Source organism: Spinacia oleracea, chromosome 6 (assembly GCF_020520425.1).
Source record: "Spinacia oleracea cultivar Varoflay chromosome 6, BTI_SOV_V1, whole genome shotgun sequence".
Classification (NCBI taxonomy): Eukaryota; Viridiplantae; Streptophyta; class Magnoliopsida; order Caryophyllales; family Amaranthaceae; genus Spinacia; species Spinacia oleracea.
In genome coordinates this window covers 104,940,314-105,012,402 of record NC_079492.1, presented here as the reverse complement: position 1 = coordinate 105,012,402, position 72,089 = coordinate 104,940,314, and the positions used below count along the sequence as shown (strand labels likewise).

The window sequence follows — 72,089 nt, the reverse complement described above, 5'->3', positions numbered from 1 at the left end:
ATTCGGAATCGACGGATCTTGGTTTCAGTGGGAGCTGAGATCGTCAAAGGCAAGAAATGAATACTCCGGAAACGATGATATTGCCGGAAACGAAAATATGGATCGTATCGGAAATATAAATATTATCCAAGTCGTAGATGTTGCCGGAAACGGAAACATGGTACGTATCGGAAAATATTATCGGAAATGGAAATATTACCGGAATCGGAAATATTGCCGGAAACGGAAATATTGTCAGAATCGGAAATGTTATCGGAATAGGAAAATAATTCCGGAAACGGAAATATTAAATATTTGTTCGAAACGGAAATTAATTTCGGAATCGGGAATTAAGAGTATTTAAGAGTATTTTCCGAAAATAATTCATTTACGAAGGATTGTCGTCAAAAAATTAAAGAGGATTAAAGTGACTTGAAAAAGAATTAAGAGTATTTATTTTCATTAGTAGTATTAATAGTTTGGTGTTTTTTTGTTTAAAGCTTTTCTGTTTGATGATTTTGGATTTTGAAGTGTTCTTTTCTTTTTATGTTGTTTTTCCTAGTTAATAAAAGCCTTTGAATTTTTGTAAGTTTTTCTGCTATGTTCCTTATTTTTTAATACTTAATTATAATTAATAGCATGATAAGTTTGAACAAAACATAAAAAGTTATAGGCCTTAACAACTTAGGCCTTAACCACAAAATTGACCAAAATATCATGATAAGAATTGAAAATAGATAGAAAACCTATGCAACAAAGTACCAGGTTCAACTACTTTTTAAAAAAAATATAAAGTAGAATAAAAACCTGAACAAGGTATTTTATAGCACTAAGGAGCTGCCCATCAGGAGAAACATCAACAACTTAATTCAATAGCTTCTCCCTTTGGATACGAACATTGTCAAACCGATATAAGTAAAGAAACACCGAATCTTATACTGATCATAGAGAGTAAGCTAGGATGAAATTATTTAAATTGGTATTGCAGTAACATTCAGCTAAGGGTAACAAGAATTTACCAGGTTCAACTACTCTTAATGGAAAAATAAAAAGTATATTACAAACCTGAACAGGGCCTTTTATAGCACTAAGAAGCTGGTCGTGCGGAGAAAAATCAGCAACTGCATTCGTTAGCTTCTCCGTATGGATGCGAACATTGCCATACCTAGAAAAGAAAAGAAACAATGAATCTTAAACTGATCAGGAGTAATATAGGCTGAAAATATGGAAATTGGCATTGCAATGTCATTTAGCTAAGTGTAACCATATTTTCAATGTCAATGTGTGATTCATAAGGAAAGAATAGAAGCAAATCAGCACCTTGGGTTAAGAATAGGAATATTGAATCATTAGGAACTGAGAGGACGAATATCGACTTGGTGTCCAATTAAGGGACACATATTCCAACAGAAAAAGAAAGAAATTGACCATGAGAGAATTTTTTACATGTAAAATATGCGATTGAAAAGATGAATTTTTTGCATTTAGAATATGCTAATAGTTTATCCATATTTAGTATAAAAATTAAAATTGTTTTACATTCATGTATATATTCATGTTATTAATAGATATATTGTACACCTATGCACCGTAAGAATATCTCAAATTACTAATTATACAAAGTATTTGAAAAGTGGTACATTAGTGGTACGGAAGATTAGAAGGATACAAATTATTTTTTAACAAAAATATGTATTACATGTTAATAATTTTTGATTACCGTGCATGGCACATGTCCTATACTAGTTATATATATATATATAAAGGGGAGTTTTTTTGTGAACATTGAGAGCGTCCACGTAGGATCGTCCAGTCACTAACTATATTTAAATATTAAGATTTAGGAATCTAGGAATCTAGTATATATAAATGAGCATATTTGCTGGGGAGTATATATATAAAGGAGGCATATTTGCTGGAATATTAGAGCGCCACCTAGGATTACTATTGGTTTCAGCCAATGAAAAATAAGATTTCTAATTTATTTTTGAAGTAAAAAAATCAAGTGCCACATAGATATTTTAATTAATTAATTACTAATATATACAACTCCATTCAAAATCAAACACTCTAATAATTAAAAAATAAATCTAAAATCAAATGCATCCAAAATCAAACACTAATCTAAACTAAAATTCAATATAAAATCAAACATTAATCCAATATTAGAGCGTCACGTAGAAAATCTAATGCTTTCGGCCAATGAACAATAATATTTTGAAATTATTTTTGAATTAAAAAAGTCGAGTGCCACGTAGATAAATAATTAGGTGCCACGTAGATATTTTTATTAATTAATTATTAATAGTACGCATATACAATTTCATCCAAAATCAAACACTATACGGAGTAATAATTTAAAAATAAATCTAAAATGAAATTCACTCTAAAATAAAAAATAATCTAATCTAATATATAAAAAAAGTAGTTGGTATATATAAAAGTTTTATTTTACTTTAACAATTTATTAGAATCCGTGCATTTTAAGATCTAGTTATAAAATCTAGTTATAAAATAAAGTAAATACGTTTAAGATAAGGAAAAGTGAATTTTTGAAAAGATAAGATTAAGTGAATATTTAAAAGATATAATTGATAAATACCTATCATATTTTAAAAGATAAAAGCATATATATGTTAACATAACTTCACATCTAATGTCAAATTTAATATCTACATAAACTCTTTGACATGATGCATCGGCTAAAACTATAAAAGAAGGATGGAAAATAGGTGAAGAATCCGGAATATTGTCAGAATCGGAAATATTATCGAAATCGGAAAATAATTCCGGAAACGGAAATATTAAATATTTGTTCAAAACGGAAATTAATTCCGGAATCGGAAATGTTAAATATTGTTCGTATACGAAATGAATTCCGGAATCGGGAATTTAATCGGAAGCGTATCGTACGAATTAGCATCGGACGAGGCTTGCTAGACGAAGGCCCAGCACGAAGTCAGGCCGTCGCCCAGCAAGCCACACGCATCCAACAACACGCCAAGGCCTCGACCAGGCCCAGCGCATGGCCAGGCCCAGCCAAGGTTGGCGCGCGCGCTCAGCGATGGGCTGCGAGCAATGGGCCTTAGCGTTGTGCGCTCAGCGTGGGCCGCAAGGCATGCGCATGGGCGTGCGGTGCTCGGGCGCTACGTGTGTGTGTGCTATACGAATCCTAAAGCTATCGGAATTAGTGCATAGATTAAATCCTAATCCTAAAAGATTAAATTAATTATTTAGAGTTCTAATAGGATTCTAATTAATTAATTAGTATTCTAACAGGATTCGAAATCCTTTCCAAGGTTCTATAAATATATGCCTAGGGTCATAAATTTATACACGAGTTTTTCAACAAGTATTCATACAATAAAACAGTGATTTTTGAGCAGAAAAAATCAGTCAAATTCTTGCCCATAATTGCCGAAAATATAGTACCTTAAGGGCGATTCTAGTTGGTCAATCTTAAGGCGGATCCGGACGTGCTGTGGACTATCTACGGAGGGACGACACTTGGAGTCCTAAAGACTTGTTCTTGTTCGGTGCGGGCGCAGCTAGGGAGGGCACGCTACAAAGTGTATGCACCTAAATTATGCTAAATGATTATGTGTAAATAATATGTTTCCCGGCATTAAGGTTTTCCGCATGATTTATGTTTTGTCATATGTATCATAACCTAACAAATACGTCATATAAAATGACGATATTTTAGTGATTTGCTTGACTTTTACATATTATGTATTTACTAATTTATTATTGGGTACTAGCGTATGCCCGTGCTAATGCACGGGATAAATAAAATGTTAAAAAGTTTAATTAAACAAATGTGTTATGAACAAAATCCAAAGTTATAAATTATAATCACATTTTACTGCTACTTAATTTCTCTGGCTTAAAATTTTCTTTAATGTTTAAATATTATTGGGTACTCTTTATTTACTTTTTTTTTATTTTGAGTAGAAAATAATTACTGAACTAAAAGAAAAAAAAAGTTATTTAGGAATTAGGAATACCTCTGAAGTTATGTATTAGGATATATAATTTCACGGTTAGTTAGTGGCATTGAAATTAAATCATACTTCGTCTAAGCCTAATAAAATCTTAGTAACAAAGGAGTGTCATTTTACGACCAGGGGTGCGATTTGAACCATCAAAACATATTATGTATATTTTTGATATTTAGTACTCCGTATTATGTCGCAAGACAGTGAGACACCATCATTTTTCATGTGTGAAACATTTCCAATGAAAATCTACGATTAATTTATACACTCAACTTGACATAAAAAGAATAGATACAAAAACATAAAGATAGAAAGAATTTCATTTATAAAACGGTGTTGAAGTGTAATATATATGTACGTTCTACATGATATATATTCTTACTCTTGTAATTAGATAGATGCACAACTTTTAAGGAGCAAATTTCTTAAGTAATGTAGAATGTACATGGAGAATCATCATTATCATTACCCCATTGCCCCATAGAGGCTCCCGCAAGAAGCGGGGTAGGGGGGTAAAGGTAAAACAAAATTTGGGGAGACAATTCATTATTCTCTTAATTATAATTTCAATGGTTAATGCTAAAACATGAATTCAACAGTATTTAAGAAAAAAAATTCTCAAGACCAGGCTTCAACATGGTACCTACCAACCTTCTCCAATGCCCTGAGCCATGTTGCAGCAGTGTCCTTTGGAACCCCACTTTCTTTGCTAATGATCTCTTCAAAAGTTGACATAACATCAAAAGGCATAACAGAAGCCCCGTTACTGAACAAACCCCAGACTCTCTGCCCATACTCATGTATCTTATGATGTACATAAACTTTATGTGGCTGGTCTCTCGAGAATGCAACATAAAGTCCCCCCCCCCCCCCCCCTTTCTTCTAAAAGAACCTCTCCATCTTGGGAATGGAATAACCAAAAATCACTATTTAAGAAGTCATCTTCTTTATTACGGCAACCAAAAAAGAAGAGAACGGGATTAGTTAGACCATATTGACTCTGGACACCTCTCTCTGCCACAAATCCTCTGAAAGCAGCACAACTTGTTCATGGGCCTATGCGAATAAGGGGAAGTGATGGAGACGGGGCATGAAGTAGGACTTTCTGGAACCATACTGAAACAAAAACTATTGTATATGTAATTTTTAGAAGTTAGCCTTTTACATCTCGAGTTCTTGAAAAAAAATGTTGTTATGACCAAACACCTGCCACTAACGATTAGAAACAAACCCGCAAAATACATAACAAATAGCAAAAACAATAATAAAATACACAAGTGTTTGTGAGGAAATTTAGATTCCCTCCCCTCAAATATTATCGTATTATTAAGTTCCTCCAAAATAACACAATAACCCCTCAATTGATGATTCCTCTCACCAATGTATTTTTCCCCTCTTATTTTCTAGCTAGGTCTAAACCCACTTTTATAGGCTAAACTAGAATCTCTCGTAAACTAGGATACATTAAACTTGCCCTCCAAGTATAATATCTTAGTTGTACATACATACCAAAAATATATCTAGTTTCCTAATTATAATTCTACATAAACTAGGAAACTAAATAATAATAAACAAGAAAACATATCTTAGGGAGTACGTGTATTTCTAAGAAAAAGATTTCCATTGCAAACTAACTCCCTCAATATACGTAGTTGACCTCGTTTCTTATTTACTTTAGTATGTAATCAACCGTCCAACTTCAAGGCTCCGACTCGTGATCCTTCCGGTTGACATAAGTTGTGTTTATTTCCTAACAAACCTTCCCTTAAACTCAACGTAGTCGATATTCTCACGAACCAATGAACAACTTTCAGAACTTACCTTCCCTTGAGCTGAAAACCATCCCGCACTACCTCCTTCAAGTATGAAGAGATTTTGTTTGTTACGTCATCCCCTCAAGATCGCACTCCTTGCCTTGGTGACCTTCAAACGACCTCCCTCAATATGAATAGCATTACCCAAGCCATCCAAACGACCCAACGATATAAGATTGCGATCAAGTCTCGAAATGTACCTCACCTCTCGTAATTTTTGAGTCTTCCCATCATGTGTCTTGATCTCACCTCACCTATACCCTCAACCTTAGCCTCTTCCCCGTTAGGCAGGGTAACACACAACCCATCAATTTGTTTATAAGAAGTAAACCACTCCTTCCTACAACAAATATGTTATGAGCATCCCGAATCATAAATCCAACCCTCCTTTGGATCTTTATTCTCCTCCACCATAAGAGCCATATCCTCATCAATAGCAATAGTAGCAGCACCTCTAACCATACCGTTCCTCAACACCATCAAGTATTCCTTGTACCTAGGACACTTTGATTGTATATGTCATACCTCGTCACAGTACCAACACTTGATGTTAGGGTTCGTATTGCTCGCCTTCTTCTTGCCTTTCCAGTTATTGCTACTACCCTCCGCTACCAATCCTGCTCCTCCATGGATTGATGACGATCCCCTTGCTTCATGAACCTCTCCGCCTCGAAAAACGCCACCACAGTATCGTCCAAAGCAATTGTTGTCTTCCTTACAAGTAAACTAGTTATCATAGAGTTATACCTTTTAGGGAGAGATGTCAACAATAAAATTGCCTTGTCCTCCTCCTCGATTTTCACATCTAAACTCGCCAATTTGGTGATCAAGCCATTAAATGTATTTAGATGATCTTATTTAGATGATCTTGTAGTGCGCTGTCTTCCTCCATCTCGAGTGAATAAATTTTCTTTTTCAAGAACAACTTGTTGGCCAATTACTTAGATGCGTACATCTTAACCAATTTGTCCGACAACTCTTTTGGATTATTTTCCTCTAAGACGTTCTACTTGATCTCCGGTGCAAGAGCCAATCTGATCGTACTAGTAGCCCGTAGTTGCATATCCTCCCACTTGTTCTCACTAGAGGAAAAATCGCCATGTGCTTCTCTTCAAGTGCGCCTCATATAATAAATTGGCAGCACTTGAGAGCACAAAAAAAAATACATTTTCACAAGTGCGGGCTCAATAAGAAAATTGGCAGCACTTGAGTTCAAGTGCGGGCTCAATAAGAAAATTGGCAGCACTTGAGTTCAAGTGCGGGCTTTAAACTCAAGTGCGGGCTCATTTTAAAATCGACCCGCACAAATTTCACGGCTTCTTTTTTTCATTTTCATTTCCTTTCTCCTCTCATTCCCCTTCTCTTCTTATTCTCTTGTTCTTGAGAACAAGTCCCCGCTGCTCTTTCCCTCAAAACAAAGAGTCCCGCTGCTCTTCCTCTTCTCATTGTGTCGTCGCTGCTCTTCCACTCCTCTTTTGCGTCGCTCCTCCTTCCCCCACCGCCGCTGAGCTCTAACTTCTTCCAGATAGAACTTATTTAGGTTTTTTTTTCAATTTATCGGTTATTTTTTGCGATTCGTATTTCTGATATGTTGCTTTGCATTGAAAAAGTTCGATTTTAGTGCTTTTTTGTGTAATTATTGTTAATTTCTCTTAGTTTTTGATTTTTTTAGTTTTTTGTTTGTTTTTTTGCCCACTTTAATCTATCCATTTTCCTTGGATTTCTCCCCTTTTTATTCATCCTCATCCTTCCTACAATTCTCAATTGATAATTTTGGTGGTTTTTTCTGTACGAGTTCTTGATTATTCGGGGTTTAGATGAATTTCTTTGCTATTTTTTTTTTTATTTGGTAGATTAAAAACCCTAATTGTTTAAGTGTAACCTATATCTATTGTTGGATCTATGGGTTCTATTAGTACTCGGGTAAACAAAATACTGTAAGTGGATTTCTACCTCGTCCTGCAACTGGTCATTCTCTTGTGTCAGTATCTTCTCCTGCAGAAACAGTGATCACTATATTCAGATTCATAAAACAAGCCAAAATGAAAACTATAACATGGTCAGCAGAAGCATGTTTAATTTAGGGGAAAAAATAGTCCAGCTAACCCAGTTTTGGTATGAAGAGCAAATGATAAAAAGATTGGACAACAAAGTGATTGCATCTACACATATAGAGTTAGAAAGTAGAAACACATCTGAGCTAAAACTATTCTGTACTTTTGACTTTATCAACTTTGTTCAATGTACTTGCGTCGAATTCAATTGGGGTGTGAGTTCTAGATTTGTAGAGTTTTGTTGTTTCACACACCACAAAGTACCAACAGAGAAATTTGAAATGACTAGAAAGGTCATGCTGTTACATAATTTCTACTGCATTACTATCAGTGTTACTGCAGGTCCTGTAATCTATAAGGGTCTACAACCTCCTAGCATAATACAGATTTATTTGGCAGGAAAATTGAAGACAGGTCTGCGTAACAAAGGAATAAAACGACCGAACACGTCAAACTTGTTTACTTTGGTTGCACTGCCTGCATTGGGTAGAGCATGAGGCAGTAGGAACAAGAAACTTTGGAGTAAGTTATCCTATTCTATCAGCAGAACAAACCAGAAAAAGGGAACACAATCTTGGATTAATTCCTTAGGACTTAGGTTATAGTAAAATAAAAAGCATAAGATATCATACCATTTGTCTTCAATGTCTCTGATATTCTTCCACTAAACTCTCTCATGACATGACTCGCAGTTCTCGCACAGTAAGGTTTCCTGATATGCGATTGCCTATGTTGTACACATTGTCTTGGCCTGATAGCTGCTCTAAGATAACTTGGCCACACCTCGATCTCTGCAAGTAAGTATATTCACTCTTTTGGTAAATCTTGAGCAATCAACATATATTTGAAACATAATGGAATGCATAGGAAATACATTTTTTGAAAAATTAGAAAATACGTTTTGAATTAACTTCTTGTTATGACTTTGATAGAGTAACTCTCGTTACTTAGTCAAAATGTGACCTATAATGATTAAATGAGCCTTAAATGTGCATAACATCACCAAAGTGGGTGAGAATGAGTCTTTGAAACATAAAACTAAGTGTATCAAACATGGAAAGACTTTAAAATACTCATTTAAGTTCATTATACCCCTACAATTCGGGCGCGACTCCACTCGGGACTTCTGATTTCAAATTCGATAATACGAGCATGCTTTGAGCAACAAGCCACTGCCATGCTCAAGTTCTGGATGCCAGCTTCGGTGCCAGGCGGAGGCCCCTGCACCAGACGTCGTTGCCTGCATCCAGCACAGTGTCTTCCAGTGGCTAGTTGCCCATGTTGCTCAAGTTTTCGTGTAGGAGTCAGTTCTGTTTTTGAATTTCGAAGGACACTCCCAAACCTTGAGAACGAATATCGAAAAACGAGCCTTTCAAATAAAATATTCGAATGCGATTTTCAATTTTCAATTTCTAGGCATGTCATGCATATTTCGAAAACCATATTTGTGCAAAACGGATTTCTACCTTGCCCAATACGGATGTGTTCTACATTCGGGCTAGCCCCGAGGGAAACGAAATGGTGACTCTCCATACGGTTCCTGACCAAAGTGTGTGACCATTTCCGCGCCTACCGGAGCTTGACATTTGCTTGACATTCCCGATGTCAAGCATGGAGGTCGTCTGCCGACACACACGTCCCTTAGGTGGATGTGTAAGTTGTTGCCGGATCCGCATCTTAGTCAAGTACCCTTTTGACACCTCAAGCCGACCACTTGCATCATACAAAAATTAGACCGACCTTAGGTTGAGAACTTTGCATGTTGCATTTCATATCCATGTTAGTGTGACAACGTGCTATTTGTGCATTGTGTGGGCGTCTTTGCAAGCGTGAATGACTAACCCCGAGTTCTAGCTTTGCCAAAACCATTAGCCTCCAACTAGGAAACCAAACCCCTAGGAGCATCATTCAAATTTCATGCATCCAAAATCGCCGATTTAAAGTCTTTTAGGAGTGCCACTCCATTCAATTCAAAACCCTTAAACACGCCCCACGCACAAATGCCAAATTCAAAAGTCAATCCAACGACGTCATAATCCCGAATTTTCTAGTCCAAATTCCAATTCCAAAATTCAAAAGTCAATCCAACGGAGTCATAATGCCGGATTTTCTAGTCCAAATTCCAATTCCAAAATTCAAAAGTCAATCCAACGGCGTCATAATGCCGGATTTTCTAGTCCAAATTCAAATTCCCAAATTCAAAATTCAATCCAACGGCGTCATAATGCCGGAATTTCTAGTCCAAATTCAAATTCCCAAATTCAAAATTCAATCCAACGGCGTCATAATGCCGGAATTTCTAGTCCAAATTTCAAGTTCCAATTCCAAAATTCAAAATTCGATCCAACGGCGTCATAATGCCGGATTTTTTAGTCCAAATTCCAAAAAATCAAATTCAATCCAACGGCGTCATAATGCCGGATTTTCTAGTTCAAGCATTCAAACCTCCAATTACATGTTCAAAACCTCAAGTTCAAATTCCCAATTCCAATCTCAAAACTTCAAGTTCAAATGTCCAAACTCATGATGGCATAATGCCGACTTTTCAATTCAACCTTTCAAATTTCAAGTTCGAATTCTTAAATTCAACCTTTCAAATTTCAAGTCCTATATTCAAAAGCTTCAAATTCCAAATCCATGATGGCGTAATGCCGAATTCCCCATTCAATTCAAATTCAAAACTCTATGACCAACACCTCAAAATCCCAAGTCCACGGCGGCATAATGCCGGACTTTCAACTTTCAAGTTCCTATTCAAATCCCCTTTTCAAAAAATCAAGTTCCGAATCCAATATCTCAAATCCATGGCGGCATGATGCCGGATTTTCAAGTCCAAGGCCTCATATTCTATACAAAATGCATCTTTTCCATTTCCAAGCTCAAATTCCGAATCAAATTCGAATTTCAAATTCGCTTTCAAACTACAAAAACTCTTGCCTTCCGTTGCTCCTAAATACAAAATTCAAAAACATTTCCATCGGGTTGAAACTCCCATGAAATAATACAAATCCGACCTCCTAAAACATTTCCAATGGGTTGAAAATCCCTTAAAATAATACGAGTCCAAATTCCAAGTTCTATAATGGGTTGAAAATCCCCTTAAATAATACAAGTCCGATTTTCAAATTCTATAATGGGTTGAAATTCCCCTAAAATAGTCCAAATTCCAATGGGTTGAAAATCCCTAGAAATAGTACAAAATCCAATGGGTTGAAATTCCCCTAAAATAGTCTGAATCTGATTATGGGTTGAAACTTGAAAGTCCCTTGAAATAATACAAGTTCAATTTCTACATTTCTATCGGGTTGAAATATTCCACGCTTTATGTTGGGTCAAAACTCCCTCATAATATACAAAATCCAATGGTTGAAATCCCCTTTCAATATCCCCAGGTTCTAGTACAAGGAGAAAGCCTCCACAAAAGAATGAAGCTCCTTTCAAATATTTCCAACTGGTTGCAAATCCCGAATACAAATACAAAATTCAAAATCCCGAATCTTCAGAGTGGCACTTAGAATCAAGTCCATGTCTCATGCATTGCATGCATATCATATCATGTTTCGAGAAGTCCAAGTTCTAAATTCAAGTCATGTGATAACTAGGTGCTCGGACTCATTCTCTCAAAATCCTATTCAAGATGATTTCATTGGCAACGGCTGTAGCAGAGCTCTATGGACGTGCTGAAGAAGTTGAGGCTCGCATAAGGGCTCTCGAAGACAATCAGGAAACTCTTTTCCATGCTGTGGGTCCTTTCGAGGTAGAGGAAATCCTTCATAACCAGAGGCATGTGCCCTACCTTGTGTAACCAGATGAAAGTTCGGAGTCATGGTTGGTTACCGGATTACCTCAAGAAGACATTTGTGGGATATGGGCCAGCGACGATGAAGACATGTAGCATGACCCTCCTATTGAGAACATCTCTGACGATGAATGTTTAGGAAATTGTGAATGCCGATTGGTACTTGGACACTAAGGCAGAGAACAACATTCAGGTCATGACTCGATCCGGTCGAATTCAAGAGCCAGTCAACAGAACAACACCGGCAACTAATGTCCCTCTACCTAATGAGGAGAATCCTTTGATCAAACAATTGAAGCGCACAAAGGAAGAGGTTAATATTTGGCAACTCATGGCTTCCTCTGTGGAGCATCGCACTGCTCTAATCAATGCTCTTGTCAAGTTGAATGTCACCCTGGAAGTCACTCCTAACGAACTGCTAGATTTTTTTTCCTGATAGATTTTTTGTTATTCATCTTCAAGAAAAAATGTTGGATCGTTTAGAATGAAATAGATTGATTGGAAGATTTGGGTAAATGAAAAGTTTTGTAAAAATGCCTCAATATTGGTCTCATTTTATAGAGGAAAAAAAATAAAGCTGGGGTACTGATGAGTGACATTTATGGCACTCATAGGATAGTAATTTAGGCATTGTTCGAGTCATTTTATTATATTTTTAGCATATTTAGTCTTTATTTTGCTTAATTTCTTATTTTGATTATTTATAACTTATTTTAGTGTAATTAGTATTTTTTATTAGTTTTTAGGTCTTATTTTTTTAATTTATTTATTTTTCTTTGTTTCGATAATTTGTAGTTTATTTATTTTAGTTTTCGTTATTATTTCTATTTCAATTTTTTTTTCTACTTACATATTATTATTATTATTATTATTATTATTATTATTATTATTATTATTATTATTTAACTTATTTATTTTCTTTCCAATTTATTTCATGATTCTCCCCTCGTGTTTCTTTTTTATGTGTGTAGGTGGTTGGGTGTTATAAAATTCGGGCACGAGTTTAACAATCAAGTCAATTATGTTGACTTGCCAAGCAACCAAAGAAATAGAACTTGGGCTTTGTTCTTTGTGGGTCTCAATCCTCAACACTGCTGCCAACTACTATCAATCACCCCTCCTCCCTAACCTACACCACCCTATATCCAATCCTACACCACCTCACTCACAACACCAACCCATCTCCCTCACGCACCAACTCCACCTCAATTCTTCTAGCATACAACCACCCTACGACCAGAAATCATCCCAAAAAACCATAAACTTAAATAGCGCAAAAAAATTAGTCCAAAAACAGCAGTCCAAAAGCATAGCAAAAACAGAGTAATTAAGTTTGGTCGAACCGTATTCAAGTTCGACCGAACACGAATTTAAAAGTTCCTGACAAGGCCGGGTCCGGCCGAACCCACCATGTGTTCGCCCAAACCAGAAATGGGTTCGCCCGAACCTCCATTAAAGTTCGACCAAACTTTTGGGCGCTCAATTGTTGTACGGAATTATTGAAGTCACGTGGCTACGCTCGTGGTTGAGGTTGGTGGAAGATCAACGGTGATGATGGTCGATTGATTGTTGCTCGACGAGTCGACGGTGGCCGTTGATGAGGATGATGATGATTGAATTCGAAGGTGATGATCGACGGTGGATGGCGATTGAATGGGTGATGAATTGGAGGAGGATGATGAAGATCGACGGCCTTGATGATTGATTGATCCCGATCCGTTGATGAGGGTTAATGATGATGAGGAGGGGAGTGAAACTCCCATGGAAATCGGCAGCGAATAAGGACGAAGGAAAAAATGGGTAGGTTTCAATTCTTTGGAGGGGGGTTGAACTCCTTTTTATTTTGGAGGTGGAAATCACGTGATATGCCTCCCTTATTTCTTTTTTTTTTTCTCTTTTCTTTAAAATTTTATTTTTACTTTTCTTTCCTCCTTTAATTCTTTCTCTTTAATTCTTTTTCATCTTCATTTTTTTCTCTTTGTCTTTCTTTTACTAACTTGTAATATAAATACTTAATATTTGGACCAACTTCATTACCATGTAATTAATTAGTCTTATTTCTCTCTTTACTTAGGGTTTAGGGTTTTCATTAGTCTAGTTTCTAAGAGAGAAAAAAGTGAGGAAAAATCAATGCAAAATTGGGGCTTTTCAATTTCAAGGGGTGGCAACTTGTTTTTGATGATCAACTAATTAATCAATGAGCAATTTCTTACTCTCTCCTTATTTATTGCTTCATTTATTATTTTGATTAGTTTAGTTATTTTTGCTTAATTGCATGTTCATGATTTAATTAGTTACTTTATTCTTTAGATTAATGTTTAGTTTCATGTTTCTAGTTGTTAATTTCTATAAATTTCATGTTTTTATGATTATGGAGTAGTTTATTGGTTAGGGTTTGGGTGAAAACTCAACATTGATTGGTTTGGTTGTTTGTGATTGGAAATTAGGGATTTTCATGATTAAATTACTACATGTTTAGGCATTTCCAATACATGTTGCATTTAACTTGATCAATTAAGTGTTTCATGATTGCTTGGAGTAGTTTAGTTGGGTTGGAAAGGGATTAAAGACCTAAACTTGACTATTTGGTTAAATTAGGACTTTGATTTACCCCGGGTATGATAGGGTAGAATGGGAGTTCATCCTTGATGCTTAGGGAAATTGCTCGCATGTCGGGAGATAGTTGGAGCTATTTGTGAATTCAACGCTTATCATGTAGTGCTTGTGAATCTTCCCCGTTTTCAATTCTTTTATGTCCATTCCATGATTTGTTGTTGTTTGACCCATTCCCTAATCTCGTTTACTTTTGGTTTCTTAGTTTAATTGATTTAGTTTAGTTAGTTAGTTGACTTTCCAAAACCACGTTTCGACCTAGCTTGTTGTTCGATTAACATAGATTAGTGCACCTTAGTCCTTGTTGATTCCGACCCTTGCTTACCGCTTTACTTGTGTTTAGTGGTTAGTTTAGGTAATTTGTTTGATTAGGAGAGACTAGTAACGACCTAGTTTTCCCCTAGATCAGGTACAAGTTTTGTAATTTTTTACTTTGTATTTTTTCTAATATTACCGTTTGAAACTTATGTAACGTTAATAATCATTTCAAAATGAAACACATATAGCCGTTCATTTTGATAATTGCATGCCGTTGATTTTATACCCATTGCAACCTGTTGATGTCAGCAATTTATGACCTTTAGTCAGAGATTTTATTTTTTGCTCAAAATAAACACACGTGTTTTTCCTATAGTGAATGCTACGAAATTGTTTTTGGTCGTGGCTACTACTTGGTCGATAATCCCTCTCTCTTTATTTCATCTCTCTTCTTATTTTTTATTATTCCCCCCCCCCATGTTTCTTACCTCACGCGGTGCCTATGACCACTGCTGGCAATACTCTTAGGGAATACAACAACACAAATAAATAAATAAATTTACAAATAATAATTAAATGCAACACAGATATTCAGGAGAAAAAAAATTGAATGCAACACTAAAAACTAGTAAAAACGGTTAATGTACAGTTGCAGTATCTAAAATTTAGAATTCAACCGGCCATAAGCAGCATTATATATACTCCCTGCTCATCCAACAATAATATCAAGCATATACTAAGATAAACGTTAATTGTGAGAGAAAAAGAATGGCCCAAAATTTTACTCTCATACACACTATTAAGCTCCCTTCTATTGGACTTATTTTGACTGAACTTATATTATCTGAACTTATCTGAACTTAACTGAACTTATTTCAACTTATTTTATCTGCAAAAACTTATTTTGTCTGAAATAAACTTATTTGTGTGTAAAAATGTTTGAAAAAAACTTATCTTTGCTAAACTTATTTGAACTTAACTGAACTTATTTGAACTTAACTGAACTTATTTGAACTTATTTTGTCTGAAATAAGTCAAAATAAGTCGAACAAAACAGGGCCTTAATCCGTCTATAGAAAACATAACGATACAAGCAAGGTTATCCGACTATGGACAATTCCTGCCTTCAATAATCCGAGTGAAACGTATACTATTGAAATGGTTTTATTAGATGCAATCCATCATTCATATTGTTCTATATTCAATATAAATATTCGAGTTTTAGTATGTTGCTAACAAATTTTTTATTTTACTTTTATTGTATACTAGGGAGGCAAGATTCAAGCTTCTATAAAAAGGGCTTTTATCTCAAAATTTAAACATGTTTTCACCCAAGGAGAAGCATACAATATTTCAAATTTTGGTGTTGGAAAGAATGCTGGAAACTATAAACCCACGATGCATCATCCATACAAAATTAACTTTAGAATGTTTACTCAAGTCGTAGAAGTGGTTGGATCGACCATTCCTATACATGGTTTTGATTTTAAGTCTTATGAAGCACTAAAAGATCTAGACAACAATGTGTTAATTGGTATAAAAATCAACTTAGTTTTTAAGTATTATATTTATTTTAGATATATTATTTACTGTTATTATCGATTTTTTGTAAAAACAAATTGTATTGGATATCTTTCTGGAATATTATCAACTGATCAATTATTAGAGATGGTAACCCTAAAAAAATGCTCAATATTCAAAATCTATCAACCATTGCAAGGATAGTGACACCGAGAAGGTATAAAAATAAATATCTAAAAGTATATTAAACACACATATACATTTGTTGTTTGAGACACATGTATCTCATTAGTCCTATTATATGCAGAATATATGCAACAATTACAATGAGAATATGGATGACAAGACAATTGTGAAGAACTTTGTCTCGCTCCAAACCATAAAAAAAGCTTTGAAGAGTTGGGGTGCACAAGCTGAGAGGGCATATTGCATCATCTGAGTTTTCTACTAAAAAAACTCAACGAAGGATTGTCGTCAAAATATTAAAGAGGATTAAAGTGACTTGAAAAAGAATTAAGAGTATTTATTTTCATTAGTAGTATTAATAGTTTGGTGTTTTTTTGTTTAAAGCTTTTCTGTTTGATGATTTTGGATTTTGAAGTGTTCTTTTCTTTTCATGTTGTTTTTCCTGGTTAATAAAAGCCTTTGAATTTTTGTAAGTTTTTCTGCTATGTTCCTTATTTTTTAATACTTAATTATAATTAATAGCATGATAAGTTTGAACAAAACATAAAAAGTTATAGGCCTTAACAACTTAGGCCTTAACCACAAAATTGACCAAAAGATCATGATAAGAATTGAAAATAGATAGGAAACCTATGCAACAATGTACCAGGTTCAACTACTTTTAAAAAAAAAATATAAAGTAGAATAAAAACCTGAACAAGGTCTTTTATAGCACTAAGAAGCTGCCCATCAGGAGAAACATCAACAACTTAATTCAATAGCTTCTCCCTTTGGATACGAACATTGTCAAACCGATATAAGTAAAGAAACACCGAATCTTATACTGATCATAGAGAGTAAGCTAGGATGAAATTATTTAAATTGGTATTGCAGTAACATTCAGCTAAGGGTAACAAGAATTTACCAGGTTCAACTACTCTTAATGGAAAAATAAAAAGTATATTACAAACCTGAACAGGGCCTTTTATAGCACTAAGAAGCTGGTCGTGCGGAGAAAAATCAGCAACTGCATTCGTTAGCTTCTCCGTATGGATGCGAACATTGTCATACCTAGAAAAGAAAAGAAACAATGAATCTTAAACTGATCAGGAGTAATATAGACTGAAAATATGGAAATTGGCATTGCAATGTCATTCAGCTAAGTGTAATCATATTGCAATGTCAATTTGTGATTCATAAGGAAAGAATAGAAGCAAATCAGCACCTTGGATTAAGAATAGGAATACTAAATCATTAGGAACTGAGAGGACGAATATCGACTTGGTGTCCAATTAAGGGACACATATTCCATCAGAAAAAGAAAGAAATTGACCATGAGAGAATTTTTTACATTTAAAATATGCAATTGAAAATATGAACTTTTTGCATTTAGAATATGCTAATAGTATATCCATATTTAGTATAAAATTAAAATTTATTTACATTCATGTATATATTCATGTTATTAATAGATATATTGTACACCTATGCACCGTAAGAATATCTCAAATTAATAATTATACGAAGTATTTGAAAAGTGGTACATTAGTGGTATGGAAGATTAGAAGGATACAAATTATTTTTTAACAAAAATATGTATTACATGTTAATAATTTTTTATTACCGTGCATGTCACATGTCCTATACTAGTTATATATATATAAAGGGAAGTTTTTTTGTGAACATTGAGAGCGTCCACGTAGGATTTTTCCAGTCACTAACTATATTTAAATATTAAGATTTAGGAATCTAGGAATCTAGTATATATAAATGAGCATATTTGCTGGGGAGTATATATATAAAGGAGGCATATTTGCTGGAATATTAGAGCGCCACCTAGGATTACTATTGGTTTCAGCCAATGAAAAATAAGATTTCTAATTTATTTTTGAATTAAAAAAATCAAGTGCCACATAGATATTTTAATTAATTAATTACTAATATATACAACTCCATTCAAAATCAAACACTCTAATAATTAAAAAATAAATCTAAAATCAAATGCATCCAAAATCAAACACTAATCTAAACTAAAATTCAATATAAAATCAAACATTAATCCAATATTAGAGCGTCACGTAGAAAATCTAATGCTTTCGGCCAATGAACAATAATATTTTGAAATTATTTTTGAATTAAAAAAGTCGAGTGCCACGTAGATAAATAATTAGGTGCCACGTAGATATTTTTATTAATTAATTATTAATAGTACGCATATACAATTTCATCCAAAATCAAACACTATACGGAGTAATAAATTAAAAAATAAATCTAAAATGAAATTCACTCTAAAATAAAAAATAATCTAATCTAATATATAAATATAGTAGTTGGTATATATAAAAGTTTTATTTTACTTTAACAATTTATTAGAATCCGTGCATTTTAATATCTAGTTATAAAATAGAGTAAATACGTTTAAGATAAGGAAAAGTGAATTTTTGAAAAGATGAGATTAAGTGAATATTTAAAAGATATAATTGATAAATACTTATCATTTTTTAAAAGATAAAAGCAGATATATGTTAACATAACTTCACATCTAATGTCAAATTTAATGTCTACATAAACTCTTTGACATGATGCATCGGCTAAAACTATAAAAGATGGATGGAAAATAGGTGAAGAATCAAATAATACCACACAACATAAATTAACCCGTGCAAATGCCCAGGCTTAAATCTAGTGTATCGCTATTCGACGCCCGCCCACGCTAAAATCGCCCTACTATTCATAGCAAAAGTACAGAACTACCCTTATATTTCTTTACCCCTCCCTTTTTTTTTTTTTTTTACCCTTCTCACCTCACCTTTCCCTCACCTCTCTCTCATCCCCCCCTCCCCACCAATCTGGCTGCCGGAAAATCGCCGGAAAAATGAAATTCCGGCGAGAATTTTTTTACCCCTTTTATAATTCGCCGGAAAACTGATATTCATACCTGTTTCTTCATAATTCGCCGGAAAACTGAAATTCTGGAAAACGTTTGTATCTTCATAATTTGTGTGAGAGTTGCGGCGGTGTTTATAGTCGAGTAAGTTGTCCCGAAAAATCGCTCCCGGAAAGCTCGTAAGATTCAATGGAGGAGGTAAAAATGGTGTTTTTTTTTAAATTTATTTTATTCATTTCTGGCGCACAAGATTTGCACCGTTCACATGTACCTGGCGCACGGAATTTTGCGCCAGTTCCATGGACCTGGCGCACGGAATTTGCGCCAGTTCCATGAACCTGGCGCAAAATCTGTGCGCCAGGTCCATGGAACTGGCGCAAATTCCGTGTGCCAGGTCTATGGAACATATGCAAATTTCGTGCGCCAGGTAAGGATCGGAGATGGGGCGGCGGAGATGTTTATAGCCGGCAGGAGGAAGGGAGGGAGAGAGCAGAGAAGGCTCATGAAGGAGGGGGGTGAATTTGAATTTAAAGGGTAGAATCGTACTTTAACGTAATAAATTAGGGCGTTATTAACGGAACAGGGCGTCGAATAAAAATCCCCAATTTTAACAGGCAAGGATAATGTATTTTTTCTCTTTCTTTGTACGGAGTAACTGTCAACACGGAAATAAGAAAGACCACTATTTAAAGCCCACGTAGATTGGGCCAGTCAAGAACTATTTCTGTAAGTTTAATTGGGTAATGTGGTGGACTTAGCTAGTTAACTCATACATTTGTCCAACCCTTCAAAACCCTGATGGCCCATTAAGTTGTGATTTAAATATTACGGGCTTTCAAATTTCCCACTTTGGTTTAATAACAGTAGCAAGATGTTAATATTTTCGACATTTATAAGTTTATAACGGCATCATAATCTTCTATCCCACAATTTATTGTATGTTACGAAGTGCTTTTTTCTGTTGTTTGATATTTTAGTAAGTCAACATTTTATATATATGGCTGAGAAAACTCATACTCCGTACTACGTAGTACATCCTCCGTTTCTCTTTAATTTAACAGTTTCTTCTTACGTTTGTCAATGCATAATTTGAACAATTAATATATTTTATTATCGATAAATAAAAGTTCTAAAAAAAATTGATATACATAAAATATATTCCTATATTAAGACGAATCTAACAAGATCCACGTGAATATGTTTTCCTTATTAGATTATAAAAAATAAACAAAGTAGAGGGTATGAAATTATAAAAAGTAAAAAAAACAAAGTGAATAAAGTCCCATTTATAAAAAATATTCTGGCCAGAAAATATTTGTAGTATCTCCATGACTCCGAGTTTGGGCATAAATACTAAACTTTAATGGTGAAGTGTAGGATTGATTGTTAAAACTCTAGTTATACCTAATATAATATGCATCGATTGTACCTAGTGACTAGGCTATCATGATTGAATATTGAATAAATGTAAATATCATTGGTCCAATGCATATTATTAGATGAACATAAATCGATCTATGATCCATTGCATGTGTATTAGATATGATCATTAAGTGATTGGTGACCCATTTTTTGTTGAAATATGTAGCTTGTATGAGTAGCACGCATGCGGATCTTATAAATCAATAAATGATATCGATAGATAGATATGAACGTATATATTGCACACAATTAAATACCGAACGTGTAAGGTTTAACAATCCATATCACGAATCATGATCACATCTCACTTTTATTCATGTCAATCTTATACTCAATGCATAAATTAATTATTGCACAACAACTAACACGTTGCTCAATTGGTTAATGTATAAACCTTGAACCCCGCCATATATTGTCAAACTTCCCCCTTGTTTGCTCTTTACTAATTGAGCTACGCGATGGATGAAAAATAAATCTATATATATATACTTCAACTTTATCCAGTACATGCATGACCCTTACTTTTGAATCATTTATAACTACTATGACACCTAAATATCTATAGAAGATATAGTATTTTATTTATAATTACTTTGCCAAGTTGTTACAAGTTAGTTAGTCCTAGTCAGCAGTTTGTTAGGATTGCTTGTAGTATTTAAATGCTTCCCCTCTCTCTTTTCAGTTGATGAGATTCAGTTAATACAAAACTGATTCTTCTCCCAATTTGCTTCAACAATACGCTACTCTTTTACATGGTATCAGAGCTGAATCTCTGATAAGAGATTGAGGTTACTCGATCTTGATTGATTGACATATTTTATTTCTGTTTGTGATCATTTCATCCTTGATTTGCTGCGAAAATTCATTTGATTGTGGATTTTCTTGCGCGAATTTGTGAAATTACGCTGTTAAATTGAGTAAAATTGCGATGGCATTTGAGGATTCAAACGGAGATCAGTCGCATACACAGAACAACATGAATCAAGGAGGTAACAATAACAATCTTGATCCTTATTTCATTGCAAACTCAGATAATCCTACTTCTGCATTGGTGGCTGTAGTATTTTCTGGTACTAATTTCATGCGTTGGAGTAGAAATATCAAGCGAGCTTTAATTGCTAAGAATAAAGAAGGATTTATCAATGGTGACATAACCAACCCTGCAACAAATCATAAGGATTACTTGAAATGGAAGCGTGCTGATTTTATGGTAATTAGCTGGATTTTGAGTTCAATGAATCATGATCTAGCTGATGATTTTGGTTACATTGAAACTGCTGAGGAATTGTGGAAAGAATTAACTGAAAGATTTGGTGAATCCAATGGACCTCTAATCTATCAGTTGAAAAAGGAAACTGAGAACCTAAATCAGCAGAACATGACCATTGTAACTTACTATGGAAAGCTGAAGAAACTTTGGGATGAAATGCAGAATTTGAGAGCATTTCCTACCTGCTCTTGTGGTGCTATATTGCAATGCAGCTGTAACTTCATGAAGAAGGTTGCAGAATTTGAAGAAGAAGACAAGATGATGAAATTTTTGCTTGGTTTGAATGGTGGCTTTGAAAACACTGTGACCAATGTTTTTGTTAGGTTATGATACATATGACAATTCATAAATCATGCGGAAAAACCATTTAGCCAGGAAAACATATTATTTACACATAATCATTTAGCATAGTTTAGATGCATACTCTTTGTTGCGTGCCTTCCCTAGCTGCGCCCGAACCGAACAAGAACAAGTCTTTAGGACTCCAAGTGTCGTCCCTCCGTAGATAGTCCACAGCACGTCCGGATCCGCCTTAGATTGACCAACTAGAATCGCCCTTAAGGTACTAAAAAATTTCGGCACTTTTGAGCAAGGAATGTGACTGAATTTTTCTCTCAAAAAACTCACTTTTGAATACTTGAAAACTTGTTATAAATTGTGAACCCAGGCCACATATTTATAGGGGTATGGAAAGAGAATTGGAATCGAATTAGGATACGAATTAATTAAATTAGAATCACAATAAAACTCTTATTTAATTAATTTATCAAATAGAATTAGGAATTTAATCATTAAACGAATCCTGTACGTTTTAGGTTTCGTATGTGAACACAAACACCCACGCACGCACAGCAGCCCACGAGGGGCGCCATGCGCGCGCGCGCACAGCCCGAGCATCGCAGCCCACGACTGCCGCAGCCTTGGGCGCGCGCTGGGCCTGCCTTGCGGTGGGCCTGGCGCAGCCTTGGGCTGGCGTGTTGTGGCGCGCGTTTCCCTTGCTGGACGTGGGCCTGGCTTCGTGCTGGGCCTTCGTCTAGCAAGCTCGTCCGATGCTAATTCGTACGACGCGCTTCCGATTAATTTTCCGATTCCGGAATTTATTTCCGATACGAACAATATTTAACATTTCCGATTCCGGAATTAATTTCCGTTTCGAACAAATATTTAATATTTCCGTTTCCGGAATTATTTTCCGATTCCGATAATATTTCCGATTCAGACAATATTTCCGTTTCCGGCAATATTTTCGATTCCGGCAATATTTCCATTTCCGATAATATTTTCCGATACGTACCATGTTTCCGTTTCCGGCAACATCTACGACTTGGATAATATTAATATTTCCGATACGATCCATATTTCCGTTTCCGGCAATATCATCGTTTCCGGAGTATTCATTTCTTGCCTGTGACGATCTCAGCTCCCACTGAAACCAAGATCCGTCGATTCCGAATATCCATAGATGGAGTATTTAATGCCATTAAATACTTGATCCGTTTACGTACTATTTGTGTGACCCTACGGGTTCAGTCAAGAGTAAGCTGTGGATTAATATCATTAATTCCAATTGAACTGAAGCGGCCTCTAGCTAGGCATTCAGTTCACTTAATCTCACTGAATTATTAACTTGTTAATTAATACTGAACCGCATTTATTAGACTTAACATTGAATTCATACTTGGACCAAGGGCATTATTTCCTTCAGTCTCCCACTTGTCCTTAGGGACAAGTGTGCATTTCCTAATTCCTTTGTCGCTCGATGCTTGCTCTTGAACATAAGGTAAGAGTTGTCATCCTTATTATGTCCAGAGGTGTTCCTCGGTTTCAGAGTTCAACTGATCAAATAAACAGATAATCATAGCCTATGATTCATCCGAGCACGGCCATGCATTTCACAGTTTCTAGCTCTCCGAGTGGCCTTGTACAACTTTTAAGCATCTCATCCCGATTTATGGGAGGACAATCCCAATCTTGCGATCTTGAGATTAGACTTTGTTTGATAGGTGATTACCTGAGCGTTGCCTTTATAGCCTCCTTTTACGGTGCGACGGTTGGTCAACGTCAAAGTAACCAGTTCTCAAACAAGTAATCTCAAATCACTCAGGTATTGAGGATTTAGTGTCTAATAATTTTAATGAAATTTACTTATGACAGATTTTCATCTCTTACAGTAAAGTTTCATAGGTCTTGTCCGATACTAGTCTTCCCAAAGTAAGTATCTATGCAAATGATTATGACATTGCCATGTCCACATAGTTCAAGAAACAGAACTACTAGTCATCTTGCATTCTAATCGTCTAACGTTTTCTATGCGTCCAATTTTATAGAAAACTTCGACTAGGGACCATTTTCAACCTTTGACATTCAAGTTCACTTGATAGACATTTCTTAGTCACAGGACTAGTCCTGACAGTCTATCTTGAATATATCGTCAAATTGAAGGGACTCATCATTTAATAAACCACAAATTAAATGGAAAAATGAATTCTCTTCATTTATTGTAAATGATTAACCAATAATGTTTTACAAAGATTTAAACTCTAAAACTTTAAAACATTAAACAGAGACATCAAAGCCATTCTCCAATATGCTTGATTCCCATAGCTGCAGTGTGCGAGTTGTGCTTCGCCTGCGGCAGAGGTTTAGTCAATGGATCTGATATGTTGTCATCAGTTCCAATTTTGCTTATCTCGACTTCTTTTCTTTCAACGAACTCTCGTAGAAGGTGAAATCTACGAAGTACATGCTTGACTCTCTGGTGGTGTCTAGGCTCCTTTGCCTGTGCAATAGCTCCGTTATTATCACAATACAGGGCTATTGGTCCTTTAATGGAGGGGACTACACCAAGTTCACCTATGAACTTCCTTAGCCATATAGCTTCCTTTGCTGCTTCATGTGCAGCAATGTACTCCGCTTCAGTTGTAGAATCCGCAATGGTGCTTTGCTTAGCACTTTTCCAGCTTACTGCTCCTCCGTTGAGGCAGAAGACAAACCCAGACTATGATCTGAAATCATCTTTGTCGGTTTGGAAACTTGCGTCCGTATAGCCTTTAATAATTAATTCATCATCTCCACCATAGACCAGGAAGTCATCTTTGTGCCTTTTCAGGTACTTCAGAATATTCTTGGCAGCAGTCCAATGCGCCTCTCCTGGGTCTGACTGGTATCTGCTCGTAGCACTGAGTGCGTACGCAACATCCGGGCGTGTACATATCATAGCATACATTATTGAACCAATCAATGATGCATATGGAATCCCATTCATTCGTCTACGCTCATCAAGTGTTTTTGGGCACTGAGTCTTGCTTAGAGTCATTCCATGAGACATGGGTAGGTAGCCTCGCTTGGAGTCCGCCATCTTGAATCTATCAAGCACCTTATTGATATAAGTGCTTTGACTAAGTCCAATCATCCTTTTAGATCTATCTCTGTAAATCTTGATGCCCAATATGTACTGTGCTTCTCCTAGATCTTTCATCGAAAAACATTTCCCAAGCCAAATCTTGACAGAGTTCAACATAGGAATGTCATTTCCGATAAGTAATATGTCGTCGACATATAATACTAGGAAAGCAATTTTGCTCCCACTGACCTTCTTGTATACACAAGATTCGTCTGCGTTCTTGATGAAACCAAAGTCACTGACTGCTTCATCAAAACGTATATTCCAGCTCCTGGATGCCTGCTTCAATCCGTAGATTGACTTCTTTAGCTTGCATACCTTTCTAGCATTCTTTGGATCCTCAAAACCTTCAGGCTGTGTCATAAACACAGTTTCTGTTAAAACGCCGTTTAAGAAAGCAGTTTTGACATCCATCTGCCATATTTCGTAATCGTAATATGCAGCGATTGCTAACATTATCCGAATAGACTTTAGCATTGCAACTGGTGAAAAGATTTCATCGTAATCTACACCGTGGACTTGCCTGTAACCTTTTGCAACCAATCTAGCTTTGAAAACTTCAAGTTTCCCATCCTTGTCCTTTTTCAGTTTGAAAACCCATTTGCTTCCAATGGCTTGGTAGCCATCTGGCAAATCGACCAAATCCCATACTTGGTTTTCAGACATGGAGTCTAATTCAGATTGCATGGCTTCTTGCCATTGCTTGGAGCTAGGGCTCGTCATAGCTTGTTTGTAAGTCGCAGGTTCATCACTTTCAAGTAATAGAACGTCATAGCTCTCGTTCGTCAAAATACCTAAGTACCTTTCTGGTTGAGATCTATATCTTTGCGATCTACGCGGGGTAACAATTCTAGTTTGACCATGATTCTCACCAGATTCTTCTAAAGATCTCTGAGTTTCATCCTGAATGTCATCTTGAGCATTCTCTAGAGTTTGTTGTTCGACTCGAATTTCTTCGAGGTCTACTTTTCTCCCACTTGTCATTTTGGAAATGTGATCTTTCTCCAAAAAGACACCATCTCGAGCAACAAACACCTTGTTCTCAGATGTATTGTATACCCCTTTGTTTCCTTTGGATAGCCCACAAGGATACATTTGTCAGATTTTGGATGAAGTTTGTCTGAAATTAATCGTTTGACGTATACTTCACATCCCCAAATCTTAAGAAAAGACACATTTGGAGGCTTTCCAAACCATAATTCATATGGAGTCTTTTCGACAGCTTTAGACGGAGCTCTATTTATAGTGAGTGCAGCTGTATTTAGTGCATGTCCCCAAAATTCTAATGGAAGTTTGGCCTGACCCATCATTGACCTGACCATGTCTAGCAAGGTTCTGTTCCTCCGTTCTGACACACCGTTCCATTGTGGTGTTCCAGGAGGAGTCAATTCTGATAGAATTCCACATTCTTTCAGATGGTCATCAAATTCATAGCTCAGATATTCACCGCCTCTATTAGACCGCAGTGCCTTAATCTTCTTGCCTAATTGATTCTCTACTTCACTCTGAAATTCCTTGAATTTGTCAAAGGATTCAGACTTATGCTTCATTAGGTAGACATAACCATATCTATTGAAGTCATCAGTGAAAGTGATAAAGTAGCTGAAACCACCTCTAGCATTTGTACTCATTGGTCCACATACATCTGTATGGATTAAACCCAATAGTTCATTTGCTCTTTCTCCAACTTTAGAGAAAGGTTGCTTTGTCATTTTGCCAAGTAAACATGATTCACATTTACCATAATCCTCTAAGTCAAATGGTTCTAGAATTCCTTCCTTTTGAAGTCTTTCTAAGCGTTTCAAGTTTATATGGCCTAATCGACAATGCCACAGATAGGTGAGATCTGAATCATCCTTTTTGGCCTTTTTGGTATTTATGTTATATACTTGTTTGTCGTGATCTAATAAATAAAGTCCATTGACTAATCTAGCAGATCCATAAAACATCTCTTTAAAATAAAACGAACAACTATTGTCTTTTATTAAAAAAGAAAATCCCTTAGCATCTAAGCAAGAAACTGAAATGATGTTTTTAGTAAGACTTGGAACATGGAAACATTCTTCCAGTTCAAAAACTAGCCCGGAGGGCAACGATAAATAGTAAGTTCCTACAGCTAATGCAGCAATCCGTGCTCCATTTCCCACTCGTAGGTCGACTTCACCCTTGCTTAACTTTCTACTTCTTCTTAGTCCCTGTGGATTGGAACATAAGTGTGAGCCACAACCTGTATCTAATACCCAAGAAGTTGAATTAGCAAGTATACAGTCTATAACGAAAATACCTGAAGATGGAACGACTGTTCCGTTCTTCTGATCTTCCTTTAGCTTTGGACATTCTCTTTTGTAATGGCCTATTCCATCACAATAAAGACAGCTTGATGTGGAATTGTCCTGCTTTGATTTAACATTGCCCTTGGACTTTCCACCTTTCTTGAACGGTCTCCTTCTAGCCTTGAGTAAATCTTTGGCTTCACAGTCCAGTATTATTTCAGCCTTTCTGACAAGGTGAACAAATTCTGCAACTGTTTCTTCTCTTGGTTCACTTAGGTATAGTTTCTTGAAGTGACCAAACCCACTGTGTAGTGAATTGAGCAAGATAGAGACTGCCATCCTTTCGCTTATTGGTGTTCCTAGTAGACTTAGGTGATCAAAGTATGAACGCATAAGATCCACATGGAACCTCAGTGGGACGCCTACCCTCTGTTTAGTGCGAAGGAGCTGAACATGTGTTTCTTGGACCTCCATCCTATAACACCTGTTGGGAGAACTAACCTTTAGACCAGACATTGATTCAATCAACTCATGGACGTTCAGGTCCCTTTCCTCCGTGCTTCCACGACAGATATCCCTCAGATTCTTGATGAGCGTAAAAGGTTCATAGGCTACAAACCTTCTAGCCCAATCATCAGGGATATTGTTCAGCATGAGACTCATAACCTTTTTGAGATCCGCATCCCAGGCGTAAAATCTCTCAGGGGTCATGTCTCTGGCATAGTAGCTTGGCATGGGATGTGATAGTACATACTCAAGTCCATTGAGTTTGACTATTTCAACTAGCTTAGCTTCCCATTCAAGAAAATTTGCCAGGTTCAGCTTGACCATAAGCTCAGAACCTATGATGATGTTTTGATTGTTGTTTGCCATATTTAAAACTACAATTGAAAAGAATAAACAAATAAATAACCATTCACAGTTTCTCTTAATAAACTTAAATTTTAGCATACATGCATAATTCAATGTTTATTAAGCATTTTATTCAAGTTATGTGTTCCGGCAGGTGTGAATAAAATGATTCCAAGATCCTAAAATCATTGAAGAACTAAGCACAGTTTGTCGACTTAATCCTAAAACATCTTAGGTAAGCAAAAACCTTTTGCTAATAGTCTAGAAACTATTCTTGGTTGATAGGTACGTCTAAGAACTTATTAGGTAAACCTATCGATTTTGCCACGACATAAAAGGACTCCTTACTTATATCGTTTAGTTTCACCAAAACTAACATGTACTCACAATTATTTGTGTACCTTGCCCCTTTAGGACCAATAAGTAACACCTCGCTGAGCGAAAACTATTACTAGATTGATGTAAAGGATATCCAAGCAAGTGTATATTTTGGCATGGCACCTTATAACTCAATTTTTAAGTTTGGAACTTAAGGCTCTTACTATGTTGGTTAGATTTTAAGTGAACTAAAATCCTTAATCATGCAACATAATCAAGCTTTTGATCTCATGCATTTTAAGACATATTTAAAAGCAATAAATAACTTAAAACATGCATAAGATAAATGTGATCTAGTATGGCCCGACTTCATCTTGAAGCTTTGACTTCAAAGTCCGTCTTGAAAATCTCCGTGGGAGGCACCATTTTCTTCAAATAGGATAAGATATAATTAAAACTAATTACAACTATTTGATGGTACGCAGACCATATTTGAATTGAAAAACAACTTTGGTACTTTAGACCAATTACATTCAAATTAATGGTACGCAGACCATATTTTCTATCCTATTTGGGCCATACTAGTCACTTCATAACACTACTACAAAAGTTGGAATAGGAGACGCTAAATAGAGAACGGTTAAGTTTGTTGAGCGTATTATAAGATTATAGAGAACGCGTTTCTCTTGTAACAGTTTTGTGAATAAAAGAATAGAAAACGGTGATCTTACCTAACCATTTTATATTATTTACCATGATAAAATAAAAAATTAAATTTATAATAACTGATAAAATATAAAGCAGTTTTATATTTTATTTTATTTTATTTACCATACAAAAAACAAAATTTGTTCTCATTTACCATTTTATATTATTATTTACCGTTTTATAATATTATTTACCAAAATATTTACCATACAAAAAACAAAATTTGTTCCCAAAATAGTTGTATATGTAACGTAAATTAATGAATTAATTCTAATAAGTTTTTCTTTCCTCCTCAAACAATTGGAAAACAAGACTATCAAAGTATAAGTTGGGCGGAAGAAAATTTAGCAATTACTTTGACCCACGCAAAACCAAAAGCCAAAAATAGCTTCGATTCTCACGCAAAACCAAGGGAAAAACCGTGCACCACCGCACCGGATCTCCCATCCTCTACCGTTGCTCCACTATAATGCCGCTCCACTGTATCGCAACCTCCGATGAACACCGTCAGTCCCACCGCCGTTGTCAATTCCGAGGTTTGTATTTTTTGTTACCTATTATTTCTTCAACTAATAACCCTGGGGTTTATGAACGTTCGTTATCATCAAATTATAATATATGAATGAGGAATTCTTATTGTAAACTATTTGTATTTCAATTTTTTGTTTATTTATTTAGTCGAATCTGCAAAAGTTTGTGACTACCTCTTGAATTTTGTTTCTGATTGCTATTATTTCGCTTGCAGTAACTGAAGATCGGATTAATTTCATTATATCATTTTTATCTCTCTGTTTATATTCATTCTGAATAATTTTTGTTTCTTCTTTGAATTAGTAATTTTTACATGAATCTGCAAAAGTTTTGTTGTGATGTAAAATCGAGTACTCTCCATTTTGGTAAAATTTGAACTAAACGTGATATTTGTGGAAATTGTAGATGCTCAAATCAGCAATTAAACGATTATGCGAATTTTGTAGTATGATTTTGTAACAAACTAGGATCATTAGTATGAAACTGCAGTGTACTTTTTTGTGATTAGTGCTAGTAGTTCTCAGATAAAGGAGAAGTAAATTTAGGGGCTAAATAAGTTGGAAATGATTTGTTTTAATCAAGGTAAGATCATTTCTCAGTTTTGAGCGACCTGTGTATGGTATGGGTGAATGAATTAAACAATAATAAGGCTAGCAATGTAGTTGTTCTCGTCTCGAGTATTTAACTAAGATCAATCTACATAATATGGTACTGCCATACTGGTAATTTTTTTATGCATGGTTTGTTGTGTGATTTATACTTCCTAATTAATACATTGTGCCAAGGAATCAGGCATGGTATTAACAAATGCGGGTGATTATGAATCTGAGGGTTATTTTGTAAATGCAAACCTTGTGCAGGTTAAGGGACATGTTTGCTTACTGCTAGGTGAAACATCCAACAATTAAGGTAGAACATATTCAAGTGTTATCAAGCACAAGTATGTATGGAGGAGGTAAACTCGGAGAGTTTGATAGGATTTTACTGTTTATTGCGTCGTGTGGCTATTTTCTTGCTTTCGCTTTCTCAGAAAAGCCTTTGCATATTTAAGCAATCGATAGAGTGTGAAATGGATGATTCAGTTCCAGTTTTGGTCGCGTTATTTGGTTGTATGGCTGGTTATTTCTGAGAGTTTTTTGTATTTCCTTGAGCCTTATGTCTTTTCTTGTTGATGATCTGGTTAACCTTTCTATTGCCCATCTACTCTTATGTATTTTCATGATCTTGGGATTGTTTCTGAATCTAGTTTGACGCAGTTTGGAGATAGAGTGTTTGATTGCTCTTGGGATTATTAAATTTCTGGACCTGATTTGATGAAGTTAAGTAAGTTGAGCTCTATTTATTTTCTTTTTTACGCCTTGTGATTTTTTCTTCTATTTTCGTTTGACTTGTTTTGATTTGACTAAGCTCAATTATGATGTAGATGACACCATTTTGCTCATGTGAGCTTTAATCTTATGTCTTTTTTTTCTTAACCCTAGTAAACCCCCCATTGTTGTACTTTTTGGTTTGAGTTCAGGTCTTCTACAGGGTATAGAAAGTTCTGTTTGTTTTGAATTTTTTCCTAGATTGATTTTCAAGGTCATGAAAGATTTTTTTATTTGGTCAATTCACTTGGTTTTTCCGATATAGATGCACTCCCAAACGGTTATGTCTATCACCTTGGTGATCAGGTCTGGCTAAAACTGGTTGTTATACATATTCAATCTTTGCACTTGTGTTTATGTTGAAATAATACATGATGCTATTTGTGTCTGTCCATTTTGGGAACTGTTGGCCGAAACCTATCCGAACTTCCTAGGTTACAATAAAAAGCATCATACAAAGCCAATTTACAATAAAATTCCATGACAAGTTATATAGCAAAGTAACGTGGCAAGGCATGCTGTAAATGATACTTCTCTTCAATGTCTTCAAACCATCAGAATATCAGATACCACATTCTACTCCCAGAAACTCGTCCCTGAACCCTCTTCCATCATCAAATTTTCTTCTTCCTCATCATACCCAAGTCCCCAACTAAGAAGATTCGCAGCATAAGGCGAGCTCGACAATACCTCAAAGGCCCTTGTCGCTGGATTTATTAGTAGTAACTCTTCTTCTTCATTCCTGACTAATTAACATTTTTATTTGGTGTATATTCCCATTATTTACTGTTACATTTATGACTCCTACATTTTAACTTGTCTTGTAGTTTTTTAACAAAGCACCCACGTACTCTAAAAATACGATTGACGAGCTAAGGGAGAGATGGATCTAATACGTTACCGAATATCACCAACCAAATTACGAAGATGATGATAATGATGATCTAGTGTGAGTTGGGCTAGCTCAAGGAGATGGTTACCTATCTATTTTTTTTATTGACATTGGAAAGAATTTTGATTTTTGTTGTCGTACCTTGTATACTCATGATCTAGTGTGACTTAAGCTAGCTGAGATGGTTGTTGCAGAGTCTGTTCCTGCTGCAGACGATGTTGCTGCAGACGATGTTGTTGCTGCTGTTACGGTCCTGTTACGCTGCTGTGACGCTGCTGATACTCGGTTGTACCTGCTGCAGACTCTGTTGTACCTGCTGCAGGGGCTGCTGTTGCTGGAGAATTTGATCGCTGTTGCTGTTGAGTTTTTTATTTTTTTTATTTTTACAGTGATATTGGATTTCTATTTTTGCCGTACCTTGGGTAGATTTTTTTTTTCCGTACCTTGTGTAGATCATTTATTTTGTTATTGAATGAATGAATAATATTATTTTGTTATTGAATGAAAGGATTTTTGGAAAGATCGCGTCGATATCATTTATATTTTATCGTTTTAGATTTGGTTTACAAAATCGTAATATCCTATTTAAAAAAAATATTAAAAAAAAAATTGCACGTGCTGTTTTTAAATAATATTAAAAAAAAGGGGTAAAATATAGTACGCCTATGTACGGAAGATGTTCTGTATCTCAATATTTAATAGGAAGAATAGAGGACGGTTATGTACGGAAGGCGCGCTTTATTATAGAGTATAGGAGACGGTTATGTACGTTAACCGTTCTATATTCCTTCTTCATTTTCTGATTTTAGGAAGGAAATAGAGTACGCTTATCTCTTATCACTGTACTTTATAACTAGGTATATAAAACGTTTATTTTACCCGTTTTATAAACTTTATAGTGCGCTGAGTTGGAGAACGCCTCTAAGGCGTCCTATAAACTATATTTCAACAGTACTCTATACCCTTTTTTGTAGTAGTGTAACCTGCAAAACAGTACATATACAATATATACCATTCACCCATTCATTATCATGAATGGCCCACATAGCTGGTTAGTAAAACACATTATGCATCACGTAAACATTTGCAGCAATTAATCAAGGGCACCAATAATCTACCAATTATTCAGTCCTTATTAATTCTAATCAAGTTGTTTTAACCTTAAGGATTTGTAGACCTAATCAAGAGTTTTATGACTAAAAAGGGCTCCCACTCAAACCAATAAATTCATATGCTTTACTAATTTTAAACATAAAAATGTATTTCTAGTTTAACCGGAAACATACAAATTTAATTAAAATTTAAAGCTCATATAAATTTATAATTGAATCCAAAAAGTTTAATTTAATTTCAGTCGTATTTAAATTAATTCATGATTTTAATTTTAGTAAAATAATTAGAATAAATAAAAATTTATTATAATTACAATATTCAAAATTAAAATCCAAGAAAATAATTTAAATTATTAATTTTAAAATTAATTAAAATTACGTAAACTGAAAATTTCAAATTAAACATTCAAAACGATCTAATCGCAACGCAAACACCCTACGCATCTCACGCCCATGGGCCACACGCACACATCCATCGCTGGCCATGTGCGCGCAGCCCATGCGCTCGTCGCATAGCTGCTGCTTCTACCCTTCGCAAGCCATCGCACGAGTTGGTGCTCGCTGCGCGCGCGCCAGCGCTCGATGCACGCGAGCCATCGCTCGCTGTGCGCGCTCGCCAGCGCTCGCTGCGCGCGCTCCAGCGCTCGATGCACGCGAGCCATCGCTCGCTGTGCGCGCTTGCCAGCGCTCGCTGCGCGCGCTCGCCAGCGCTCGCTGTGCGCGAGCCATCGCTCGCTGTGCGCGAGCCATCGCTCGCTGGGCGCAGCACTCGTGGCACGCGAGCTTGCGCGAGGCAGTGCGCGTTGTGGCGCAGCTCGCTTGCTGCCCACACGCGACTGCCGTGCCTTGCCTTCGCCCATGCCCATTCGTCCAGTGCTCGTAGCCCACGACACAAGGCAGGGCTGCTGCCTTGTGCTCGTGCACGATGCCCTTGCTCATTGCATTCGTGCCGCACGGGCGACGAGCTCCCTTGCTCGTCGTCGCATGCCCGCACTATACAACACCCCTTAAGGGTAACACGTAGCGTCCATTGCTTTGTGCGTGCAAGTTATATGAACGAATCGCATAAAATTTAAAAAATTTATATTTAAAATTAATGACAAATTAATAAATAATATTAATTTCATAATTTTAGGGCGAAAAATCGAAAATTTATTATTCAATTGATTTCCGATTATCATGGATTCAAGCCTAGGTCATAAAAATTTAAAATTTATCATAAATTTACATTTTATGGTGGTTTTTAATCATAGGTATCTAATTAAATTATAATTAATTATGAAAATCAAATTAATTCTAAATTATTCTAATTTTCAACAAATTAATCATAATTACAAATTAGATTGCATAATTAACAAGGCTAGGCATTCAAACTTGTTAAACATATACAGTAGGTCAATCAAAAATTTAAGATTTATCAACAAGAATCGCAAATATTTAATTTAACATCTTAAATTTACGAAATTTTGCATTCGAAAAACTAAAACCTTCGAAAAGTCATAGTTAGGCTTCGAATTTGAGAATTCTGGGTTCGGCAGAAAAATACTGTTTTTGTCAAAATTTTAGAATGCCTTTTACATGCGGAATTGACACAAAAATCACTCGATTTGGATTTGGTCAATCCAATGGACCTCTAATCTATCAGTTGAAAAAGGAAATTGAGAACCTAAATCAGCAGAACATGACCATTGTAACTTACTATGGAAAGCTGAAGAAACTTTGGGATGAAATGCAGAATTTGAGAGCATTTCCTACCTGCTCTTGTGGTGCTATATTGCAATGCAGCTGTAACTTCATGAAGAAGGTTGCAGAATTTGAAGAAGAAGACAAGATGATGAAATTTTTGCTTGGTTTGAATGGTGGCTTTGAAAACACTGTGACCAATGTTTTTGTTAGGTTATGATACATATGACAATTCATAAATCATGCGGAAAAACCATTTAGCCAGGAAAACATATTATTTACACATAATCATTTAGCATAGTTTAGATGCATACTCTTTGTTGCGTGCCTTCCCTAGCTGCGCCCGAACCGAACAAGAACAAGTCTTTAGGACTCCAAGTATCGTCCCTCCGTAGATAGTCCACAGCACGTCCGGATCCGCCTTAAGATTGACCAACTAGAATCTCCCTTAAGGTACTAAAAAATTTCGGCACTTTTGAGCAAGGAATGTGACTGAATTTTTCTCTCAAAAAACTCACTTTTGAATACTTGAAAACTTGTTATAAATTGTGAACCCAGGCCACATATTTATAGGGGTATGGAAAGAGAATTGGAATCGAATTAGGATACGAATTAATTAAATTAGAATCACAATAAAACTCTTATTTAATTAATTTATCAAATAGAATTAGGAATTTAATCATTAAACGAATCCTGTACGTTTTAGGTTTCGTATGTGAACACAAACACCCACGCACGCACAGCAGCCCACGAGGGGCGCCATGCGCGCGCGCGCACAGCCCGAGCATCGCAGCCCACGACTGCCGCAGCCTTGGGCGCGCGCTGGGCCTGCCTTGCGGTGGGCCTGGCGCAGCCTTGGGCTGGCGTGTTGTGGCGCGCGTTTCCCTTGCTGGACGTGGGCCTGGCTTCGTGCTGGGCCTTCGTCTAGCAAGCTCGTCCGATGCTAATTCGTACGACGCGCTTCCGATTAATTTTCCGATTCCGGAATTTATTTCCGATACGAACAATATTTAACATTTCCGATTCCGGAATTAATCTCCGTTTCGAACAAATATTTAATATTTCCGTTTCCGGAATTATTTTCCGATTCCGATAATATTTCCGATTCAGACAATATTTCCGTTTCCGGCAATATTTCCGATTCCGGCAATATTTCCATTTCCGATAATATTTTCCGATACGTACCATATTTCCGTTTCCGGCAACATCTACGACTTGGATAATATTAATATTTCCGATACGATCCATATTTCCGTTTCCGGCAATATCATCGTTTCCGGAGTATTCATTTCTTGCCTGTGACGATCTCAGCTCCCACTGAAACCAAGATCCGTCGATTCCGAATATCCATAGATGGAGTATTTAATGCCATTAAATACTTGATCCGTTTACGTACTATTTGTGTGACCCTACGGGTTCAGTCAAGAGTAAGCTGTGGATTAATATCATTAATTCCACTTGAACTGAAGCGGCCTCTAGCTAGGCATTCAGTTCACTTGATCTCACTGAATTATTAACTTGTTAATTAATACTGAACCGCATTTATTAGACTTAACATTGAATGCATACTTGGACCAAGGGCATTATTTCCTTCAGTTTTATCAATGGATCCTTTGCCAAATATAAATCGAGTATTCTCTATTACTCAGCAGATTGAGAAACAGAAGGAAGTAAGTAATGCTGCAGTAGAATGCAATGCCATGAGTAGCAGTGCTATGGCTGCACAGGCTTACAGAGGTGCTGGATTTACTCAAGGAAAGAAAGATTGGAGAGATCTCAAAAAGGAAAAGCTCCACAAACAATGCACTCATTGCAAAGGGAAGGGTCATACAGTTGACCAATGTTTCAAGATCATTGGTTATCCTGACTGGTATAACACAATCAAAGCTTCAAAAGGAAGCAATCCACAGGGAAGCAGAATTGCTGCTAATGCTCACACTAATGTTGGCTTTGAAGATAGTCCTCTGGATGATGCTGATACGGACACTGGAACTGTGAGCAATGAGATGCTAAATGCAATCTGTCAAGAAGTGATGAAAGCTATGAAAGGCAAGCACCTACAGAACAATACTGGCAATGGAAACAACTGTTCCTATGCAAATTATGCAGGTACAATTTCCCATTCCCTTAACTGTTCTGTGAGTAAGCTACTTGATGAATGCCTGTGGATTGTGGATTCTGGTGCTTGTGATCATATGACTTACAATGAAAACATGTTGACAAACATAAAAACTCTAAATAATCCTATTAAGGTAGGACTACCAGATGGATCTCAGTTAACTATAGAAATCATGGGTGATGTTATGTTAAGTGATGATCTGATTTTGCATAATGTGTTGCTGGTTAAAGGTTTTAAACACAACTTGTTATCTGTTGGAAGACTGATAGACCATAATGGTTTTCAAGTTGAATTCACCACTGCTGGATACACTTTCCAGGACCCATCTAAGTCTATGTTGATTGGCACTGGGAAAAGAACCAATGGACTCTATTACTTTGTTGCCAGTTCAAGAAATAAGCAATGCAATATTGTGACACAGCAAGATGAAGCTTCTCAGCATACAAGTTGTCATACTGTGGGAAACTTAGCTGATGTAAGTCAGATACAACTGCCAAATAAGACTAGTACTAGCATTGCTGTAAATATGAAAGATCATAGAATGAACCTAGATCTATTGCATGCTAGGTTAGGACATACTTCTCTGTCCAAAATGAAATGTATCAATGCTGATTTTTGCAAGGGAATCACTGAATACAATTGTGGTGTTTGCTATAGTTCCAAGCAGCATAAATTTCCTTTTGGTATAAGTGAAAGTAGATCTATTGCATGCTTTGATTTGATACACCTAGATCTTTGGGGACCTTATAGGGTCAAAAGTCTGGATGGGGCATCATATTTTCTTACTATTGTGGATGACCACAGCAGAACTACCTGGACATACTTACTGCATAATAAAATGCAGGTTCAGAAAGTCATAATTGAGTTTCTTTCTATGGTAGAAACTCAGTTTAATACCCGAGTTAAGAAGGTTAGGTCTGACAATGGGACTGAAATAGTGAAAGAATCTTGCATATCTTTGTTTGCTGCTAAGGGTATATTGCATGAGAAAAGTGTACCATACACACCTCAGCAGAATGGAAGGGTTGAGAGAAAGCATAGAAGTCTTCTGGAAATTGCTAGGGCTTTGAGATTTCATGCAAATCTTCCCAAGAAATTCTGGGGAGAATGCATTTTGACAGCAACTTTCTTAATAAATAAAATTCCTTGTAAGGCTTTGGATTGGAAGTCTCCATTTGAGGTCATGTTTAAAACTCCTCCAGATTATGATAAACTGAGAGTGTTTGGATCTCTTTGTTTTGCTCACACAAATAGCATACACAGGGATAAGTTTGACTCTAGAACAAGAAAGTGTTTGTTCATTGGATATCCCAGTGGTTATAAGGCTTTCAAGCTCTATGATCTGGAATCTCACTCTACATTTGTCTCCAGAAATGTGATTTTCTTTGAGACAGTCTTCCCATACAAAGTGTCTTCTCTGTCTGACATTTCCCACCCACCTAAACTTGTCCAGTTTAATTCTGATACATCTCAAGAAGACAACTTACCTGAATTTAACACAAATTCTACTCCTCTTTCTTCTCCTCTTTCTTCTCCAAACACTAATACTGATTTCTTGTCTCCTCTGATATCTCAAAACACACCTACTCACTCTTCTTCTTCTGAATCTTCTCATTCCATTTCTGAATCCACTCTTTCACCTGTTTTGGAACAAGTTGTTGTTCCAATCACAAACACAATTCCTAACTCTATACATGTTTTAAGACAATCTTCTAGACCACTTAAACCTCCCTCAACTTTAAAAGATTTTGTGGGCAGTTACATTCCTCACAGAGAAAAAATCCTTCCACCTGGAAATGACAATGATAGTCAATCTCTATCCTTCAATGTACATAATCCTGTCTTGGACCCTGGTTCTGTTTCTTCTTTTGAACATGATGATCATTGGTTACTTGGTTTAGCTCTTTCTGATTATGATACTTGGGAATCACTTGCCTTTTCTGTCTCTGTTTCCTCTTCTGATCCTAAACACTACAATCAAGCAAAGAATGATGAAAATTGGGTGCTTGCCATGGATAAGGAGATACAAGCACTTGAGAGCAACAATACTTGGGAGCTTACTGTCTTACCTAAGGACAAAAAGGCTATTGGTTCTAAATGGATTTACAGAACTAAACTAAACCCTGATTACACCATAGATAAACACAAGGCTAGACATGTAGCTATTGGTTATCAGCAGATAGAAGGGAAAGATTTTACTCAAACATTCTCCCCTGTTGCTAAACTTGCAACTGTAAGAATTGTAATTGCACTTGCAGCCATGAGAGGCTGGACACTATATCAACTTGATGTCAATAATGAAATTTTGCATGTGTAGACACCTACTTTTGTCCCCGTTCCCGAAAGGGAAAGGTTCGATGATGAAAGCATAAATCTCCACTTGACAACGCATCTCCTATAAAATAAACGAATCTCAATTCCCCTTTTCATTTCACCCGAAACCTGCTATTTATGGAAACCTGCTAAAAATAGTAACTGCCGTAAAGGGTAGCTTCTAAAAGTGGCAAGTCATAAAAGATAGAAACCTGTCAGAATTAGGTGTTGCACTCCAACATAAATCCTAAATGAGATAGAAAACTGCAAGAATCCTATTCCTAATATGATTCGGAAATAAGAGTTACGTATTAATTAAAATCCTAACGAGTCTAGAGTTCGTAACGGGCCCAGACGCATTCCGTCATGAAATTGGTACGCACTAAAAGACTCGATTAAGTCTCAAACTCTACGGATTTCAGGAATCCGAATCTGACTAAGAAAACAGCCCAGACCCTATTTTCAACGCCTGGCTCTGGGCGCCGAAATCTTCGGCGCCCAGGCCTGGGCGCTGAAAGTACCTGGGTACGTGTTTTTTCCTAATTCTTTATGGATTAGAACTCTGCAATTCTATCTTTCCACGAACTCTTCCCTATAAATACAGCCCCAAATTCGACGTGAAAAGAACACACACAACACACAATTCATATTCTGAGTATTGACTCCAACCCTTAGCCTAAGCCTCACGCTGCGAAATTGTTCACGCGTTCTGTCGCAATCGATCCACCAATCGATCAGAACGTATCCTGTCCCATAATTGAGATTCGTTAAATAAAAAGGAGAAATAGCAAAGTCAAAGTGGTTAGTTTTCTGAGAACCGTGACGCACCTCTCAAGGGTGCGTCGTAATGTGTCCCTTTTCGATGATTTAATTGCTTTCCTCGCCCTTTTTATGAACTGTTAAACTAACTAAATCTGATTGTTCTATCACGCCTAACAAATATAATATTTTTGGGAAATTGGATTATCATGCTAGGTCCCTTAATACTATTTAAACCAGATAATCATGATCGATCTAGTATTATATGTTGCATATTGCTAAAATCAACTCAGATTAGTTTAATAGTTAACGCATGTCCCTTCAATTATTTATGCTGAGCTAGTAAGGATATCCTGCCTCTGGAGTTATCGACGAGCGAAGTACTCCTCTCGGTAGTTACAGTCCCCCGAACCCTCAATCTCTACCTTGCGGGTGTATGTTGAGAGATCCCTACACCAGGGATTACAAAGGGAACCTACGGCCGTCATGGTCAAACATAATTGCACTCCCTTTATGTCACGATAACCGGGTTTTGTCAGTTTATCTCATTGTCGTTAAAAACTGAATGGCGACTCCTATATTACTAGTCAATTGGGTGTAAACTCACAGGAAATCCAATTACACTTGATTGAATAAAAAGAATCGTCACACCCACGAGGGACGAGGTCACGCATTAGCCTCGTGCTTTTTCGACCCCCTCACAGTGGCGACTCCACTGGGGATAGTGAAGGAAATACTCGTGCTTGTAGGTAATCAAAATAGCCGAAGGGTGAAACGATCCTACCCCGCGTTTATTTCCCCATCAAGTTGGGACGACCTGAAAATCAGCATATTAATGTGAACGGGCAGAACCGCATAAGAATCTCGGCTCCCTCGGGAGTTGGGACTAAGGATACCTTTTTCCACCAATAGGGGGGTGCATACGCCGCGCATGTTGCCCACTCGGTACTTGTGCAGGTAGTACACCTATCCCGAACCCAATCGCTCGCTCATTAGGTCCCTCTCGCCTGCATGCCCCCTTGGCTTGCACTTGCGGGTTGGCCTCTTGGGCGAAATTCGTCTGTTGAAGACACTACCTCGATCGGGGCATGTGTTGGATCTACGATAGAAGCGGTACCAAGCCAGGCGCAAATAAACTACCCATAGAAGCCTATCATAAACTACGTGACATATTTAATTTTCAAATCCATGTTTGTAATGTAGTTATGTATAGCGAAATATGTGATTGTGTGTGACAAACTATCCTAGAAAACCAACGACCTTAAAAATTGCCTAAACATTCATAGACTAATTTGCCAAAGAGTTATACCGAAACACGTGTTCCGCAAACCCGAATGATCGCCACAAAAATAAGCGACGCTCGGGATGGCCTGTAACGAATCCCACAAACGCTGCTACGCGTAAAGGACGTTATTAGGCAAGCACGCAAATCGAAGTCGCATAAACAGAAGACAGAAAACGAGAACCAGCCAGGGACGCATTTTCAACGCCCCTGGCTGGGCGCCAGAATTTCTCGCGCCCCTCGCTGGGCGCTGAAGTTGCTGCTTGGCCTTCTGGTCAGGCGCATCAGCCTCGGTGCCCGCGCGAAAGGAAAATACGTAGCGCAAAAAATGTCCATAAAAAGAATTGCTACGAGGGCGTAAGAAAAGCACTCGATTTCAAAAGCGACTCGTGAAAAAATTAATAACTCTTTGTGTCGTTGTTAGGCCTCCTACGACGGCAATGCTCGGCACCAAAACCGAACATGCTAATAACTATGAATGTCACACGGGCAAGTGTTTCGAAAATCCAAAGAATGACCAAAATAAAAAAAAACCAAAAAAGTGTACCGACAAAAGAAAGAGTGAAAAACCAATTTAGAGAGTCGAAGTCTAGACTAAGTAATGCTTGAAACTTTGGGAACCTAAACTTTAGCTTATCTTATGCCTAGGACTGGTCCTGCCACTTGGTGCCGATCAGGGAATCAACGGTTAGTGCGTCTCGAAGATACATCGCCAACATCAGGTTTAGTGACTCCAAGCTCCGTCCGTCATCCCTCATTTCAAGGATCTCCGCTTCCCCAACCTCGATTCGCACCTTCTAACATGTTCATCGAAGATTTGCAAGAGCAGATGGCTCAAATGACCCGACTCATGGGCCAACTGAAAATGGAAAATGAAGCTTTAGCGGATGCGCAAGCCAAAAATGACCTCGATAACGAGAAGAGGATTGAAAAATTGGTCCTACAGCAAACCATGGGGAGCAAATACTTCTCCCTCGATCCTGAACCTTTTCCTGGCAAACTACCAGAAAAGTTCAGTTCATCTGACTTACCAAAGTTCAAGGCCACGGACAACCCCCGTGATCATCTACTGAGCTTTGTGAATGCCATGAAATTGAAAGGCGTGGACAAATCCATGTATTTACCTGCCTTTCCTTTGTCCTTGGAACCCGTGTCGCTCAAATGGTACTATCACCAGGACCCTAAGCTCTTCCCCACTTGGGAAGACTTCGTCAATGTCTTCATCAAGCAATACTCGTCGAACATGGATTTCCAAGTCACCATGCGCGAGCTGGAAGTTCTCTTCCAAAAGAAAAATGAGGGTTTCACGACCTACTTTGCTAGATGGAGGGACCAGGCGGCCCAGCTAATCAATAGGCCTCCCGAAACAGAATTGGTCCAAAAATTCATTGACAACCTGGACCCGGCTTACAGACAACACCTTAGGTACCTGGGACTTGACACTTTCAAAAGAGTTTATGATGCGGGAATAAAGATCGAGGACGACCTCGCCAAAACCATACAAAGCAAACCCACGTATAAAAGCAACACCTATAATCGGGGTAACACATCCCAAGCCCAAGAAGTCCATGCTGTAGAAGAGACTCCCGCCCGAAGGAGCCTTGGAAGATGGGTCCGAGACCGAAAGTTTGCCCCACTCGGGTCGACTTTGGTACAAGCCTTTGAAAGACTAACCAATCAAGGAAAGTTGAGACCTATAGGCCCCACCCGTGACCCTCCTGTCAAAAGCAAATATTGGGTCGAAGGTACTTACTGCAAATTCCATCAAGGAAATGGGCATGACACTGAAAACTGCTGGAATCTAAAACATACGATCCAGGACATGATAGAGGATGAAGTGATACCTCTCCCTAACGTTGGCAAACCCAAGAACAACAAGAGCCCACTCGGCTCTTGTCACATCTCTCTCGACCAACCAGAGAATTTCGACCCCACGGTGTATATTACACCTCAAGGTGCACCACTCGCTGTGGTCCCTATGGATCGAATCGAGAGAGAAGTGTGCGGTGTGTGGAATGATGATGCTGAAGATGTTTACCTATCTCAAGTGTTGGGCCAGGACCTCTTCACTGAAACTTGGCCCGGGTATGCTCTCATTGACACCACCCCTCAGGAGCCCGAGGTCGACAACCTCACCCGATCCGGGAGAATATACCAACCGGATATTCACCCACCTCCTATGGACGACATCCCGGTTAGGCAAACTCCTGAGAATGGACGGCACGCCACCGTCCCAGAAGTCATTGAAATCCTCTCCTGAAACAACTAAAAAGAACCAAGGCCGAGATTACCATCTGGGATCTCATGTGTACTTCAAAGGAACATCGCGAAAAGCTTATTCGCTCACTCGATCTCATCTCAGTACCTACAGGTATCACACCTGACTCATTGGTTAGCCATGTCACGAGAGATGCCGGAGAAAAGGCCATAGTTTTCACTGATAAAGACTTACCCAAAGAGGGGGTGCTCACAATAAAGCCCTTTACCTAGTGGTTGGATGCAAAGGACAAAACATCCCCCTAGCGCTCGTAGATAATGGTTCGGCGGTTAATGTCTGCCCATTGCTAACCGCCCATTGCTTGGGGCTAGGAAACGATGACTTCCAAACCTCCACGCAAGGGGTACGAGCTTATGATAACTCCCGAAGGCCTGTATTGGGAAAAATCAACCTTACCATACAAACCGAGCCTGTGGCACGCACCACGGAGTTTCAAATAATCGACATCAAGCCCACTTTCAACCTCCTCTTGGGGCGACCTTGGCTCCATGACTTAGGAGGTGTGGCTTCTACCTTGCACCAAATGGTTAAACTTAACCATAACGGGGTAATACTAGAAATCCGCGCCCCTCCTCTCGACGTCAGTTGCACTATGGTTGGAACGGCCGAAACTGCAGATGACCTTTACGGGTTTTAAATGGAAGAAACAATCCAGTTCATCGAAGATTATGATCCAGCATTCCTAGACCCGCATGCATCCCGAGTCATCCCTAGAATGCTGTTAGCTCAAGGTTATTTCCCAGGAACCCCATTGGGCATAAGGAAGAAGGAATACACATTCCATCCTTTTCCCGACAAATCTACTCCCTTTGGCTTAGGCTATGAACCAACGGAGGAAGATATTGCTGACCGCCTGTCTAGGCTACGCCTTAACAAAGCCAAACAAACCACCCTCCTTTCCCCGTATCAAAAGACCCTTAACGGGATGTTCGTTCGGGAAGGAGAAGAACACCCATGCTATGATTTCCCTGAACCCTTCGTTCAGGATGGCTTGCTAAAACCCGGATTTGAAATTTTCCATGACTGCCACACCTTGGATGAGGCACCCCACCTCACCAAGACAAAAACAGCTGAAATATTGGACAACCAGGCTCTATGGACATTGTTTAACGAATCAAGGCCTATGGAGAACGAGACTGTGATGACTACCCAAGCTTTACAAGATGAAGGTTTCGATCCAACCCGGTTAATCTCTCCTGCATCAACACTAGAAGAGGTCGAGAATGGATGGGTGAAGACGTATCAGTGGGTCAATGCAAAAGGAATAGAATTCAAGATGAGTACCGGTGAAAGACCGAAGTTTTATGAGACTAAACCCCAGGCTTGAGCCACATAGAGCACCATTAGTAAAAAGCGCCTAGTACTTCTTTAGATTGATAAAAAAAATAATAGAGACTTTAGATGGTCCTAAGGCCCCTTAGAATATGGGTCAGTTTTATTTCAGTGTGTTTTCCTTACTTTCCGAATCAATAAAGGCGTAATATTTCTCCTAAAAATTTTATACTAACATTAAATAAACACTAAATGTACTTGCAAAATACAAAAATAAAGAGGCGGCCCACTCCAGGCCCAACAAACAAAGCCCACTCGGTTTTGAAATAGTGCCATGGGAACCGATTCCCGAAACCCACAAAATAAACCACACTATCCCATTCATATCCCCAAAACCTAAAAAGCCAAACCAGTGTCATCATAAGAGTCAATCCATGCAACCAAGAATCAAAGGAACTCAAAATCCAAAACAATGCAAATGTTACCAAAAAAACAGATTCATAAAACATAGATTCCATCATACCCTTCACTAACAACACGCACTTCAACCCACCTCAAAAGCCTACACAAAGATCTTCATAACTTCCGCACCCTAACCCCATTTTCAAAACTGTTTCGAGTCACGAATAGAAAAAATTAATCCGGACAAAAACGCATTTCACGCTAACAGTCAAAAAAGCCTCCAAAATAGCCTCAAAATTGGCTTTAAATACAAGCAAAATATCAAGGCACAAAAAAAGAAATAAATGCAAGAACATGTGAAGCAAAGCGTCAAAAATTGACCGCCCAAATCATTTTCAGCGCCCAGGGCTGGGCGCCGAAGTTTCTGACGCCCTAGCCTGGGCGTTGAAACTCTCTGCCTGACAAAAATTTTCTTTTCAGAAGAGCTCGTCATTTTATCCGCACACAACGGAAAAATAACGAACACTTGGGGGGTACAATACATATCCACGTATCCAAATAGGCTTACCAACCAAGAATATAGCCATACAAATTAGTCGAATTTCGAATTTCATATTTTACGCGACTTATGGCAAAAAAAAAAAACGGCAGATGAAAATAATGATAATACTTCACTCATTTGACCGATTAAGTAATATGTTTCCACCTCAGGGCATATCTACCGAAATCCGGCATACTAGAACTTATTCTAAAGCTAGAACTACACGCGACCTGATTCTGACAAGATACGTAGGCAATCCTTACCAAGGATTCGGTCCAATAAAAAAAACGAATATTCTTTGTGCAAAAAGTGTTAGACATATAAAAACATAAAAAAGAGGAGAAAAAAAATAAATGAAAATGAAAAATAAAAATACGCCTTTATTAAAAAATAATAAGAAGGAAAACAAAGTGCTAAGAATAAAAACAAACACAACTGAAATAAATAGAGGGCACCTACACCCTAGCAAGAACTACACTACTCTAGTTCTTCCGGATCATCAAATAAAGTCTTGTAGAGGGCAATGTTCGCAGGATCCACCCCCACAGTCTTCTGCGCTGCCCCAATATCAATCTCCATAAGAACCGGCTCCTGGACACTAACTTCCAAAGATGCCAAGGCTTCAGAAACATTCTCAGTTATAGCCCGCTCAGCCTCAAGGGCACAGACAATGGTGGGAGAAGGATTATTATGATCAACTAGACTAGCCACTGTTTCTACAGGCGGCTGAGCCTTCCTAACCCATACATTGTTCCGGCGACGATCTCCACGAGAGCTTGCATTTCTTTTAACAACAGCAGGCCCCTTCATGTTAGGCATATTTTTAGGCCTGAAACTGGAACGGGGAGGAACTTCCTTTCGCTTTCGATCAGGACGAGCTTTCACAGTCTTAATACTATAGGTACGAGGTTTGGCAGAATCAGGACCCTCATACTTAACACGAATACGAGGTATCAAAAGCTCAGCCGGCTCCCCATTTCGAGCCTCGGTCCTCACATCTTTATCATCGGAGTTCATCCACAACTTGTAATTTTCAGAAAGACCCACAAAGCCATTTGTACCTACGGCCCAACGCGGGAGGCCATCATAATACTTAGCCCACGCTAGGACCCGTGTTTGTGAAAAGGCCGCTACCTTAGGTGGTACCATATCAGAAAAGGGGATAGTCTGCCTTAAACCATATTGACGCATGACTCGGTAAGGGAAAATATAAATGGGACGAGATAGCCCCAACAAAGAAACATAAATCGATACATCAGAACCCCCTGTCATAGTAGTCAAACCCCACCATGGTACCACCCACTTAATAGAACAAATGCCATAAGTAAAAAAGGAGGTCCATTCGGCCTCGTCCTGGCCTTGGTGCAAGTATTTTCGGTTACCCAAGGCTATGGGGCGATAATGTTTAGGATCGGCAGGAGCTTCCAAAAGTCTAAGCCGTTCCGCAAGCCAAATATGCGAAAACAGGTACAATCGAATCAAAAGAATGAAAAAAAAAACGGTCCCTGGGGCGCAGTTTCAACGCCCAGGACCAGGCGCCGAAAACTCCAGCGCCCAGCCCTGGGCGCTGAAACTCAGCCCCAGGCAAAAGAAATATATGCAAAAGTGGCGTATGCGTGCGCAAAGAAGAAAATTGATTACCTGCAGTAATAGGGGGCTTCCCTTAAAATGTTCAGATTTGGCATCCTTCTTCAGCTCATCCGCACTCAGCAAAGTCTCGGCAACAACCAACGACATGCTAGAATAGCAACTTTCCATCTGGCTAATCAAGGGGATCAACCTTATGCACCGAACTCACCATTGTTATTCGACAGAAAATAATGATTCAACAAGCAAAATACTAGGGCTCGGATATTCAATTTCTGTTCGGTCATATTCTTACTAGGCCTAAAGTGATGTTTTACAAGTTTTGCCAAGTCAACCTTGTCATCTAAAACAATTTCAGCAAACATGTTATCATCTAGTCCTAGGAAAGCCCTTATGGTTTTTTTACCCTCTTCAATAGTGCCGGGAGTAACAGGAGTAGCATTAGTAGGATAACCAAGGATCGCAGCAAATTCATCGGGCAAAGGACATATTTCGTTGCCCCGAAAGGCAAAAACATGATGATCGGAGTCCCAAAAGCTTAGGGCAGCATGCAGAAAGTTATAATCAATATTAATTTGTTGTAAGCCTAAAAGTGCCTCTAAGTGGTATTCTTTTAACAAAGCTTTTTCTATATGAGTAAGGGCCCGTAGCCAACGCCTAACAGTCCGTTGGAGTGAGAAAGTAGGGATCGACATGGCAAAAGCAATGAGTAATTAAAACACAGCAAAAAAAAGAGGGAAAGAATTTGAGAGTGGTGAAAAATAGGGACGTATCTAGCTCCTATATATAGCTGGACGCACCCAGTGACATCCTGATCCCATTCAGAAACATGTTAGGAAATCCGAAAGTCAAATATCACCAAGAAAAGACTTTCAGCGCCCACGGCTGGGCGCCGAAATGTTTAACGCCTGGCCTTGGGCGCTGAATATGCAGCCCAAGGCCCAGATTTCACAAAACACGCAACAGGAAAGGACTTAAGACCGTGTTGCTAAACACGAGGCCCTATTGCAAGTAGGATCAAGCCCAAAGCACCTTTAGCTCCCAAATAAGCAAATATAAACATTAAAACTTGGTCAAAACTTAGACTCGTCTCAGAAAATACTTATGTACACTTTTCAAAAAAAAAACAAGTTAAATATCATGGTCATTCTTCAAAACACCAAAAATATGTGTCGTCAAGTCGTTGGTTTTCCAAATAAGAAATGTTTGTGTGTTAAAGGATTAACCCGGGCCAAGCTAAAGCCGGATGTCGCCTGAAAACTAAAGTCGCACTCCACGGCTTCGCTGAAGTAGCACACTACTATAAAAGGTCGCTCGCACATATGAGTATGACCCCAAACATGATTACAAGATGCGAAAAACAGCCGACGAGCCCCAGTGCTTGGGGGCTCGCGAAAAATAGACTCCAACAAGGAGCGCACGATCAAAATCACATTCCCGGACTGCGCCATACACCATATCATGTTTGGATATCTCAAAAAAACAACAGGTTCGACCTCATCGAAAGGTCGTCATTGACACTTGTGCACGGTCCTCTGATCGAAGACCAAGTCGAGCCGTAAAGACTAGCTCAAAATCACGAAAGCAGACGGTCGCAAGACAAAGGTCCGTCTGAACACGTTGTCAGCCCACGTTCAGGTTGCAACTAAATTCGAGCATCCCTCGAAAGAATTCGCTCTTGCAAGAATGGATAAAAAGAAATTCTCAAAAGAAATCATAAAAAACCAAAGAAATAGGAACTTGCCCATCTTCAGTTGGCAAGACCGCGACACGGGAATCCCAAATCAAAAAGACGAATTCAGGTTCGCTCACCTCCAGCGAGCGGGGCGTCCACCCTTAGAGGACAGGGCTCGCCCACCTTAGCGGGCGGGGTCTGCGTCACTAGCCGCGCAGGTCCTCAGTTTTCCAAAAATGAAGTCTTCAAAAACAAAATGAAACAGGCTCGCCATCTTCAGCCGGCGGGGTCTACGGCGCAAACCACGTAGGTCCTTATTTTCAAAAAAAAAACACAAAACAAATTTCAAAATAGATTCGTCCACTTCTATCGGACGGGGTGTCCACCCTTAGCGGACAGGTTCGCCATCTTTAGCCGGCGGGGTCTACGTCACAAACCGCGTAGGTCCTTATTTTCAAAATTCAAAAACAGATTCGTCCACTTCTATCGGACGGGGTGTCCACCTTTAGCGGACAGGCTCGCCATCTTTAGCCGACGGGGTCTGCATCACTAACCGTGCAGGTCCTTAGTCGCTGCAGCGATAACTTTTTCTGGTTTTCCCTTTTCCAAAAATTAAAAGGATTGGTTTTCCGTTTTTTCCAAAAAAAGAGCGATGTGCTGGATTTTCCTTCGTTTTTCGTCCCATAAAAACAAGGGGGTTTTCTCGTTTAGCTAGCCCTGAAAATGAGAATCTTTAAAAACATTTTTACCTCGTGATTGGGCTTGGCCAGGCCCAATTACACTTTATAGCTTTGATTTCGAAAACATCTGTAGCTACTCCCAATGACAAAGTGAGGGAGTTTCTATGCACCTTTAGATCCTTCCAATGACAAAGTGAGGAAGTTTCTATACTATTAGTTGACTAATCCCAATGACACGTGAGGGATATGTCGACATTTCAAGTGATGACCCTTAAGTCAAATGTTATCACTCGGGGGCTCGTGAGACCCTCGCAAAACAGGTCACATACACCATGGCTTGTGTGACGCACTCCGTCTAATACTTTGACCATCGTCTTACTCCAAGACTCAGTCAAAGTGGGGGCAAACTGTAGACACCTACTTTTGTCCCCGTTCCCGAAAGGGAAAGGTTCGATGATGAAAGCATAAATCTCCACTTGACAACGCATCTCCTATAAAATAAACGAATCTCAATTCCCCTTTTCATTTCACCCAAAACCTGCTATTTATGGAAACTTGCTAAAAATAGTAACTGCCGTAAAGGGTAGCTTCTAAAAGTGGCAAGTCATAAAAGATAGAAACCTGTCAGAATTAGGTGTTGCACTCCAACATAAATCCTAAATGAGATAGAAAACTGCAAGAATCCTATTCCTAATATGATTCGGAAATAAGAGTTACGTATTAATTAAAATCCTAACGAGTCTAGAGTTCGTAACGGGCCCAGACGCATTCCGTCATGAAATTGGTACGCACTAAAAGACTCGATTAAGTCTCAAACTCTACGGATTTCAGGAATCCGAATCTGACTAAGAAAACAGCCCAGACCCTATTTTCAACGCCTGGCTCTGGGCGCCGAAATCTACGGCGCCCAGTCCTGGGCGCTGAAAGTACCTGGGTACGTGTTTTTTCCTAATTCTTTATGGATTAGAACTCTGCAATTCTATCTTTCCACGAACTCTTCCCTATAAATACAGCCCCAAATTCGACGTGAAAAGAACACACACAACACACAATTCATATTCTGAGTATTGACTCCAACCCTTAGCCTAAGCCTCACGCTGCGAAATTGTTCACGCGTTCTGTCGCAATCGATCCACCAATCGATCAGAACGTATCCTGTCCCATAATTGAGATTCGTTAAATAAAAAGGAGAAATAGCAAAGTCAAAGTGGTTAGTTTTCTGAGAACCGTGACGCACCTCTCAAGGGTGCGTCGTAATGTGTCCCTTTTCGATGATTTAATTGCTTTCCTCGCCCTTTTTATGAACTGTTAAACTAACTAAATCTGATTGTTCTATCACGCCTAACAAATATAATATTTTTGGGAAATTGGATTATCATGCTAGGTCCCTTAATACTATTTAAACCAGATAATCATGATCGATCTAGTATTATATGTTGCATATTGCTAAAATCAACTCAGATTAGTTTAATAGTTAACGCATGTCCCTTCAATTATTTATGCTGAGCTAGTAAGGATATCCTGCCTCTGGAGTTATCGACGAGCGAAGTACTCCTCTCGGTAGTTACAGTCCCCCGAACCCTCAATCTCTACCTTGCGGGTGTATGTTGAGAGATCCCTACACCAGGGATCACAAAGGGAACCTACGGCCGTCGTGGTCAAACATAATTGCACTCCCTTTATGTCACGATAACCGGGTTTTGTCAGTTTATCTCATTGTCGTTAAAAACTGAATGGCGACTCCTATATTACTAGTCAATTGGGTGTAAACTCACAGGAAATCCAATTACACTTGATTGAATAAAAAGAATCGTCACACCCACGAGGGACGAGGTCACGCATTAGCCTCGTGCTTTTTCGACCCCCTCACAACATGGCTTTCTTGATGAGGAAGTCTACATGATTCCTCCTGCTGGTTACACTAAGGCAAAACCAGGAGAAGTTTGCAGACTCAAAAGATCACTTTATGGGTTGAAACAAGCATCAAGGCAATGGAACAAAGAGCTGAGTAAATTTCTCAAAACTCTGAAGTTTCAGCAGTCTACTCAAGACTATTCTTTGTTTACAAGACATCTTGATGGGGAGTTTTTGATATTGCTGGTTTATGTGGATGATATACTCCTCACTGGTACTTCAATATCTCAAATTGACAAAGTTAAAGTTGCTTTGGATAATGCCTTCACCATCAAAGATCTAGGTCAGTTGGCATATTTTCTTGGTATTGAGGTTCACAGAAATGACAAAGGAATATTCCTCTCACAAAGAAAGTACATCAAGGATATTCTTGTTGATGCTGGAATGGAGGAGTGTGATCCTGTTCTTACTCCTCTATCACGTGGCTTAAAAATTTCTACTGATGTTGGTGATCTAATTGATGAACCTGAAGTGTACAGAAGATTAGTAGGAAGGCTGTTGTACCTCAGTATTACTAGACCAGATCTGTCTTACTGTGTTCAACATCTAAGTCAGTTTGTTCACTCACCAAGAACTCCACATTTGCGTACTGCTCTACATGTTCTCAAATATCTAAAAGGCACTTTAGATGATGGCATATGGTACTCATCAAGTTCTGATATGCAATTGTCAGCATACAGTGATGCTGATTGGAGCTCTTGCCAATTCAGCAGCAGATCCCTTAGTGCCTATGCAGTGTTTCTTGGTCCTAATTTAATATCCTGGAAGACTAAAAAGCAAAGAACTGTCAGCAAATCCTCTACTGAAGCTGAATACAGAAGCATGTCAGCTACAGCTAGTGAGTTGGTTTGGATACAAGGCCTGCTTGAAGATCTTCAAGTCAATATTTCTCTTCCTGTTACTCTATACTGTGACAACACTTCAGCTGAACATTTGGCTCAAAATCCAATGTTTCATGATAAGACTAAACACCTCAAGAGGGATATGCACTATGTTCGTGAGCAAGTGGAAGCTGGTTTCATCCAAACATCTCATGTTTCAAGCTCACAGCAACTTGCAGATTTGCTTACAAAGCCTTTGCCTTCATCTCAACATCATGCTTTATCTGCCAAGCTTGGACTTCTCTCTAGAATCCAGCTTGAAGGGGGAGTATAGAAGATATAGTATTTTATTTATAATTACTTTGCCAAGTTGTTACAAGTTAGTTAGTCCTAGTCAGCAGTTTGTTAGGATTGCTTGTAGTATTTAAATGCTTCCCCTCTCTCTTTTCAGTTGATGAGATTCAGTTAATACAAAACTGATTCTTCTCCCAATTTGCTTCAACAATACGCTACTCTTTTACAATATCTCTAGTCGGTTTTCTTCTTACTCATTTCAGATCAACGTGTTAGTCAGTGATTCATTTTTATCTAAGGGCTAGTTTGGTTAATATTCTAAAATATGAGAAATTTCATTTCCTAGGAAGTGAAGAGCAAAGAGATTGTTTGGTTGATATGTATATAGGAAGTGAAAATTCCTAGGAGGTTCTACTTCCCCCAAAATGGGGGAAGTTTCTTACTTAGTCTTTCATAGGTAAGTAAAACTTCCCATGAGAATTCTAACTTCTTATGCTCAACCAAACAAGAATACTCAATTTCTAAGAAGTTAAAACATATGAGAATTGCAAATACAAGGGAAATATAACTTTCCAAGTCATCACTAAATACTAGTTACACACTATAGTTCAAAATTAAATTCCTAGGGGGTGAATTGCGAAATAATTGAACATGCCACACTAGCAAATTTGTTATGACTTGGTTAATTAATAATTGTGTTCTTCATCACTTAATCTATACTAATAATTGGTTAATTAGTAAGGATTGAACACTAGACCTCTTGAATTAAAAGTTACAATTCTTACCATCTTAGCTATCCACAATGATGTTACATCTTTCTATAAATAATAAAATATAACCTTTTTAAAATGAATAATAATGAATTCACGAAAATAACAGAAAAACAAAAACAAAAGGGAATTAATTACTTTTAAAAAAAAACTTAGGGTAATGGAGTGAAAATATGAGTGTAAATATGAGTGCAGAAAAGGGATACATTAACAAGGGTATAATAATCAACTAATCACGAAGAAGAGAACTCGACTTTGTTTTGATGTTCGGATATGGGAAGGAAGTTTGTTGACCGGACTCTGATCTTGCATGGACATCCGATAATGGCACCACCTACACACATATATATATTTTTTTAAAGTAAATTCCACTAAAAGTAAAACCCGGAGTAACGCCCGAGCCACAAACTAGTTGCTTACTAGGTTAGGTCCCGTGCAACGCACGGATGTGACTAATTTTTTTTTCTCTGTTCTAAATAATTTAATTAAAAGAAGTTTTAATAAAATAAAATCAATTTTATCAACGACTGTTGGGATAATATAAGAAAAAAACTTATCAGACAATTATTAGATATCATTTTTTTTGGAATAAATAATATTCGTAACCATACCCGTACCCTCGATCTATCATAATTTTTGGATATGGTATTGATTTGATAACCATATCAGTTATAATACCTTATTTTCTAGATTGGGTATATAACAAACTTTCAGGTTTATAAGTAATTTTGTTGGACCCACTTTTTAACACTTGTTTTACACAAAATAAAAAATAAAAAATTATTTTTAGTTCTGGTATGTTCGTATAATAACACATTTCAGTGTAATTTGTTTATTTATTTATTAACTATTGTAGGTTAAGAGTATAATGCATTTTTTTGAAAATTTTATATGAAAATCAAAAAAATATTTTTCTATTTTGCTTTTACGGAGTTTTCGTAATAGCTTACTACGTATATTCTAGACACAATAATATAAAAAAAGCTGTGATTTTTTTTCCATTTCTAACATATATGATCTTCAAATCAGTAATAATTTTTTTATTATCTTTGTCGTAATACATGAAATCATAATTTTTTTTTTCATATATATAATTCTATTATTTTAAATAGAAGAGAAGAAGAAAAAAAAAATCAGGAAATCAGATATTTTAAAAGATTCTTAAATTCATTTTTTAAAAAAAAGAAAAAAAATACATCCTCCGTTCCGGAAATATCGCACCATTTGTTTTTTACACTATTCACACTACGACTTTGGCCATTTTTTGTGATCCGTATGTAAGGAAATTTTAGTCATGTGGAGCTATGTTATATTCGTATCGATATATGTTTTTCTAAATATTGATTTTTTTATAATTTTTACTTGCACACGATTTGAGATATTAAGAGTCAAAATAATGGTTAAAAGAGTAAAAGTCAACCATGGTGCGATATTTCCGGAACGGAGGAAGTATTAAGGACTCACCAGGACGTGACATATGTCATTCCTGGTGAGTCTTTTATACCCGTACCCTCGATCTATCCAAATTTTTGGATATGGTATTGATTTGATAACCATATCAGTTATAATACCCTATTTTCTAGATTGGATATATAACAGACTTTCAGGTTTATAAGTAATTTCGTTGTACCCACTTTTTAACACTTGTTTTACACAAAATAAAAAATTATTTTTTGTTCGGGTATGGTCGTATAATAATACATTTCAGTGTAATTTGTTTATTTATTTATTTATTAACTATTGTAGGTTAAGAGTATAATGCATTTTTTTTGAAAATTTTATATGAAACTCAAAAAAAAAAATTTCTATTTTGCTTTTACGGAGTTTTCGTAATAGCTTACTACGTATATTCTAGAAACAATAATATCAAAAAAACTGTGATTTTTTTCCATTTCTAACATATATGTTCTTCAAATCAGTAATAATTTTTTTATTATCTTTGTCTTAATACATGAAATCATAATTTTTTTCATATATATAATTCTATTATATTAAATAGAAGGAAAGAATAAGAAGAAAAAAAAATCAGGAAATCAGATATTTTAAAAGATTCTTAATTTATTTATTTTTAAAAAAGAAAAAAATATTAAGGACTCATCGAGACGTGACATGTGTCATTCCTGATGTGTCTTTTAGTATATAGTAATAGATAAAATAATGGATAAAGGTTAATTAAATATGAACTTAAATTATTTACCACGTGCGCAAATAATACTTCAACCGTGAATGACTTTTTTCTACAACGTATTCATAGGTTTAATTTCTTCACTGTATGCAAACTTTTTTAACGACCATACATGTATAGTATCACGGAGTACTCCCTCAATCCCTTATTACTCACCCCGTTTTGACCGCTATAACGTTTTAGATAATTTAATTGACTTATTAATTTATTAGGTGTTAGTTGATAGTGAGGTATTTTTATTTTATTTTTTAATATTGTTAGTGGAAAATGTGTCGGATAAAGGGGTGGGTGTGTGGTGAAGTTGGATTTTTTTTAAGGAAATAGGAATATATGTGGGTTATGGTTAAGTGACAGAAATGATATATATATATTTTTTTAAAGGAAGAAAATAATATAATATTAGTAAAAATATGTCGTTTATAGAAATGAGACGAGTACTAAGGGACGAGTATTAAGGGGCGGAGGGAGTACTATTTTTATTGCAACTATGGATCGAGTATGTAAGAATAAAGAATTATAAGACTATATAATCTTTATACGTCGTAATTAATATATTAACAATTAATATACGTCGAGAACCATATAATATCTCGTACATGCAAAAGTTTAGGACTTTTAATTATACTAGTAGCTGCCTGCGCGCCTTGCGCGCAGTGTGGCTGAAAATCTCAAATTTGGCACCGATGGTGTTTTAGCACCCTATGAGTAGATGACATAGTAGTATTTATTTATTTATTTATTTATTTATTGTGCTTTCATGCCACAAAAGTGAACCTATTAATCAACGTACAATTTATAGTGTACACAGGTATGTCTTGGCAAAAATATTATAATTTACTACAGATTACATCGACAATATTAAGCATAAGTTCATGTAAAAAAGATATTACTTGTTCAAAAGATCAATGGCGGATTTCATTTCCACCTCTTTCCTAAGGCTATTCATTAGCTTGTTTGTTATTCTTCTATCATGTTCTTCAAATTTAATGATTTTCGAAGAACGTTTTTTTTAAAAATTAATTTTCTTTTGACATTTTAAGGTTTTGGAGTAGGAATTTTGATTCAGTCAATTAACATGTTGATTAGTGTTGGTTTTTTGACAAATGATTGAATTAATTGTAGTTAATTATTGAAATTGGAAATTTGCTAATCGTTATTTGCTATTGCTATATGCTGATAGTGAACTTAGTTGCTATTCTAAGTTGGTCCATTGAAATAAAGAAATAGGGGAGTATGAAGGAAATATGTCATCGGTCCAAGTTTGCATTTAATGAATTTAATGTGAAGTCTAATAAATAAGGTTCAGTATTAATTAAACAAGTTAATTATTTAGTGAGATCAAGTGATCTGAATGCCTAGCTATAGACCGTTTCAGTTCAAGTGGAATTAATAATATTAATGCCACAATTTACTCTTGACTGAACCCGTAGGGTCACACAAATAGTGCGTGAATGGATCAAGTATTTGGGTGAGTATAATATTCAGTAAATACTCAAAATGGATAATCGGAAATGATGGATGTTGGTTTCAATGGGAGCTAAACAAACCATCAAAAAGCAAAGTCGAGAATATTTGTCTGAAACAAAGATATTGCAGGACACGAAAATATGGTTCTTATCGAAATATTATCGGAAATGGAAATATTACCATAATCGGAAATATTACCGGAAACAGAAATATTGTTCGAAATAGAAATATTACCAAAAATGGAAATATATTGTCGGGATCGAAAATATTACCGGAAACGAAAATATTATATGAATCGAAAATATTGCCAAGATCGGAAATTGAATCGGAAACACAAAGCTCGATCCATGAGCCGGAAGCACGGGCCAAGGGCCGCATGCAACTCGGCCCATTGAGAGCGTGTGCACCATCCAAGGCACCAACGCATGGGTCAGCGCAAGCCAGCCAATTAAACGCCAGTGCTAGGCCAGCGCACATGGGCCTGCGCCAAGGTGTAGGGGAATACAGTTAAACATAATAACATGTGCGGAAACAATCCCCAAAGCCAGGAAGCATGTATAAAGCACAGATTAAGCATACTTACGTTTGAAGCGTGTTTTCCTCAGTAATCTGTCAACGAACACGAACTTAGAACTCCACTTGTCGTTCCTCTACTTGGTTCACCGACACGATCAGATCCGTCTTGATAATCGTAGCTTAGACAATAAATCAAGAGTTTGTGCTTTTGGGAAGAACACGTCCATGGAGGCTGAGAGAGAATTAGGGTTTCTCTCTCTTCCTTAGGGTTTGATGTGTGTAATCTGATTGGGTGTGTTGGAAAAGTGTACTGAGGTTATTAGAATAACCTAGTAGTCATAATAAGCAAACCAACCAAGTTGGTGGGCTAGCCAACCAAGTTGGCCGGCCAAGCCCACACGCAAAGGAAATAGCAGGCGCGCACAGCTAGGCCGTGGGCCGCGTGCCGCTGCTGCTCCTTACTCCTTCGGCCCGTGCGCGCTACACAGCCAAGGCCTTTGGGCCAGCGCTGCAATGCCATGCACGCTGCGCCCATGGGCCTTGCGCTTGTGCGCTCCGTCTTAGCTCGTGGGTTGCTTTTGTATTGCGATTAAATTATCCTTCGACAATTTATTTATCGTTTCGTACTTGACGATCCAATGTCGTACGATATGTTTATTCGTCTCGCCTAGCTTACGAATATACGCAATACGATATACGATTTCACGATCCAATGTTTAATCGTATAATTATGTTTTCCGAACTAGTTTCCCAAAAAGCTATTAAATGAATTTCCGATTCATTTAATCCGGTGATCTGTTACATGCCAATGGTGTGACCTTGTAGGTTCAGTCAAGAGTAAGTTGTGAGCTTAATATAGATTAGAACTCACCGATCAGAAGCATTGCTCCAGCTAGCTGTTCCGATCACTTGATCTCACTAAACTAGCTGTTCGCAATTAATCTGAGCCTTGGTATTAGACTTAATGCACCTTTAGTGAAGGACATATTTCCTTCACAAGGCAACAACGCCAGCTCGCAGGCCAGCATGTCGCGCGCGCACGGGCAACGCAAAGGCTTGTAGCCCGCGGTTGCTTGTGCGCCAAGACAACTAGCTTGTTGTACAAGTTACTTAAGCCACAAGAAACTGACTTTTGTTAGGATTAGGATTCTAAAGTGTTTGATTCCTAATCTAAGTTATTAGTTTCTTAATCCTATCCTATGTCTATTATCTTAATCATAATACAATTTGGTTAAGGAAATTCTAGAATATTCCGTACACTATAAATATGAACCTAGGGTGAAATATTTATAACATACTTTCAACATACAATTCATTATCACACCAATCCACACGTGTGACTCTAAATCAAGAGAGAGAATTGTAACTTTGCTAATCACCAGAAAGTGAGATCCCGAAATCTTAAACACCTTATATTGAGATTCTAGTTAGTCGAGTTTAAGAAGGATCCGAACGTGCTATGGACTATCTACGGAGGGGCGAATTTTGGAGCTCTATACTTGTTCTTGTTTGGTTCGGGAGAAACTAAGGGAAGACACACATCAAATAGTATGTATTCTTAAATTATGCTAATTGATTATGTGATTTACATGGATTCTAGCAATTATAGTTTTTCCGCATGTCAATTAGATTGTTCATAACCTAACAGTGGTATCACGAGCATCTTGTTTAATTGCATAATCAATTATAATCAACATGGATTAAATTTTATATATTTGCAATGAATTAAAGGGGTGAATTGATTTCGTGGTAATTAATTGCAAATTCATGCGATTATTTAATTATACGTTAGTAGGATTTTCGGTAGCTTTGTCAATACTCATCAGAATATGATGTTTTTATAGTGAATTCCGAATGTAAACGGCATTTTAAAATTTGAAGCTTAACTATGACTTTTCAGAGGTTTTCATTTTTCTGATGCATAATTATAATTTTAATGATGTTAAAAACCAATATTTGCAAATCTTGTTTACTAATCTTGAATTAATAAATGACCAACTGCATATGATTAACAATTTCAAGATTTAAATTCGTTAACTATGCTACCTAATTTATAATTATAATTAATTTGTTGAATTTTGAATAAATTGGATTTTGTTTCGTTATTCATAATTAATTGATAATTTAATTGGGATCTCATATTTAAAAAACCATCAAATTTGTTAAAGTTTGAATCTTAAAAATTTTATGAACTCTAATTTTAATCCCTAAAATTTTTTGTAATCGGAAATTGTTTTATTTAATGATTTTTCGATTTATCGCCTAAAACTTTTTGAAATTAATACGATTTATTAATTTGTCATAAGAAATTAAGAAAGTTTCGATTTTTATAAAATGTTCACGAACTTGCACATATGAACAAGGGCGCAAGGGAAGGAAATAATGCCCTTGGTCCAAATATGCATTTAATGTTAAGTCTAATAAATGCGGCTCAATATTAATTAACAAGTTAATAATTCAGTGAGATCAAGTGAGCCGAATGCCTAGCTAGAGGCCACTTCAGTTCAAGTGGAATTAATGATATTAATCCACAGCTTACTCTTGACTGAACCCGTAGGGTCACACAAATAGTACGTAAACGGATCAAGTATTTAATGGAATTAAATACTCCATCTATGGATATTCGGAATCGACGGATCTTGGTTTCAATGGGAGCTGAGATTGTCAAATGCAAGAAATGAATACTCCGGAAACGATGATATTGCCGGAAACGGAAATATGGATCGTATCGGAAATATAAATATTATCCAAGTCGTAGATGTTGCCGGAAACGGAAACATGGTACGTATCGGAAAATATTATTGGAAATGGAAATATTGCCGGAATCGGAAATATTGCCGGAAACGGGAATATTGTCAGAATCGAAATATTATCGGAATCGGAAAATAATTCCGAAAACGGAAATATTAAATATTTGTTCGAAACGGAAATTAATTTCGTAATCGGAAATATTAAATATTGTTCGTATCGGAAATGAATTCCGGAATCGGGAATTTAATCGGAAAGCGTATCGTACGAATTAGCATCGGACGAGGCTTGCTAGACGAAGGCCCAGCACGAGGCCAGGCCGACGCCCCGCAAGCCACACGCATCCACGCCAAGTGCTCGACCAGGACCAGCGCAAGGCCAGGCCCAGCCAAGCCTTGGCGCGCGCGCACGACAAAGTAAGATGGGCTGCGAAGCAAGGCCCATGCGCTGTGCGCTCGGCGTGGGCCGCAAGGCCTGCGTGCGGGCGTGCATGCGTGTGTGTGTGCTCGTGCTCGTGACGAATCCTAATGTTATCGGAATTCGTCATATGATTAAATCCTAATCCTAATAAATATATAATTTGTTTAATAGAGTTTTAATAAGATTCTAATTAAATAAATTAGTATCCTAATAGGATTCCAAGTCCTTTTCCATAACTCTATAAATAGGTGCCTAGGGTCACATATTTACATCGAGATTTGAAGTATTCAAAGTTAAGATTTTCAATCAAAAATCAGCCACAAACACTTGCCCTATTTAGCCGAAAATCCTAGTACCTTAAGGGCGATTCTAGTTGGTCAAGCTTAAGGCGGATCCGGACGTGCTGTGGACTATCTACGGAGGGACGACACTTGGAGTCCTAAAGACTTGTTCTTGTTTGGTTCGGGCACAACTAGGGAGGGCACGCTACAAAGTGTATGCATCTGAATTATGCTAAATGATTATATGTAAATAATATGATTCCCGGCTTTATGGTTTTTCCGCATGATTTATGTTTATTCATATGTATCATAACCTGACTGTGGTATCACGAGCCTCTTATTATTTTCATAATCTAAATTGCATGAACATCGATAAATTTTACAAATTTGCAAAGTAATTAAAGGGGCGATTAATTTTCGTAATTAATTGCAAATTGCGTTTATTTAATTATATGTACGCAGTTTTTCGGCAGTTTTTTCGTTACTCATCCTAATCGAGTGATTTTTGTGTCAATTCCGCATGTAAAAGGCATTCTAAAATTTTGACAAATAAAAAAATTTCGGCCGAACCCAGAATTCCCAAATTCGAAGCCTAACTATGACTTTTCGGAGGTTTTAGTTTTTCGAACGCAAAAGTTTGTAAATTTAAGATGTTAAATTGAATATTTGCGATTCTTGTTGATAAATCTTGAGTTTTTGATTGACCTACAGTATATGTTTAACAACTTTGAATGCCTAGACTTGTTAATTATACAACCTAATTTGTAATTATGATTAATTTGTTGAAATTCGAATAATTTAGAATTGATTTGTTTTTCATAACTAATTAATAATTTAATTAGGTATCCATGATTAAAATCCACCATAAAAATTGTTAATTTATGTTAAATTTTTAATTTTTATGACCTAGATTTGAATCCATGTTAATCGGAAATTAATTGATTAATAAATTTTCGATTTTTCGCCCTAAAATTATGAAATTAATATGATTTATTAATTTGTCATTAATTTTGAATTTAAAAATTTTAAATTTTTATATAACACGCCCATAAATCTTGCACGCACAAAGCAATGGACGCTACGTGTTACCCTTAAGGGGTGTTGTATAGTGCGGGCACGCGACGACGAGCAAGGGAGCTCGTCGCCCGTGCGGTACAATGCAGCGAGCAAGGGCCATAGCACACGAGCACAAGGCAGCACGCTGCCTTGTGTCGAGTGTCGTGTGCAGCGTGGGCGAGTAGGCAAGGGCGACGGGCCAAGGCGCAAGCCAGCGAGCAGACGCGTGTGGGCAGCAAGCGTGCTGCGCCACAGGGCGCGCTGCCGCGCCCAGCGAAGCAAGCAGACGCGAAGCAAGCAGGCGCGACGAGTGGGCGGGCTGCGCGCAGCGTGGCCTGTGCTTGCTGCCTTGCGTGTGGCCTGCTTGCGTGGTGCTGTACGATCGGTCGAGGGGCGTTAAGCCTCGTGCACTCGACGGGGCTTGGGCGCAAGCCCAAGTGCTCGTCGTGTTACGATTGAGTCGTTTAGAATTTTAATTTGAAATTTTCAGTTCGGAAATAATTTTAATTAATTTTAAAATTAATAATTTAAATTGTTTTCTCGGATTTTAATTTTGAATATTATAATTATTATAAATTTTATTTATACTAATTATTCTACTAAAATTAAACCTTGAATTAATTTAAATTCATTTAATTAAACTGAAAATAAATTAAATAAAATGGATTCAATTATAAATTTATATGAGCTTTAAATTTTAATTAAATTTGTATGTTTCTGGTTAGACTAGAAATACATTTTTATTTTTAAAATTAGTAAAGCATATGAATTTATTGGTTTAAGTGGGAGCAATTTTAGTCATAAACTCTTGATTAGGTCTACAAATCCTTTAAGGTAAAACAACTTGAATAGAATTAATAAGGACTGAATAATTGGTAGATTATTATATTGGTGCCCTTGATTAGTTGCTGCAAATATTTATGTGATGCATACAATGTGTTTTTACTAACCAATTATGTGGGCCATTCATGATAATGAATGGGTGAATGGTATATATTGTATATGTACTGTTTTGCAGGTTATGAAGTGACTAGTATGGCCCAAATAGGATAGAAAATATGGTCTGCGTACCATTAATTTGAATGTAATTGGTCTAAAGCACCAAATTTGTTTTTCAATTCAAATATGGTCTGCGTACCATCAAGTAGTTGTAATTAGTTTAATTATAGCTTATCCTATTTGAAGAAAATGGCGCCTCCCACGGTGAAATTCAAGACGAAGTTTCCAATCCATTTTCAAGACGGACTTTGAAGTTGAAGCTTCAAGATGAAGTCGGGCCATACTAGATCACAATTATCTTATGCATTCTTTAAGTTATTTATTGCTTTTAAATATGTCTTAAATATTCATGAGATTGTGGCTTGATTATGTTGCATGATTAAGGATTTTAGTTCACTTAAAATCTAACCAACGTAGTAAGAGCCTTAAGTTCCAAACTTAAAAATTGAGTTAAAAGGTGCCATGCCAAAATAACACTTACTTGGATATCCTTTACATCGATCTTAGTAATAGTTTTCCGCCATAGCGAGGTGTTACTTATCGATACTAAAGGGGTAAGGTACACAAATAATTGTGAGTACATGTTAGTTTTGGTGAAACTCAACGATGTAAGTAAGGAGTCCTTATATGTCGTGGCAAAATCGATAGGTTAACTAATAAGTTCTTAGACGTACCTATCAACCAAGAGTAGTTTCTAGACTATTAGCAAAAGGCTTTTGCTTACCTAAAAGATTTTAGAATTGAGTCTAAATACATAATGTGCTTAATTCTTCAATGGATTTTAGGATCTTGGAATCATTTTATTCACACCTGCCGGAACACATAACTTGAATAAAATGCTTAATGAACATTGAATTATGCATGTATGCTAGAATTTAAGTTTATTAAGAGAAACTGTGAATGATTATTTATTTGTTTATTCTTTTTCAATTGTAGTTTTAACTATGGCAAACAACAATCAAAACATCATCATGGGTTCTGAGCTTATGGTCAAGCTGAACCTAACAAATTTTCTTGAATGGGAAGCTAAGCTAGTTGAAATAGTCAGACTCAATGGACTTGAGTATGTACTGTTACATCCCATGCCAAGCTACTATGCCAGAGACATGACCCCTGAAATATTTGCCGCCTGGAATGCGGATCTCAAAAAGGTTATGAGTCTCATGTTGAACAATATCCCTGATGAATGGGCTAGAAGGTTTGTAGCTTACGAACCTTTTACGCTCATCAAGAATCTGAGGGATATCTGTCGTGGAAGCACGGAGGACAGGGACCTGAACGTCCATGAGTTGATTGAATCAATGTATGGCCTAAAGGTTAGTTCTCCTAACAGGTGTTATAGAATGGAGGTCCAAGAAACACATGTTCAGCTCATTCGCACTAAACAAAGGGTAGGCGTCCCACTAAGGTTCCATGTGGATCTTATGCTTTCATATTTTGATCACCTAAGTCTGCTAGGAACTGAAGGAAATAATGCCCTTGGTCCAAGTATGCATTCAATGTTAAGTCTAATAAATGCGGTTCAGTATTAATTAACAAGTTAATAATTCAGTGAGATCAAGTGAGCTGAATGCCTAGCTAGAGGCCGCTTCAGTTCAAGTGAAATTAATGATATTAATCCACAGCTTACTCTTGACTGAACCCGTAGGGTCACACAAATAGTACGTAAACGGATCAAGTATTTAATGGCATTAAATACTCTATCTATGGATATTCGGAATCGACGGATCTTGGTTTCAGTGGGAGCTAAGATCGTCACAAGCAAGAAATGAATACTCCGGAAACGATGATATTGCCGGAAACGGAAATATGGATCGTATCGGAAATATAAATATTATCCAAGTCGTAGATGTTGCCGGAAACGGAAACATGGTACGTATCGGAAAATATTATCGGAAATGGAAATATTGCCGGAATCGGAAATATTGCCGGAAACGGAAATATTGTCAGAATCGGAAATATTATCGGAATCGGAAAATAATTCCGGAAACGGAAATATTAAATATTTGCTCGAAACGGAAATTAATTCCGGAATCGGAAATATTAAATATTGTTCGTATCGGAAATGAATTCCGGAACCGGGAATTTAATCGGAAGCGTATCGTACGAATAAGCATCGGACGAGGCCTGCCGGACGAAGGCCCAGCACGAAGCAAGGCCATCGCCCAACAAGCAAGGACGCGCGCACGCCCAGCCCAAGGCAGCGCCAGGCCCACCGCAAGGCAGGCCCAGCGCGCCAAGGCAATGCTGCCCAGCGTGGGCTGCGTGGGTCGAGCGCATGCGTGCGGGTGCCTTCGTGGCTCCGTGCGTGTGTGTTTGAGTCCATGCACAATTCCTAAATCTATTAGGATTTGGTGTATGATTAAACTCCTATTTCTATTAGGATTATTTAATTAATTAGAGTCCTTGTAGGATTCTAAGTTTAATTAAATCGTATCCTACTAGGATTCCAATTCCCTTTCCAAACCTCTATAAATAAGGGCCTAGGGTTATAATTTATACGAACGATTGAAGTATTCAAAGGGTAAGTTTTGAAAGAAAATTCAGCCACTCTCTTGCACTAATAGCCGAAAATTCCTAAGCACCTTAAGGGCGATTCTAGTTGGTCAATCTTGAGGCGGATCCGGACGTACTGTGGACTATCTACGGAGGGACGACGACACTTGGAGTCCTAAAGACTTGTTCTTGTTCGGTTCGAGCGCAGCTAGGGAAGGCACGCTACAAAGTGTATGCATCTATACTATGCTAAATGATTATGTGTAAATAATATGCTTTCCTGGCTTTATGGTTTTTCCGCATGATTTATGTATTGTCATATGTATCATAACCTAACAGGAACACCAATAAGCGAAAGGATGTAAGTCTCTATCTTGCTCAATTCACTGCACAGTGGGTTTGGTCGCTTCAAGCAACTATACCTAAGTGAACCAAGAGAAGAAACAGTTGCAGAATTTGTTCACCTTGTCAGAAAGGCTGAGATAATACTGGACTGTGAAGCCAAAGATTTACTCAAGGCTAAAGGGAGACCGTTCAAGAAAGGTGGAAAGTCCAAGGGCAATGCTAAATCAAAGCAGGACAAGTCCACATCAAGCTGTCTTTATTGTGATGGAATAGGCCATTACAAAAGAGAATGTCCAGAGCTAAAGGAAGATCAGAAGAACGAAACAGTCGTTCCATCTTCAGATATTTTCGTTATAGACTGTATACTTGCTAATTCAACTTCTTGGGTATTAGATACAGGTTGTGGCTCACACTTATGTTCCAATTCACAGGGACTAAGAAGAAGTAGAAAGTTAAGCAAGGGTGAAGTCGACCTACGAGTGGGAAATGGAGCACGGATTGCTGCATTAGCTGTAGGAACTTATTATTTGTCGTTGCCCTCTGGGCTAGTTTTGGAACTGGAAGAGTGTTTCCATGTTCCAAGTCTTACTAAAAACATCATTTCTGTTTCTTGCTTAGATGCTAAGGGATTTTCCTTTTTAATAAAAGACAATAGTTGTTCGTTTTATTTTAAAGAGATGTTTTATGGATCTGCTAGATTAGTCAATGGACTTTATTTATTAGATCATGACAAACAAGTTTATAACATAAATACCAAAAGGCCAAAAAGGATGATTCAGATCTCACCTATCTGTGGCATTGTCGATTAGGCCATATTAACTTGAAGCGCATGGAAAAACTTCAAAAGGAAGGAATTCTAGAACCATTTGACTTAGAGGATTATGGTAAGTGCGAATCATGTTTACTTGGGAAAATGACAAAGCAACCTTTCTCTAAAGTTGGAGAAAGAGCAACTGAACTATTGGATTTAATCCATACAGATGTATGTGGACCAATGAGTACAAATGCTAGGGGTGGTTTCAGCTACTTTATCACTTTCACTGATGACTTCAGTAGATATGGTTATGTCTACCTAATGAAGCATAAGTCTGAATCATTTGACAAATTCAAGGAATTTCAGAGTGAAGTAGAGAATCAATTAGGCAAGAAGATTAAGGCACTGCGGTCTGATAGAGGCGGTGAATATCTGAGCTATGAATTTGATGACCATCTGAAAGAATGTGGAATTCTATCAGAATTGACTCCTCCTGGAACACCACAATGGAACATTGTGTCGGAACGGAGGAACAGAACCTTGCTAGACATGGTTAGATCAATGATGGGTCAGGCCAAACTTCCAATAGAATTTTGGGGACATGCACTAAATACAGCCGCACTCACTATAAATAGAGCTCCGTCTAAAGCTGTTGAAAAGACTCCATATGAGTATGGTTTGGAAAGCCTCCAAAAGTGTCTTTTCTTAAGATTTGGGGATGTGAAGTATACGTCAAATGATTAATTTCAGACAAACTTCATCCGAAATCTGACAAATGTATCCTTGTGGGCTATCCAAAGGAAACAAAGGGGTATTACTTCTACAATACATCTGAGAACAAGGTGTTTGTTGCTCGAGATGGTATCTTTTTGGAAAAGGATCACATTTCCAAAATGACAAGTGGGAGAAAAGCAGACCTCGAAGAAATTCGAGTCGAACAACAAACTCTAGAGAATGCTCAAGATGACATTCAGGATGAAACTCAGAGATCTTTAGAAGTTTCTGGTGAGAATCATGGAAAATCTAGAGATGTAACCCCGCGTAGATCGCAGAGATATAGATCTCAACCGGAAAGGTACTTAGGTATTTTGATGAACGAGAGCTATGATGTTCTATTACTTGAAAGTGATGAACCTGCGACTTACAAACAAGCTATGACGAGCCCTAGCTCCAAGCAATGGCAAGAAGCCATGCAATCTGAATTAGACTCCATGTCAGAAAACCAAGTATGGGATTTGGTCGATTTGCCAGATGGCTACCAAGCCATTGGAAGCAAATGGGTTTTCAAACTGAAAAAGGACAAGGATGGAAAACTTGAAGTTTTCAAAGCTAGATTGGTTGCAAAAGGTTACAGGCAAGTCCACGGTGTGGATTACGATGAAACCTTTTCACCAGTTGCAATGCTAAAGTCTATTCGGATAATGTTAGCAATCGCTGCATATTACGATTACGAAATATGGCAGATGGATGTCAAAACCGCTTTCTTAAACGACGTTTTAACAGAAACTGTGTTTATGACACAGCCTGAGGGTTTTGAGGATCCAAAGAATGCTAAAAAGGTATGCAAGCTAAAGAAATCAATCTACGGATTGAAGCAGGCATCCAGGAGCTGGAATATACGTTTTGATGAAGCAGTCAGTGACTTTGGTTTCATCAAGAACGCAGACGAATATTGTGTATACAAGAAGGTCAGTGGGAGCAAAATTGCTTTTCTAGTATTATATGTCGACGTCATATTACTTATCGGAAATGACATTCCTATGTTGAACTCTGTCAAGATTTGGCTTGGGAAATGTTTTTCGATGAAGGATCTAGGAGAAGCACAGTACATATTGGGCATCAAGATTTACAGAGATAGATCTAAAAAGATGATTGGACTTAGTCAAAGCACTTATATCAATAAGGTGCTTGATAGGTTCAAGATGGCAGACTCCAAGCGAGGCTACCTACCCATGTCTCATGGAATGACTCTAAGCAAGACTCAGTGCCCAAAAACACTTGATGAGCGTAGACGAATGAATGGAATTCCATATGCATCATTGATTGGTTCAATAATGTATGCTATGCTATGTACATGCCCGGATGTTGCGTACGCACTCAGTGCTACGAGCAGATACCAGTCAGACCCAGGAGAGGCACATTGGACTGCTGCCAAGAATATTCTGAAGTACCTGAAAAGGCACAAAGATGACTTCCTGGCCTATGGTGGAGATGATGAATTAATTGTTAAAGGCTATACGGACGCAAGTTTCCAAATCGACAAAGATGATTTCAGATCACAGTCTGGGTTTGTCTTCTGCCTCAACGGAGGAGCAGTAAGCTGGAAAAGTGCTAAGCAAAGCACCATTGCGGATTCTACAACTGAAGCGGAGTACATTGCTGCACATGAAGCAGCAAAGGAAGCTATATGGCTAAGGAAGTTCATAGGTGAACTTGGTGTAGTCCCCTCCATTAAAGGACCAATAGCCCTGTATTGTGATAATAACGGAGCTATTGCACAGGCAAAGGAGCCTAGACACCACCAAAGATTCAAGCATGTACTTCGTAGATTTCACCTTCTACGAGAGTTCGTTGAAAGAAAAGAAGTCGAGATAAGCAAGATTGGAACTGATGACAACATATCAGATCCGTTGACTAAACCTCTGCCGCAGGCGAAGCACAACTCGCACACTGCAGCTATGGGAATGAAGCATATTGGAGAATGGCTTTGATGTCCTTGTTTAATGTTTTAAAGTTTTAGAGTTTAATACTTTATAAAACATTATTGGGTAATCATTCACAATAAATGAATAGAATTCATTTTTCCATTTAATTTGTGGTATATTAAATGATGAGTCCCTTCAATTTGACGAAATATTCAAGATATACTGTTAGGACCAGTCCTGTGACTAAGAAATGTCTATCAAGTGAACTTGAATGTCAAAAGTTGAAAATGGTCCCTGGTCGGAGTTTTCTATAAAGATGGACGCATAGAAAATTTTAGACGACTAGAATGCAAGATGACTAGTAGTTCTGTTTCTTGAACTATGTGGACATGGCAATGTCGTAATCATTTGCATAGATACTTACTTTGGGAAGACTAGTATCGGACAGACCTATGAAACTTTACTATAAGAGATGAAAATCTGTCATGAGTAAATTTCATTAAAATTATTAGACACAAAATCCTCAATACCTGAGTGATTTAAGATTACTTGTTTGAGAACGGGTTACTTTGACGTTGACCAACCGTCGCACCGTAAAAGGAGGCTATAAAGGCAACGCGCAGGTAATCACCTATCAAACGAAGTCTAATCTCAAGATCACAAGATTGGGATTGTCCTCCCATAAATCGGGATGAGATGCTTAAAAGTTGTACAAGGCCACTCGGAGAGCTAGAAACTGTAAAATGCATGGCCGTGCTCAGATGAATCCTAGGCTATGATTATCTTTTTATTTGATCAGTTGAACTCTGAAACCGAGAAACACCTCTGGACGTAATAAGGATGACAACTCTTACCTTATGTTCAAGAGAAAGCATCGAGCGACAAAGGAATTAGGAAATGCACACTTGTCCCTAAGGACAAGTGGGAGACTGAAGGAAATAATTCCCTTGGTCCAAGTATGCATTTAATGTTAAGTCTAATAAATGCGGTTCAGTATTAATTAACAAGTTAGTAATTCAGTGAGATCAAGTGAGCTGAATGCCTAGCTAGAGGCCGCTTCAGTTCAAGTGGAATTAATGATATTAATCCACAACTTACTCTTGACTGAACCTGTAGGGTCACACAAATAGTACGTAAACGGATCAATGGATATTCGGAATCGACGGATCTTGGTTTCAGTGGGAGTTGAGATCGTCAAAGGCAAGAAATGAATACTCTGGAAACGATGATATTGCCGGAAATGGAAATATGGATCGTATCAGAAATATAAATATTATCCAAGTCGTAGATGTTGCTGGAAACGGAAACATGGTACGTATCGGAAAATATTATTGGAAATGGAAATATTGCCGGAATCGGAAATATTGCCGGAAACGGAAATATTGTCAGAATCGGAAATATTATCGGAATCGGAAAATAATTTCGGAAACGGAAATATTAAATATTTGTTCGAAACGGAAATTAATTTCGGAATCGGAAATATTAAATATTGTTCGTATCGGAAATGAATTCCGGAATCGGGAATTTAATCGGAAAGCGTATCGTACGAATTAGCATCGGACGAGGCTTGCTAGACGAAGGCCCAGCACGAGGCCAGGCCGACTCCCAACAAGCCACACGCATCCACGCCAAGTGCTCGACCAGGCCCAGCGCAAGGCCAGGCCCAGCCAAGCCTTGGCGCGCGCGCACGACAAAGCAAGATGGGCTGCGAAGCAAGGCCCATGGGGTGTGCGCTCGGCGTGGGCCGCAAGGCCTGCGTGCGGGCGTGCATGCGTGTGTGTGTGCTCGTGTTCGTGACGAATCCTAATGCTATCGAAATTCGTCATATGATTAAATCCTAATCCTAATAAATATAGAATTTGTTTAATAGAGTTTTAATAAGATTCTAATTAAATAAATTAGTATCCTAATAGGATTCCAAGTCCTTTTCCATAACTCTATAAATAGGTGCCTAGGGTCACATATTTACATCGAGATTTGAAGTATTCAAAGGTAAGATTTTCAAGCAAAAATCAGCCACAAACACTTGCCCCATTTAGCCGAAAATCCTAGTACCTTAAGGGCGATTCTAGTTGGTCAAGCTTATGGCGGATCCGGACGTGCTGTGGACTATCTACGGAGGGACGACACTTGGAGTCCTAAAGACTTGTTCTTGTTCGGTTCGGGCGCAGCTAGGGAGGGCACGCTACAAAGTGTATGCATCTGAATTATGCTAAATGATTATATGTAAATAATATGTTTCCTGCCTTTATGGTTTTTCCGCATGATTTATGTTTATTCATATGTATCATAACCTAACAGCAAGGGCCAAGAACGTATGAACGCCTCGATGGACACTGATGCTACATGTGGGCGCACAACGTGTAAGCGATGGATGATCGTATTGTGCACTGCACTGTTCAGTGTGCGAGGGTGTAGAGGCGCGCGCGGTACACTTGTGTGATGTGTGCGCTGCCTGTGCGAGTGAAGCGTGGGGCGAAGGCATCGGTGAAGGCGAGGGCAGAGGCATGGGCCAACGTCACGACAAGCAAGGGAGCTCGCGTGCGCGCTG

At 37.7% G+C, this 72,089-nt stretch overlaps 1 protein-coding gene and 1 long non-coding RNA gene across 2 annotated transcripts; both read left to right on the top strand.

Moving 5' to 3' along the window:
- Positions 1-30,903: 30,903 nt before the first annotated feature.
- Positions 30,904-32,644, top strand: LOC130463765 (uncharacterized). The gene is made up of 3 exons (XR_008923905.1): positions 30,904-31,188; positions 32,060-32,181; positions 32,319-32,644. It is a non-coding gene; the product is annotated as an uncharacterized lncRNA (long non-coding RNA).
- A 19,082-nt stretch (positions 32,645-51,726) lies between these two features.
- On the top strand, positions 51,727-52,896 carry LOC110778152 (uncharacterized mitochondrial protein AtMg00810-like). Its single transcript, XM_021982713.2, has one exon. The coding sequence runs from the start codon at positions 51,727-51,729 to the stop codon at positions 52,894-52,896; it is 1,170 nt and encodes a 389-aa protein (XP_021838405.2).
- Positions 52,897-72,089: the final 19,193 nt, after the last annotated feature.

What these genes read in the sequence shown, in the direction of transcription:
- LOC110778152 (XM_021982713.2), top strand. Translation starts at nt 51,727, where the DNA reads ATGATTCCTCCTGCTGGTTACACTAAGGCAAAACCAGGAGAAGTTTGC.